This window comes from Pezoporus wallicus, unplaced genomic scaffold, assembly GCF_028554395.1.
Source record: "Pezoporus wallicus isolate ANWC-B61680 ecotype Strahan unplaced genomic scaffold, APGP_CSIRO_Pwel_v1 contig_13643, whole genome shotgun sequence".
NCBI lineage: Eukaryota > Metazoa > Chordata > Aves > Psittaciformes > Psittacidae > Pezoporus > Pezoporus wallicus.
In genome coordinates, this window is record NW_026638179.1 from 289,214 (window position 1) to 356,509 (window position 67,296).

Below are 67,296 nucleotides of genomic sequence, written 5' to 3' on the forward strand. Positions count from 1 at the left end.
AATCCTCTGCCAAAAAAGTAATAACAATACAGAGAAGAAATGAGTTTCATAGCGTGGGGGAAGAGGGGCACTAATAAAGAGAAGTCTGTAACTTACTGCATGGAAGGACTCACTCGGTGGCTGGGCTGGCCGGCACAGAACACATTGAGGTAGGGCTGGTCCCTGCTGAGCATCATGGACTTGCAGCATCCTGGCAGGGACCCAAGGGGATGTGAAGCCCCACAACAGGGGCAACATCAAGGCAGACCTTGGTGCTGGCAAGAGCTGGAGCCAGGAGCAAGGGATAAGCCCCTGCAGAGGTACCCACACAACAAAAGAGGAAGTGTCTTAGGAGCAGCAGTGGTTTTATTGAATCCAAAGCCCAAAGCTCCAGTGAGACACAGGCTTTCTGCATTAATTTAACACCATTTCTGGGCTTGTCAGAAATGCCTTGAAATTGTTACTGGTAAGGACAAAGCATGCGGCAGGAGGGGGCTGAGGTCCTGTTGTGCTCAGTGCATTTCTCCCTTGTGCCCAGCCCGTGCAGGGGGGTTGCTTCTCCTCCTCTCCCCATCACCGAGTGGATTTGGCTCTGCAGTTTCTAGGAAACAAACCCTCTCCCCCTCTGAAACTCATGTTTTATTTTTTTGCAATGTTCAATGCACGTCGAGGAAGCCAAGTTTCATGGCCATTATTGCACACTTAATAACCCTTTGGAGACTGCAGACATGTGTTATATACATCTTCCCGAGCAGTCATTTGGCTCCCCGCCTGGAAAATGCCAGCGTGCAAAGGGTTAACTTGGCCATTACTCAGCCTTCTCCTTTCTCTCCAGCCACCCTTATCCAAACCCTTCCTGTCCTGGTCCTAAGCAGGCAATCCCACCTCAGGGCTGATGCTCTCCTGCCCAGGACACTCGGATGCCTCCCATCCTCTCCCCGCAGCCCTTGGCCTTGCTCTGGTCTTTGGGCATCAGGGATTTCCTTCCCTGCTGCTTGGCTGCACCTGCCCTCATGCTGCCGAGCTTGGCCAGGCTGGTCAAAGGGACCTGGTCAGTGCTGCTCTGGCTGTGCAAATGTCCCCAGAGAGAAGGCAGAGGCAGTTTAATGATAAATAGGGACCAGGATAAGCTCTTTTGTCATTTAAAACAATCAGCTGGGTACATTCAAGTAGTTCTGTAGGTGCCAGCACTGGGTTTCTAGAGATGGGTTTTTCACAGGGAGCCAGAGGTTTGATTAAAGCTTCTTCCCTGGGTTGAGAATGTTGAAGGTTGTGCTTCCTCACGTTGGACTCACTTCTTATGGTTGGACTCAATGATCTTAAAGGTCTTTTCCCACCTAAATCATTCTATGTGGAGTCAAAGAATCATACAATCATAGAATGGGTTGGATTGGAAGGGACCTTAAAGCTCATCCAGTTCCAGCCACCTGCCACAGGCAGGGACACCTTCCACTAAACCAAGGTTGCTCCAAGCCCCGTTCAACCTGGCCTTGAGTCCCCAGTGTCTGGTGCTGTTGAGGCAGCTCCAGCAGAGCCATTGATCAGGTTTTTCCTTCCAGCAGCCTGAATTCTGAGCCTGAGAGAGAAGAACTCCCCCTGAGATGTCTCTGTCAAGTCTGGCTGAAAATGGACAGTGTTCCTGAGCTCCTGGGGATAAGGAGCTGAAGGAAAAGGGACGGTGACACTGGAGGTGGCCATGGACAGAGCAGAGCCAGCAGCATCTGTGTCCTTACGGAGCATGCAGCCTGTGCTCAGTTAAGGTAAGTCCATGGCAGAAGGCCTATCCCTTTCTTACTTCTAACAGGGAGCTTCATTCACAGGCTGGGAAGGGTTCCCTTTTGTCAGAGCGAGGTTGCTGTGATCGACATGTGTCTGTGTCACAAGCAGCGAGTGCATTGCAGGAGGTTTTCCATGGAGATCTTCCCTGCAAACACTTCCCCTCTGCCCCTCTCCTGGGGCCTCACAGCTTCACCCAGCCAGAATAGGGAAAAACATCCTAATTCCATGGAAAACAGGGAAAAGAAAACCAAAATACTCCTGTGGGATAGGGGCTGAGCAATGGACTCCTAAAATCCCAGCTCGCTTCCCACCTGGCCATGTCCCCACACCGCTGCCACCACGGCCTGTGCAAAACCTCCTTTGCTGCTTTGGCACAGATGTTTGGAGGGATCGGGGTGCAGCAGTGTCAGGAGCAGAAAATAACATTGCTCACATGCCGCTGTGGGTGAGAAAAGCCAGGAATATAGAAGGACGTGCTTCCAATCGAGTGACACTGCAGAATCTGCTTCCTCCAGCGCAGGCAGCACTTGGTGTGTGTAGAGGGATCAGAAGTGTGAGTGTACCAGCACCTCCATCAGACCATGCTGGATGTTTGAACACAGACAGGGCTGGTGCAGGGTCTGTTTGGTATCTGAGCGCAGTGCATAGATAGCCATCACCCAGGCAGTCGTGATCAGGCACACGTCACTCCCCAGGCATGCAGGAACAAATGGACAAAGGAAAGAGCTGTCTTTGTTTGAGGCTGACCCTAAAGTTCAGTGAGGCTTTTTTATGAAGTCCAGTGTTGCCACCTCTGATGATGTTATCAGGAACCTGGGAATAGCTGGCACTTTCTTTTGTTCTGCTTTATGGTTGGTTTGGGTTTTTTCCTCTCCAGGCCTTGGCTCCTGCAATCATCAGGCTGATTTCTCATTTAACTCCATCACTCCATGTTTGACCCCATGACAGGCTGGGAAATGTGAGCTGGGAAAAGCCCAGAGGCTTATGGCCCAGGAGCAAATGAAGAGGTTCCCAACCATAGGATTGTTTTAAACAACCCTTTTTCAAAAACCCAATGCTGTTGATTTGTTGTTCAGAGTGGAGGCAGATGTTCTGGGTGCTTGGAGTTGACAGTATCAAGGGGCTGTCCCTGGCACATCCCTTCAGCTGGGCATATCCCACATCCATCTCAAACATCTCCCTTTGTATCCAACACCTGGACAAGGATCACCCCCCTAAGCCAGATATTACATACAAGGCTTTGCCACCTTCTATTCCCTGCAGCAAGGCACAAGAAGCCAGAGGAGAAGATCTGTAAGCCAAGAAAGCCATGTCATGCATGGCTTGTAAGAGAGAGAGGGCTGATGCCAAAGGGATGCACAAGACAGCACAGCCATCTGCATGGATGTCTACAGGAGCCTGGACATGGTGGCCCAGAGCAACTGCACAGACCTAAAGTGGCTCCTTTCCATCGTGAAAGTACTAATAAGGGAAACTGCCGACTTAGAACACTCTTAATAATGTTTTCCTATTTCTTTAACACCTCTCCCCTGAGCGCTCTCTCCCCCCTTCACAGCGTCTTGGCCAATTACACTTGCAAAGCAAACAGAAAACTCAATATCCCCCTGAGCAGGGATTGCCGCGGGTCAGGGGCCCTCGTTTTGTGCCATGACTCCGAGGTGGGTCACAGGAGCCTGCTCTCCTCAAGCCAGCGAAGCCCTTTACCGCTGCTGGACACGGGGCCCCAAAACCAGGCACTGCAGGGCTGGGTACCCCTACTCACAGCCTAGCCATGCTGCAGGGTCATGGGTAGGAGGGATACACCAAGGAAAGGGCTGTCCTCAAGCACAAGCACCACTGGCTGGTGGCACAGAGCTGAGCATCCCAAGACCAAGCCCCACTGGCCCCTTGGACCTTGTCTGTAAAACACCCCTTTTCTCCTGTGTCAGTGAGCCCACGTGCTCGTGTCATCGCTGCTCTGGGGTTCTGCTCTCTAACCCTTCTTGTGTCTCATACTCAGCTGCTCTTGAGCTGCTCTCAAAGCTTCATCAAACCACTTAAGCTAACTTTTACATCAGTCAAACCCCCCCATCTTTTATCGACGAGCACTGATACGACCAACAATGAAACACCATTCAAAGCCATGTTTCCCTACAGGACCAATCCTTTACCCAAGTTTGTCCTGGTAGCTCCCATTTTGGATGCAGAGCTGTGCAGAAGCATTACTGTAATGCTGCTGTCAGAAGCTGCACAGAGTTCACAGCCCAAACCTGCCTGGAGCTGGACTGGAGAACAATCCAGTTCTGCTGACCTCCTCCCAGACCTGGGTGCTCAGCACCTTTCCCCCTCTGGACCACGCAGTCTTCATGTTCCCTCCCCATCACCCCCAACTGAGTCAGCAAATTCCCAGCAGTGTCCCAGGAGGAAAAACACGCCCAGGAGGGAGGGAGCTGTGAGCAGTCAGCCTCCAGCACGTGGTATCCCATAGCCTTTAGTATGAGCTCCACAGCCTGGAGACACAAACTGGGATGTTTGGTCAGCTTATGTGTATCTATGGTAGTTGTCCAGACTAGATCACTTGGAGCACTTATGTGGGAAAGAGCCCCACATTTGGGGTTGTTGAGCTGACGTGAAGCAGCAAAAGCTTCTTTGTTCTGAGGGGATGAAGGAGCAGGGCAGGCAGGATGTGCTGTGACCACATCTGTAATGCACTTTCATAGGTTTCACGCTGTTGTAAGCGACAGCAGGGGCTGCCTTTTCCATAATATCCAGCAAGGAAAGCTGACTGTGCACGTCAGCAGAGCCTGCTCAGAGTCACAAGGTAAGAACTGGCCAGATGGAGGGCCAGTGTGAGGTCTGGAGGGAGCAACTCTTCTGGAGTCTGAAACACATCCTGCCCTTTAATCAACAACAGCCACCAGTACCTCATCCCCATCCATTTGGGACCAATGCTGTTATTATCTGCAAGGTCGTACGGTGAACCAAGAACAGAACCGGGATCCTCCTCTGATGCTAGGTCCTCTCCCCCAGCAGAGCTGGCACTGACTTTGGCTTGGTTGCAAGTATTTGTTCATAAAAGCAAAATATTAGCATCACTCTGGGACTCCTGTAGCTGCCTGCTGTGAGGCTTCCTGGGCTGGACACCCAGGAGGAATGAGATGTGTTTCAGCTGACCTGCTCCTGTTCAGGAGTCCCATCGGCACTGTCCCTGAGCTGTGGTGGAGGAAACTGCACCAGCAGGCGGGTACCAGCCCGTGGCAAACCCCACACACAGCATGGGCCAAATGGGCAACCTCAAAGCTTCAGTCTCTGCGGGGACTGAAGCCAAGTCCAGATGCTCTGAAAGAGAAACCTGGAGAAGGGCTGGGGTTGGACGGGAACTGGAGATGCTGCCATCCACAGCCTGCAGCTTCCCAGTGCCCCCTGTTCACCCACAGCCTCATCCGCAGGCGCTCACAGAGATTGCTCAGGGAAACACTTCATCCCACTATCACAGCAAATCGGTTCTCAGCTCCCTGCACAGCCATAGCTGAGCGCAGCCTGGGCACAAATAGGATTTAAGAAGCTGCAGACCCCGTGGCTTGACAAATGCATAGTTTTAGTTAATACTCAGTAACTAAATGTGTCTTAGATTGCCCAGAGAAACTGCGGCTGCCCCATCCTTGGCAGTGCTCAAGGCCAGGTTGAACAGGGCTTGGATCAACCTGATCTAGTGGAAGGTGTCCCTGTCAGTGGCAGGGGTTGGAACCGGATGAGCTTTAAGGTCCCTTCCAACCCAATCCATTCTGTGATTCTATAATTAAACAGACAATACAAATGTCCAGGCAGTAAAGCAGAGGCAGAGAAGATGGAACATCCTTTCTTGCCCAGCCCTTACCCTAGACACAGCTCTGGTGCCAGGGGATTCAGCAGGAGACCAGGAGAAGGATCACTGGTGACATCCAGGCAGATGCTGGCCTTTGGGACGCTGACACACTGGTCCTCGGGTCTGGTACCAAACCTCACCCCCAGTAAAATCCGTACTGCTTTTTTACCCGTGATGCGCCTGACAAGAGCTGCACAGTTAGAGCCCAACCAAGTGGAAATTACCGGTTGCACTGACCACTTTCGCACCCCAACCTTCCATAGAATCTCTGTTTTAAAGGAGATGGATCACTCCGCTACCCGGAGCCGCGCCGGAGCGGGCAGCGGTGTCCTGCTACTGCCACCTCGTGGGCCCCTGCGGCAATAACCAGGTACCCGACACGTGGATTTCGTGGCACAGGGGCTGGAGCTCTCACAAGGCACCACTCAGCACCAGTGCTGCTCTGGGCATTCCGAAGGGACCTGTCACCGAGACACGTTTACTTCCCATACATGAGACACTTTGCCTGTGCCCAGTGACCAACAGCACTATTTGCTGTGCATTTTGCACTGGCACCTATGGTTCCATCACACCATGGGATGGAGGAACATCCATTCCCTCTCTGAGCTGTAAAATGGAGAAACAGAGGTTTTCCTAATCTCTATGTTATGTTACAGAGCAGGAAACAGGGAAATGCATGAGACATTCTTTGGTCACTGAATAATTCCTCCTTTAAACCAGCAAAGGAACTAGGTAGGATTTGCACAGCCTGGTAAGCTTTAGCTCCTGCTTCCCATAGATTCTTCTCCTGAAATCCTGGGACTTCTGCCTTGTTTGCAGCCCATGACATAACCAAGAAACTCAGCCATAGGTGCTAGCACAAGAAAGGCCTTTCAGCAGCGTTCTGTTCTTCATTGTAGGAAGCAAACACACAACTCTTCTAGGAGCTCCTCTACTCCTGGGGAGTCTCAATCAGCCAGCAACGGCACGAACCCAGCGCTGAGGCTGAACAGGGAGGCAGGCTTGCCCAGCAAGTGGAGGTGAACCAGGTCTGCTGGCCTCCACTCATGGCTACCCTGGCCCAGCCCCAGCTGAGTCCTCACTCCCATAGTGGGAACTTTGGAAAGGAGTGTTTCCCAGATCCTCCTGCCTTGGAACTCATCGGCTGGGCTCAGCCTGAAACCGCCGGTGCTCAGGGAAAAGGAGTTGTCCTGGCTGCAGAGCTCATTTCTGCTGTGTGGGAAGGGCTGATCCCCAGTATTACCGAACTGCCATCCTTTTCCTTCCCCTTCTCTCGGGGCTTGTTTTCTTCCCAGCCTTCTTACTGCTTCACTTGGTGATTTTGGTGATGTCAGGTCTGTGCTTAAACTGTTGCTCCAGCTTCTGCTCCCTTTTCTCTGGCTCAGCAGCCCCCTCATGCACTCATACACTAAGGTGGCTGGGATAACCGCAGCTTGTCATTTGCCTCTTCCCTGTAAATCTGACCTTGGATCACAGGCTTCCACAGCAGCAGCCCTGCTTTCCCAGGGATGTCTTGCAAGAGGCATGTTTGGGCAGGAGCAAAGGCAGAGCTGTGTTCAGGTGAGGGTCCTGCAGACAGATCTCATTTTCCAGGAGGGATTTTGCCCTGGACTGTAGGAGGAGGGAACACGGGGGCTGTGCCCTGCTCCTGACAGCTGGAAAATGTAGGGCCATGCTGTCCTTATCATCTTACCTCGTTGCTTGAGGTCTGGATCCAGTTCTCATCAGCATCCTGGGAAAAGCCCCTGTGAATTTCAGTGGGAATTTAATCACCTTTTTCATTGCCCTACTCAAGCTTTTTTTAGCCCAGCTTCTTCTGTGGTAGGAAAAATATGGTCTTCTCACCACCTGAAACAACTGCCTGGGAGCTGTTTCCTCCCACCCCGGCTCAAGGCACAGTACTATTCAATGACTACAAGGACATGCTTCTTGCACTTCAAAGGCACTGTGGACGGGTTTATACTTGTTATTCCACTTAATGTTTCTGACTTTGAAATGATTATGGGGTCTCCTCTGAATGCTTTATGGGGTAACCAAACTCCAGAAGAACAGGGCTCCTTCCAGCTGAGTAAATAGAAGATATTTTCATAAATCTTCAGACTATCAGAACATCAACAACATTATCCTACACGCACTGTTATGACTTCGTATTTGCAGAGTCATATGTGGAAGCTTAGACCTGTGCTTTCAGCCTTGTCTTCTGCTAAGCTAGAAACCTCAAGTAATCCCACAGGGGGGACTTCAGTTAAATCAGCTCCCAGAACCCTACCTGGAGTTCTTTGGAGCCAGCCAGGGTGAGGGTGAAGACTCCATTGCTTTAGCCACCTGGATTGGGAATCTCAGTCTTTGACAAGGGATTAATGTCAGGTCTTCACCTCCTCTCTGCTGCTTCAGATTTTAACACACGGATGGCAAGGAAGAAAGTGAAACTATCGGAGTCCTACTTGTTCAGCCAGTGACTTCTCCTCTCCCCATTGCATCCCAGTACTTTGTGCCGAAGGGCTCCCCAGCTCCAGGGCAGCAAACAGCCACCAAACCAACTCTCTTTGGCATCTTCACAACGGGGCAGTGTTCTCACTCTCAGGACCTCCATTCCTGCCCGCTGGTTATCTGTTGTTCTTCAACCCCACCGTGGGGGAAGTGCCTGTGGAGATGGTGTTTTTCTTTCTAAATCAGCAATATTTCTTTTATTATTAAATTCTTCACAGTTTGCAAGCTGTTTGTAGCCAAAACTCACATCTCCCTGTTGGATTTGTTTTCCATCTACTTCAGCCTTCCTCGTAAGCTTAAAAAAGTGAATGCAGATAATAAAACCAAAGTATTCGGCTACAGTTCATTATTTGGCCTGAAACACCTTCTCTTATGTGTGTTTGCCCATGGGAAGAGATGGTAAGTCAGAAGCTCTATGATCTGCCTGAGAAATGGAAAGAATAAGGAATATGAAACAGCTTTCCAACTGATACCAATCAGCACAGCTCCTTTGGGTACAGGAGAGCTTTCCTACTTTTACCAGCTTAAGATCCATGTCCGTGCTTATCATGAGCCACTGAGGTACTAATCCCATGTCACCCTAACTGGGTGACAGCACCTCCATCTGTGTATGAACATAAGCACTCCTGGGAAACAAAGAATTCTCTCTGTATTTGCACATTATTCTAACATTCCTCAAATAAATATAACTTCAGACCAGGCCCTCACTGAAAAGCGGGGAGGGAGCGGAAAGCAGAGAGGAAGAGGTGAGGAAAACAAGGGAATTCTTACATAGATACCTGTTGTCAAAAAGTATTTCTCTCTAGTGTGGAGCACAACAGACCAGACAAATCCAGTGCCCTTAAGAACAAATAAAGGTAATTATCCTGAGTAAGACACATTGACAAAATGAGTTCTGTGGAGTAAAGGAGCTCTGTAAATCAAATCCAAGTAGATTGGTAAATCTATGTAGTAAAAAGGTACAGAGGCAGCATGGGGTACATGAACAGGAGAACCTGACCAAAACTCAGAGGATTAAATGCAACAGAAGAGATTCTGATGAGTCCAATGGACTAAGATTTCATTTTCAGTCCTTAATTCAACCATAAGTATTTTGGCATGGTCAAAGTGACACAGCAGAACCAGACAGCATCAAAGCATTAAACCAGGACCCATTTTTACCATCAAAGGGTAAAAGTAATGTAGTCTAGCACCTGTGCTCACACACATTACCTCCAACTGTGCTGCACGTGCATTTGGAGACTCTTTACACAATAGGAATAAAAAGTTAAGAGCATTGAATAGAGTGAAAATATGGAAGCACCATGACATTAATTTATTTAGCATGAATCATGTTCCCCACAACCTCAGCTTCTTGTTTCTGAGTTTCTAACTATAAGTAGTAGAAGATGAAACACATGTAACATCCGGAATGACAAATCTCATGTGTCCAGTCCAACTGGGACAGTCTGTTCCCACTTCTTTCCATGCTGTGGGTATTCATGCCCAGTGCCTAGTGGTTTACATCCAGAGTTTTCACATCTCATCACTTCAGATGGGCTTCACAGTAACCCCCAGGAGGTCCCATGACCCTAACTGCAGTGTGATGTAGTTATTTGGTTGTTTACTGTGCTTAGACTCAACCTTCACCTTCAGGATGTTATTTTCTTCTGTATTCACCAAAACTTTGCCTCAATACTTGATGTTTGAATGTCTTTATCTACCTTTTACTCTTCCTCTAAGATCCTAGTTTCACATCGATTTAAAACAGGTCTTGTAATTAAGCTGGATATCTGCAGTCCAAAATTTTTCCTAGGCAAGACTCCAGTGGAGTTAATTGGCTTCAGTGGGAGACTCGTCCGAGTAGGAAGGGCAAGATTTGCCCTGAACCAGACTATAAATTCTACTGTAAAACTCAGTAGTTGTTCAGAGGCTCACTCCTGTGACAACTTCATTCTTCACGTTTCCTTTCCCGAATTCCTTTCCTACTCATAGCAGGAACGTTTTTTTGGCACCAAAATGAAATGATAATAGCCTGGCCACCTCTCAAACCCCTGTTATGTCTTGAAGAAAGCATCGCTGTCTCCACTGCTCTCAAAGGGAGTGTAAAGCCTCCAAGATGTCGGGTTTCTACGTTTTGTCAGGAAAGGCCAGTTCTTTTCATGTAGGCAATAAACAGGCCCTGATAAGCAACTGTGACCCTGCCAAACTCACCAGTTGCTTTAGATGATGTAATAAGTACTTACACTTCCAATAAAACCACACTGCAGTATTTAAGGTATTCTCCACAGCTACGTAAGGAAGCACACTGCTATACAAGAGCTACCGAGGGAATTCTGCCTGCTCAGCCCAAGAAGCCTTTCTTAACCACAGGAGTTCCATTCCACTACTGCACATTTCCATCCTTCTCAGAAGCTGGAGGCCATTCTCCTTTCTCAGTAAGTTCTCTTTGTGGTGAAACATAAACATATTACATGGTGCAAAATATAAGTACAAAATTAAAGACGGCTTAGTTGACCAGACCGCATGAAGATACTTTCACATCGCCAGCCTCTGTAATGAAGTACTCCTATAGCTCCTTGTAACTGCACGGAACAAACTTCACTCTTCATATCTGAGATGCCAAACATTTCCCATTCTTTCACTGAACTTTATCCCTCTTTGCCAAGGAAATCTTGAGAAAACAAGTCAGTCATATGGTGCTTCCCATAGATCACCAAGCTCCTGCCTGAGCAGCTGTAAGGGGAAAAGAACTTTTCCAAACCAAAAGCTCAGCATGAAGGCTGTTGCAGCAGTGGTCCCCTGGTCTCTATCAAGCTACTGGATTTAGTTCACCAGATGATCTCAGCTACTGTAGAACCGCATAGAGAGCCTCTCACCTCTAAAACTCATGACACAAATCACAACTTTGTGAGCTAATGCATCTGGAAATGAGACTGGCGCCACCCTATTTAAAAGGCCCAAGGCTCTCCTTGGAAAGCCCCAGGACTAAAAAAGCTGCTTCACTCTGCACTAGCCTTAGAACAAAAGTGCAAACATAAGACAGAGGCACTTTTGGTAAGAGAAGCTGATGAAACATCCACTGTTCCTTCAATCATGACAACTTCTTACAGCACAAACAACGGTATGTGGCCTAAGTCACACGCAACCACATTTAGCTCTAGCCAATGTGATTCCTGACTTTCAGAAAGAGCAGAGATAGAAATACAGATCCTGGTATCAAATGAATTCACAGCACTGACAACATGACATTCCCTGTTAGTCCCATGCTCCCCCAGAGCCCAGATACATGCAGTGAACACACAGGAACCACAAAACAGAACTTAGTGGACTTGCTCCTAAGACGAGGCCAGAATGACAGAGATGAAACCCAGAGCCCAATGGAGAATTGAGGCTGAGTTTTGCTATTTTAACAGTGATTTCCTTGACAGGTAAATCTCAGAACACAATTTTTGAGCCATCTATCATACAGCATATTTTGGAGAAAGACTATATTTCTGCAGTGAAGCCAGCTCTTCAGAGGCAAGTAATTTGTCTTCCTTTGTGTTAGCTTCCACTGGCCTCCAGGAAATGAAATCTAACCCAAAAAATAGCTATTTTGATGAGGGTTTAAACTGAAAACTAAAGACTAAAATGCACTGTACACCACTGTCAAATTTTTCCCACATTGAGTAATTTTGGTTCCTAATGGAATTCACACTCCTTACCTACCACAAAACATCTGCGAATTAAACCATTTGGTGAAACAGATCTTATACCAGATTGAAAAACAGTGTTAGAATTGGGACACTAAATGATCTGAGGCTCTTGAGCTTTGACCTTGTGGAGCACTGTCACTCAGTGTGTCCAAACATCTTTCCCAACACTTCACAATGATTCTCAAAGCGGGTCATTAACACGTTACACAATTTTTCCCTTCCCTCTAGACTGGGCTTTTTTCCAGGTCCAGTAGCCAACAATAAATCAATCACAGTCTCTCATAAGAATTTTGACTTAAATTCTATCCTGTAGGTTGGGTTAAAACCAGAGCAGAAATCACTGCAGGAGGTGAGGCAGAAAGGGGCTAGTGGTGACTGCTGCTTAGGAGATGTTTGCTTGACCCACAGCTGTTCTTGTTGCCATTCTTTATGGACTCCTCTTCATTATCTGTAACAGAATCTTCCTCCTCTTCATCACTTCGATCGTCTTTCAAGTCCTAGGGAGAAGAAAGCACTGTGAGCGTATTCTATACTTGCAGTGTTTACTGTCAGGTAAGTCATGGGATTGTTATCACCATTGCTATAGAACTTTAAAAGGCCTATGGGTTATGGACAAGGAAGACTTTCATTTTTAAAGTGAACTGGGTATCTGGATCTTTGCAATGACTTGAAAGAATAATCCATTAATTTCATTAGTCAGATGCCCCCATTTCTCATTGCAAAATCAAAAGGTGCATAGATGTTCCAGAATATGAGACATTCTCCCTTCTTGGAAATTCCCCACCATCCTCTGAAGACAAAACTCCTCTGTCTTCCATTTGCCTCAGGAAAAAAAAAAACCAAAGTGCTAAAGGGGACAGATGAGAGGGGAGCTCGAAATACACCAGACAATGTTAAAACAGCCCCCTCAGGAACACCCCCTCCCTCCAAAGATGCTGACAACCAAGGACACACCAGTTAACACCACTTTAATCTTGTAGAACCTAATGTTCTTTAGAGACAATTTCTTCCATGACCTTGGCCCAGTCATTTGACCTCTTCCTGCTCATTTCCGCCTTCCCTTGTAAAGCCTTGCTAGTAACCCCTGGGTGCTGTGGGATTACTTAAGAGTTGTGAAGTGCAGGGAAGATGAAAAGAATATTGTATAAAGGCTAAACATGATGAATACACTCGCCCAAACAGAGGAGTTGAGAGGCTGCCCGCTTCTGACAGGTGTAAACTAAACTGTGACTACTTGTGCCAGCATCTCCTGGTATTAGCTTTGCCTAAAGAGACTTAGTGACCATGAAATATTCCTCCTTGCTTGATGGTTTATACATCAAGTTGACCTTTGCAAAGGGGAGGCCATGTCTACACAGCTATCACATTCATCTTGTATATATCATCCTGCTAAGGGAATTGCCAGGGAGGGGACAGCTGCTCCATTAACAGGGATGAAAGGGGGTCAGCAAGACACTCTGCCCTTAGGAAAATCCCTTCCCAGCTCTATAGGAACAGCTTCTAACATCTGGCAATCATGCTTCATCCCCAGTCACACATGGCAGTGCCTAAAGAACGCTTATACCAGGCAGAGAAAGAGCATTGTGTCTACCCAGTATTTCACAGCAAAGTTTGGAGAGAGATTAAGACAATTCTGTGCTGTTTGCCATGGCACATAAAATACACCCTTAGTCTCTTATTTCCCAACTCCTACCATAACCCAAGACCCCATGTTGTGTTCAGAAGTTTGGTTCAAACAGTTGAGACTTTGGCATTAAAACCAAACATCTCTATTTCTCTTTCAGTGGAGCAAGCTCTACTTGACTCCCTGTCAGGACTTTTCATACCAACTGATGACCTGCTCTGCAGGCTCTAAAGACACTGTAAATTAAGTGAGCAGTTCCTTCTGCCTAAGTGCTGACTGAGAACAGAAATGAGATCAAAGCAGGCATGTAAGAAATTTCTCCCACCTCCACCAGCAGTTTCCTGTGTTATTAGGAACTGCCACTGGTTGTCTCTTCCAGGTATTTGGAAGGTGCCCAATAGTTTCACCTGACACCCTCTACTTCTTGTGCTGGAAAAGATGGGCAATAGTCATTCCCTTTCCAGCATCTTACGAGTTTACTCACTTTAAAACAGCAGTTTCCCTGAAGCCGAGGATCAACCTTGGGCCCTCACACTGTGCTGACAATTTACCCATTAGCACCAAGGTATTTGGTCTGTTAATGGGAACACCCAAATTTAACAGCCAGAAGGTCAACATTCAGGTACTGAGGACTGGGGATGCTGTGGTGTCCTTTTGTAACACAGGGGTGCTTGGCCTGCAGGCCTGTCTGCTGAGGGAGACCCAAAGCTTCTCTTCAGAACAGAGTCCGTTGCCTCCAGAGCTGCGTGCTGGAGCTGGCAGGCTCTGACGTTAGCCCTCGTGCAGACAATCTGTTGCCTGTACAGCCACACCGGGGATCGCTCCGTCACGGAGGAATTTGTTCTCCTTGTCATCTGTCTGGATCTCAGCTAAACAGGCAGAGACTGCACGTTCTTCCTGCTCCTGGAGCGATGTGCCAAGGTCCGAGATGAGACGCAGAAGGAGAAACCGGCGCTGTTCCTGCCCATCCTGTATCTGCTCTTGGAATGAACTAACAATTCCACTGTCTTAGCCTGCCGGTCTGAGGTCTTTCTTAAACACCACATTTATATAGAGAAAAGAAATGACAGCTCAGTAATAACTCATCCAATTGCCATCTCATATCCCTTTATACACTACGCTTCTAATAAAATGCATAGGAGTAGAAAGAAAATTAAACTCTGAACTCTGTTCCATCAGAAACTATAAAACTTCCTGGAGATTTTCTTCTGCCTTTTCCCTAACAACACACAAAGGGTATCAAAACAAACAAATCTTACTGTAAATACTGTAAGATAAACTTGGCATGCCATCAGTTAGAGGAAAGGAAAGACAGCCTTTCCCACACAAACAATTTATGAGGTTCTGCCTCTTTCAGATCACCTCTCTCACTCCTGGTAGCTTTGCAATTTGTATTTGCAGTAAAAGACAAATGGCGAGGGTGTGGGGAGAGGTTTGTTATTCTTTGTGCCACCACAAATGCTTCAGAAAATGAAATGCAAACTAAACCTAACATAGGGTCTGATGCAGAATCTGCTGTGCTCATGGCAAATACCCCCATCCTCCTGAGCAGCCTCTGGCTGAGGCTGCAAATGTGGGGAGTGAAAGGGGAGGAGCATTGATTCCTGATCCCTACAGGAATGAGCTGGCATTTCCAGCATAGAACTGGAAACTCAGACAGGATTTGCTTCCCAGTTTTAATGCTGTCAAGCTGGATGCTCTGATTAAAATCACTATATGCAGTAATTAAAAAACATGTCAATGTTTCTGCCAGCACACTGCAAAATCCCTGCATTTGAGATAATGTCTTCCATAATTCAAAGCAGCAGGAATTAAATTGTTTTGTATTCTGAAGCAACCATTGCAAATTTGCTTCATTTGGGGACAGAGCACTGCTGCTGAAATCCTGATATTAACCAAGAAAAATTACGGCTAAATCCAATCTAGACCTCTATTATGCTTTTAAACATTAACCTGCTTCCTGACCAAGTGCCTCCACAGACTCTTGCTTTAGAAGAGTCTGGCCATTTCTGTCTAGCTTGTTTCAGTGGCAGAACAGAACTTTAAATAGCAATAGCTTCATCTGTAACTAGAAAACCAAACAAACGGGTCTTTGCAGACTGTAACAGACCATTATAGATATATCAAGATACCGTAAGTGAAGTTTGTGCCTCTTAACTTTGACCTTCTAAGAATAACAGAAAAGGTAACATTTCTAGGATTTTCCCTGCTTTAATACCAAGATGTTTTCTCTGAGCCCCTCACATCATATATTATAGTTGTGTTTTCCAACTCAAAGACTGCTCTTACTGTCCCTGAGCAACAACAGATGAATATACTATCAGAAACACAAGAGCTGGCAAACTGTAAATACCACAACTGAGGCCATCATTAATACTCAATGCTTTAGTTTAATGGCATCAGCTGCATTTATTATACTTCAGATGGTTTAGGGTAACAGACAAAATGGATGTGTATATTTTATGTTCTGGATGACTAACCAATTTAATCTTTCTAAATGGATGAATGGTTTCAAGGTTTATGAGAAGCAACACTAATGCTATAAAGTCTGCAAGAGAGCCATTTGTAGTGAAGCCAAAGCCGCAAACTCCTATAATCTTTTTTCCTTTTGTTTAACCCTTCCACCTGCTGCTCAGTCTGCCTCTTTTAGTTAAATGAACCGTATTTGTTAAGGTAGTTTTGGCTTCTTGTATTTCACTGCTGTTCAGACTTGTATCATTCAAGTCATTACCACCACATCTTACTATGTGAACGGTAAAGGACCTTCCAAAAGCCTTCACCAAGGAAAAAGGACTTCTTGAAATTAAAAGATGAGCAAACTTCACAGGCCACTTCCCAGCCTCTTGTAAACAGAAGAACATTGGTCAACTTTCCATCTAAACTAACAGAATTTACTCCTAATTGTGCAAGTCTGTCTCAATACAGCACTCAGAAATCACTTCCCTCTTGACACACTCTTAGTGCTGTGTTCTTCCTGTTACAGCTGATACGAGCACTGGGAGAAGGACAAGGGCTGGGCTGGAAGATGGATGGAAGCATGGGTTTCCTGTTCCTGTGTGCTGGTGATGCCATCTGAAGCTCACTGGTGGAGAAGTGGGCCTGGGCAGACCCCACCTTCTCTCCTAATTCCCTTTACTGGGCACGTGCTATCTTTGTCTGTGCCACAAGGCAGCCATGGCTTCCTATCTGCTACGCAGCAGCTAAAGTGGAAAGTGTAAAAGCAGAGAGAAAGCCAGTGCCAAGTGGTATAAAAAAAGAGGCAAAGATCTATTGTAGCAACATGGATTGATCCTATAAACAGTGGGAAGCCTTAGCAACATGCCTTCTGCTTTCTCAGGAGGGGAAAGACACTTGCTAGCAAACACATCATGGGGTCAGTGTGGCTCCGAGCAGATTGTCAAGTCAAGGTCTCAAAATGTAAGATAGGGAAAGTGGCTGAGAGATACTGAACAAAGAGGGTTCTGCAGTGAAGGGCTCAGTTGCTACATTTATTTCATGACCCAGCTTTCAATCCAGCATCTCCCTGACAGAGACACACACTTTCTGAGCAGCACACACTAATGTTGGGTTGGTGCTATGAAGGCAGTAGTGTGGTACCAACACTCACTCAAGGCTTCTCAGCAGCATAAGGAGATTGCCAGGCAAGGGCAAGACTAACACCAATGAATCTTTTAGGGTAAGCATAATTTACATCCACACAGCTCACTGGACGCCTTCTACCAGGTACAGGGATGTAAAAGGAATTCACAGCTGACTGTGGATTTTTAATTCTGTGTTTCCTGATTTGGTGAAATTTTGATTTTGGGATTTTCAAATATTAATTCTTATCTTTTAGTTGGAATTTCCTGACTCCTAAATGTATCACGTTAAAATAAAAATGTCCTAAATCTCACACCTTAATTCTACCTTAAGAATATTTTCATTTAAATATCTACAAACCTATTGACTAGATCTTGATTTTTCAATGTACAGGCAATAAATTCCACAGCACCTGCACATATGGAAACAGCTTGCAGTACAAAGATGAAAGCTATTAGTCAGGTCAGCAACCACTGACTCAAATAAAAGAGATAATAAACAAGAGAGATAATAAAAAGTCAATCCAAATAGATAGAAGGGGGTACTTTTCTAACAAATACTACTATAAAGTTGATGAATCTCCGAGTTCAACATGTTTAATTCAACATCAATAATTCAACTCAGCTGACATATGACTTAATATGTCTTTACTTTCCTGTGGAGACTAAGAAATATACATTTGGATTCAAGCAAACTGTTCTGTATTTCCAGCCTGGAAGATTTTATTGGAAAATATATATCCCTTTTCAGCTCATACACACTGGGCACCATAAATAATGTTGATCTTCCATGGAAGATGCACTGTTGGACTCTGCTTTCTGCAGTTTTAAAATGAAGATGCAGACTTTCTAGATTAATTGTATTGGACATCTTGTGGCCAAAACTCTTCTATAATCTCTCTCTTCTATGTAATACCCAATTTCCAAGCTTTCAACTGGGAGTTTTCAGAGGGAACTCGAAGATGACATGTGAAAAACAAATTAAAAGTAACATTAATTCCACATGTATCAAGAAGAGTCTCATAAAAGAGATGTTGCTATCAGAATATGTCCCTGGTTTTGACTGAAGAATGAATTTAACCTCAGATAGCGCTCACTTGTGTTGTCACTCAGCATGCCACACCTGTAACCAGAGCTGGAATACCCTCGAGTTCAGAAGAAATAAATCCTTGTTTACAGTTAATCAGGTGCTCGGTGGTTTCAATAAAGTCTGCTTGCTGTGTTATTGAAATCCACTCAGCAAACCTTGCACTCAAGTGTCTGTGGCTTTACGGTAATGTCAAAAGCCCAGGAGGTACTAAGTGAGTCAGAATGTCCCACTGCTTTTTGAATTATTCCCATTTTAAATCCACGGCTGGCAAAGAAACAAAGAACAATATAATAGGCATTTGATGCTGTTCTCTATAGTGAACTTCTTTTTACCCTAGGACAGAATTTGCATTAAGCCAAGGAGTGCAGTGGTATGAGCCTTTATCAGAACATGCCCTTTATTCCTTATATATGCTGTTTTGGCTACAAAACAGCTGATCAGACACTTGCACTCACATCGGTGAGGTAGGATGCTGCACTGGAGATGAATGTTTTGAAACAACACAGCTGCTACAGAATATTCCTACAGAAGCCTTCTAGTACTATTAAACTAACCTGAAACCACAAAGTATACAACCATGTAGATGACAGGCACTCCTCTCTAATGTGTCTAATGTTAGGGTACTCATTTCTCTATTTTCACTGTTAGGAGGCATTCTGATCCTTTTGTGATGTATCTTGAAGTTATCTCTGCACCTAAACATTAACCAAATTGTTGAGTCACATACCTTACAAGTAACATGTTTTCAATTGACATTCATAACACAATACCTAAACTCTTTTCAATAAAGTACTTCTAAACACCCTTTTGTTGAGGCTAGATATAGAATATTTCAAGTAGTACCTAGAGAACAAAGTTTCTTAAATAGTATTAGAAGTCCCTGAGACCTGTGTGCTTGACACTGAAGGTTTTACTTCACTGAATTCAGGTTATCTACTTGGATACTGTATCTAGGCTGGCTCAATAACCAACAGAATGAGAAACTGGTGTCCCCAGAGGGTGACCTGCCCCACCACTGCTGGGGTGACAACACTAGACACAGTGAATGGGACACATTGTGGACACACTGCTCTTCCTCCACTGGTTGCAGAGGGATCCCTGAACTTGAGCTAAGCCCAGCTTAAGTTACACAAGACAAATCCTATCCTCACACGCCTCACACCATCACTGCCTGATTAGGCTGATTTGCTTTAAATCCAGGATAGGGCAATTTCCTTTCTCAGTTACTATTAATCTATCACTAACTAGCTTTATTTCAAGCTTTTGGATTTTAAAATGGATTCAGCAGACTGTAGTGCTGTGTGAACACCTCTGAAAGTATGAGAATTACTCACCTCATAACAAAGTCACAACTCAAACCTCTGCAGCATATATTAAAACTAGTAAATGAAGGCATCAAAAGTTCTGTGGAAGGCCTAGGATTTGCTCTGTGGATTGATTTTTGGCAATTGAATAAATACATATGCACACTATTATGCATATATAGTTTTTATATAGGCGCATATATATAAAACTAGCAACAAATGGAACATTGCATAAATACCCTGCTAGAAAATGAAAAGATATGAGCAGTTAACAAGGGAAGCCAGGAAAACTGTCAGCAAATGCTCTTCAGTAAAGCAACTGATTTTAAAGCAAAAACTTTACCAACATTTGTCTTTTCTCTGAATCAGGAACTTTCATAGTAAAGAAAGGTCATTTAGATCAGGGATTTACTGAAAGTGAAGCTGCCTTGTGCCAGACATACATGCAGAGAGAGGGGTGGGGGTTCTTGTTTGGGCAGATCCATTGCTGGTGAAAACTAACACAATCCCACTGACTTCAAGTGGAGCCATGTGCATTTATGCCAGCTGAGAACCTGGCCCTGGATCAGCACTGCAGGCTTCTGATGACCTGGCCAGGGCAAGAATTTGCCTGTGATTTGCTTTCAGAATTACATACAGTTCTGATTTTCTGTTCTTGGAGGCAGTGGTCATCTGCAGCATCCACTTGAAGTCAAACTCGGCAACTCTGGAAGCAGCAGACTTTCATTGCAGCATAGAAGAGACCTGCACAGCCTCATTTATGACACAGCTGACATGAGAGGCAAAGGGAGCATCCGCACACCCCATTTGTTGGACTACGGCCAGAGGACTGAGTCTGCTCTTGCAAAGCCCCGTGTCTGCTTAATAGGGCAATGGAAGGCTACTTTGAGCAAGCTGCTCTAGTGGAAGGTGTCCCTGCCCATGGCAGTGGGTTGGAACTGGATGAGCTCTGAGGTCCCTTTCAACCAAGACCATTCTGTGATTCTATACTTTAATGCACCCACCCCACTGTACCTTCACAAGCCCATCTACTCCAATCAAATGCTCAGAAATTATTCCTTTCAGTTCATTCCTCCATAATGGTTACAACAGTCCTTAAGTTTTCTAAGGTTTATGCGACTGCTATATAACACTCAAGTGAAAGTTGCTGTGGAATTATGGATATTCTAAAAAGAGATTTGTTATAAAAAGTAAAATCAAAATCAATATTCATCACAGATCACTGCTGCTGTTCTGAAATCTGAGTACTTTAGAATATAGTCTAACATACATTGCCCAGCTGCTGACCCTATTCATGCTCTGGACTAAAAGTTAAGATTCAAATAACTCTCAGTGCCAGGAAAATGAACTGGTGAAGGCAAAGGAGACCAGATAGTGCTCTTGGATTGGCACCTAACACTTGTGCAGCAGGGAAGTGGTGTTCCCTCTTTCACAGACTCTGGTGGGCTGCACACTTAGATAAAATATACATTACTGAGGTCAGCCTTGACTTCACATCCCCAGTGCGGGTAGGGCTCCAGAGCTCCCAAGCGTGCTCACAACAGCTTTTCTCCTCTTTGCCTATCATTGTAAATACCAGCCAGGCAACCTCTTACACTTTTATGATTCCTTCTGCCTGCCTCTCACCCCTCCTCCCTCCGATGAATTTGGCAGCCTGAAGTGAGACATGTAGCCAGGCTTTGGGCTTAACTAGACTGCTGCAGCAGAATGGGAAATACACAGATGAAAGAAAGTCATAACAGGAAGTAATTTCCCTTTACAAGGGCATGAGCCTCCAAGCTGCTGACCTGGCTGGCGAGCTCCCATCTCCAGGCCATTAAAAAGCTCATGTCCCAAAGGCAGTAACTCTAATCAACTGGGAAGGTTCCCGGACAGACTGGTTTTCATCTCCGAGAGGGGAAAATGTTCATTCATCCTATTTTGTCTCCCTAATCAGATAGACTCATGAGAAAACCAACTATATATATATATATATATATATTTATCTGTTGAGAACCAACAAATTCAATGTCTCCATAACCCAGTTTCCTTTAAAATAGGTTCTTAGAGGTTGCTTATTCCCCAATTCAATCTGCACTGAGTTTGTGCTAAACCTTCAGATAACTCAAACTCTGTAGCAGGACATCAGTGTGTAATGGCCCTTCCCAGTCTACAAAGTAAACACAAAATCTCCAGGGAAAGCTTTCCCTCAACTTTTCAGTCCCACAGAGTCATGAAATTGCAAGTCACTACATGACCATTATCCTCTAAAATATATTACTGCTCTTAAAATGGCTACATGGTATTAAGGCAAGCACACCTCTTGGTCTGTTTTATCGGCACCCTGATAGCCATTGGCACACTACAGGCTTAACAAAACATGTACATAAAAAAAACAACACTTACATGCTTCTCATTTAGGAAGCTAAGCCCTGTCCTCTGTTTAACCCCCGTAGAATGCCATTTTTCTGAAATCAGACTTGTCACTGAACGTGTTAATTCTCATTGATTTTCATTTTCTAATGATAAATGTCCTGAAAATAGATTCCTTTACTGCTTCAGAAAGAAGGAAAAAAAATCATCAGCTGAAAGTCTGACTTCTTAGGAGACCAGCAAACTGCTGTGTATGCCAAAACTGAATATACATTTCATTTCATGCTTCATTGTCACATCCCAGTAATTGCTGGGTATCTGGAAGCGCAGCACCTGTGCATGATCAGGGTCAGATGATGACCCTTTGCAGCTCAAGTTCAAAGTCAGAGTTTATTAGCTGGGAGCAATCAGGCTCAGCTCACCTACGGCGTGTGTAGCGCACAGCAAACAGCACACAGCTCTAGCACATCAACACTGGATCCAGTTCTCTTTGCCACAAAAGAGATTGTAAGTGTAATCTCTTTAGAGGCCGTTCTACTTCCATGATGCATTGAGCTTGTTTCCTCTCTGTAGTTTTAAAAATAAGCTTTCTGTGTAGGATTAAATATCTCAAGTTATGGCACAGTTCAATGAGAAAGTCGGTGCTGCCTCAGCAGCCAGGATAGTTGAGTGTTCACATCCTAAGTGAATGGAAGCTGAATAGCGACTCTCTAATAAAGGTAAACCACTGGATTTTAACCACTGTGGATCCATGGTCTAATTCTAAAGGATACAGATCTTATTCTAAAGGTAGCCAAGGAAAGGAAGGCAAGCGCTAAGAGCTTAAATTGTCATACAGAAATCTGTACTTCCATGGGGAAATGTTTAAGGACCTGTAAACCAAAAAACCCCATTGCTGTGGGTCTGTGTTTTGTGAACAAGAAAATTCTCACCCAAGTTCAGCACTGAGATTCCACACTCCCAGGACCCATGCGCTTAGAGAATAAGAGATTCAAATGAACTACTAACAATAAAAGCTCCGCCTGATGCAAACAGATCAAGCACCAAAACTTAAGAAGATAAATAATAGGAGGATCCCAGGCAAGGAAAGTTCTGCAGAAGCTGAGGAGATTCTGAACAGCCTCAGATTAACCTCAGCCAAAGGCATCTGTCAGGAGCAGGTAGTTTGGCCTTCGGGAACTGTATAACTTCACTTCAAAACTGTCACAAAGGGTTATAGCAAATCTGTGAAGAGAGAAATTCACAGCAAGAAAGATAGACAGTAACATAGGCCAGCACCTCTGCAGGTGTAAAGAATCATTATTCTACAGTTTGAGTGGTGAGGGCATGTTTTATAAGAGCATACGATGTCCGTACTCCAAAGGACTTTCAGGCCTTGCCTACACATTAATATTAAAACATATCAAGCATTCTAGTCATGGGCACACATTTAGGGATTGAGTTTTAGTAGTAGATCTTTCAGTATAGAAAAGGGAGCAACTGATTCAAGGAGTCTTTATGTGACTAACCACTTTCCATGGCAAGGACTCTACTGGCATCCCAATATTAGTATGTAAGAAAGAATGAAGGAAAGAAAGTCAACTGGAACTGGCAGAGATGTCTCAGTTTGAGAGCAATCCTCAACAGGCTGAAGCAGAATAACGATGGCTGGGAACAGCAGAAGTACCGTAAGTATTTCACGGCTCTCATTTCAACCCCAAAATAGTCTTTTCTTTTCATTTTCAGCTACCCCTACTCTGTCATCCATCATTCTTTGTCTCTGTTCCCTTGGGAATTTGGACCAAATAAGGAGCGAACAAACTATGGACAAGGATATGCCCAACCAAACTCTTTAAAAAGCTTGCTCACTGAGCACAAACCACCTAAGGAATATTGTAGATACATAGGTGGCACCAGCTTATTTTTTGAGTGACAAGTCCAAAAGCCTGCTCTACAACACTTCAGCCTTCTTTGCTTCAGGAAGGGGAAAGAAACATGGTGAATCAAATGAAACTGCAACTGGTGACTCCTAATAGTGACCATCAGTGAGAAGCTTACTTGAGGACAGTCTGATGGTGACAAAACAATTAAAAGAGAAACAAAACATATTCCAGGTTACATTACAGTCCATTAAAAACCTGCCATTACCGTCTACCACTGCTGGACTTTGCATCAGCCCTGAAGTACCTGAGTCATGTGGACATCATGCCCATTTCCTACAACTTACACTTATTACTCAAGATTTAAAGAACCATAGTCTCAAAACTTCAACTCAGTGTGTAATGGCTTTAACATCTATTTTACATCTTAATTTGCCATAACAATGTGGCTCTAAGCTGCTGTCACTCGCTCCCTTTTTCTGACCTTGGAAATAAAATGTTTAATCTCCATGGGATTTTCCTGGCGAGAGATTTTAAATCAGTGCACATGTACATACTTCTCTGTATGTTTTTTCAATTTTCCTAAAATATTCTCATATGTGCAGACATGATGACTAGACATGTTTCAGTGGTGCTTGAAACTCGATACAAGTGGGTAATTTAACCATGTAATTGAACAATATTACAGAAAACACATGGAGTCTCCTAGCAACAAAAGGCCTTGGACATCAAGATGGCAGCAGCAGCGAGCATTGCGATTGCCTGACCTAACCTGAATAGAAATTGCACTGAAGAATGTCCTTCCTCTCACAGCAGAGCTTATCTAAGATACATGGCTACAGGTCTGACCTTTAGGCCTTTTCGCATATACGTGAGAGTTCATATGTGTGAGCAATGGCCTTGCTCATATACAGGGTCACAAGACGTCATATGGCAAAGGAAATTTGGGTTCCTTTTGGGATATTTTTATATTTTGCACAAGTAAGAATAAATCTTTGATTTGAAAAATGTAATAGGATCATAAAATCACAGACTGGTCTGGGTTGGAAAGGACCTTAAGATAACCCAGTTCCAACCCCTCACAGTAGATGTCGCCTAAGGCTTAGTCCAACCTGGCCTTGAACCATGCCAGGGATGGGCATTTACCACTTCTTTGGGCAACCCATTCCAGTGCCTCACCACCCTCACAGTAAAGAACTTCTGCCTTATATCTAACTTGAACTCCCCCTCTTTCAGTTTGAACCCATTACCCCTTGTCCTATCCCTACAGTACCTGATGAAGAGTCCCCCTCCAGCACCCTTGTAGTCCAATACTCCTGTCCTCTCCTATCCCCAGACAAAATAAAAAGCTTCTTAATGCAAAGTAGCTGAGTAGAGCTTAGCTTGCCCATGCAGAATGCCCCCTCACTGGGGCATTTCTGGAGGATTGGGCCCAGGGAAAGGTGGCACAGATCCTATGAGCCTGGAGACCAGTGATGCTCTTTGCTATCAGCTCTGGTGCCAGACTCCCATGCCTGAGAAAACAGGGCATAGAGGAACAGAACAAGATCATCCCTCCTCCCTCCTTTCCTTCTTCCTCAGTTTTATTCATCTCTGGCTGCAGCATTTGAGAGGAGGGAAAATAGCAAGAGTTTTAGTCCAAGTTCTTTTTTGCTGAAGCAAGTCAGCCAGCCAAGCAGTGACCCCTGAGGACTGAGGATAACTGTCCCCTTTATTAGTGCAGAGGAGAGGTGACATCTGAGATAAAGCCAATCTCAGGCAAAAGCCATCTATTCCCAAGAGGGAAGAATAAAGCAGGAAGAAGCTACTAACTCAGGAGGCTGCAGTACTTGATGGCATTTCTGTATTAATTCCTGCCTTTAATAAAGCCTCTGCCACAGCCTAGCGATCAGAGTATTGGATCTAGACCCACAGCTCTAAGCAAGAGGTGACACAGCTCTGCGTGACCCTTTGAATAACACCAAAGAGGACCTAGGGGATATATGACACCCTGAAGACTTGGGCCCCCCTGTTTATATTCCCTACAGACTCCCACCTTTCATTTCTGACCCAGACAAGCCCTTTAACCTATCTTTCGAGAGGGGACAACAGCATTTCCTACTGAGAATAAATACATCTGAGGCCACTGACTTTCAGACAGTGCAATGACATGGTCCAGAAGGATACAATCAGGGGAGACACCTGCCACTGGATGCACGTTAGGAGCTGTTTACTACTGCACTACAGCAGTTTTCAGCGGTGACCCCATCAACCCAGAGTGGCTCAAGGCACACAGGGCACTAAAAACATTCCTTACACCCTTGTTATGCTCAGAGCTTCCTTCTGCTCAACAACAACATCCATCCCTATTCCCAGTTACATCATGACTTCATTTTTCCAGCTGAAGTAGCTAACTGTTGCTTCAAGAAAAATGCCCAAAATTGCCTGTTTTCTGAAGGAAAACTTTAAAAGTCTTGGGCAGAGAAACAAAACCCTTCTAGTACAAGGATGATGGTTTACTGGTATTTCACTGAAATAGCAACAGCTCTTTGTGTGGAGTATGTCTATAACAAATATGTTGGTATAAAAAAGCCGCCTTGCAAACACCATTCTTTGCAATGTTGCCTTTACAGCTTTGGAGGCACTGGCTGCTTTCACAGCCAAGTTTGCCACTGCTATGGAAAACAGGCTGCACATGCAAGCCAGCTGAAGTCATAGGGACTGAAAAGGGCTAGGGCTGCTGCTGCTACCACTGTAAAATGTTATTTGGAAACAGTCTTCTCCCAGAGCTCTATAAGGAATCAAAAATCCATGGTAGGGATGCAGGCTCGGTGCTTGCCCATTTTTTAGCAATGACTAACACATAAAAGTTGTTATCTCAAAATAAAATATTTCTGCCCCTTACAAAGGCATCTAAGCAGGCAGGGCAGAATGGCCTTATATAGTTGGTCAACTAACATCCTCTTCCCCACTGCATCTGAAGACCTTCTTGCATTGTACTCTCATAACCTCAACCAAGTGAATGGAGAGTTATGGGAAAGCCTTTCTCTTCCTCTGCTTCAAGGCAGAGGGATGTCCCTCTTGATTTCATCAGGAGACTTGTGTGAGAACAGCACAGAGACAAGGCCAGAAAGAAGAAAATGAGAAGTAAAACATTTTAACACTTAATAAAGCAGACCAGAAATAACTTTGTAATTAATCTAACAGAGGTAAGTAATACACAAGAAATACAAGCTTCCCAGTAGCTAAGGGAACACAGAAGCATGTTATAGGAACAGAATAACACAATCCATTTCTTCTACAGATTTGTCCCTTATGTACAGCTGTTTGCTGTCTAACAAGGGTTGAGTTTGTAACTGCAGTTTTCTTCTAGGCAAGACATTGGAGCTCCCTATGATATCCAGCTGTCTGTTTCCATCAGATTTGAAGAAACCCAGTAATTACAGGATGGTTTCTGTTATCAGTCAAACAACAATTAAATGTGTGTCACAAGGAACATTTCTATTTCCTTAAGATGCTTCACAGCATTAACTGCCTCAGACAATAGGACAGAGTTGGCTCAATTAAGGTTTTGCATCTTGATCCTCAAAAGAAATGCCACTTTTCAATAGCACAACTTAGGTTTCCCCTTTACTAGCAAAATATACCTGTCAATGCTTAAGCCTCTCCTCTTTTAGTATGTTCCTACAAAGTCCAGTGACAAAAGATTGCTTTCACTCAGAACACAAGAACTTCTAAAGAGTTCTGTGCCATCTCAGGGCTTCAGTTTTTGGGAGCGATCATTTCTCATTTACAATCAGAGCAAAACATCAGATACAGGCAAAAACCACTTTTAGCAGAAGCTTTAATATTCTGATCTATGACTTTAGGTGTAAGTAGAAAGCACATCTGAACAGCTCTATACCCTGAAGATCCCTGTCAAAAATGATGGCATGAAAGCTCAGTAAAACAATAAGAAATTCCAAGTAAATGTCTTGGAGGTACTGGCACTTTGATACTTCCCATGTTTTTCTGCAGGAATAAACTTCTTACCTTTAAGAAAATGAACCTTTTCAAAATCTTGAGAATTAAGTAACCCCAGTATAAATGCAAGCCTTGGAGGATCAACAGCTGCCCATTGAACAGAAAATATGCTATGACAGGAGTCGTGGAGTAGAACGTAGGCTGATACAACGTGGCACGAAGAATCCTGAGAAATAAAGGTCAGCATTACGGTGCAAGATTTCATCTCTCTGCTATTTACAGCTATTTATAATTTCACATTCCAAACTGATTAATTATTTCCACAAATATTAAAAAGCTCTGCAGAGATGACATTCATTAACAAGCTCTGTCTTAACTAGATTATGCATCTCTATTGAACTAGATTATGCATCTCTATTGAACTACAGACTTCAGAAGATGAGAAATTGGAGTCTTGCACAAAAGTATTCTAAACAAGGTTAGAAAACAATCCTATTTTTCCAGCTCTTGATCTCTGTGTGGTCTAGATACTATGCAACTGAGAGCCTTCCTATGCCTTATTTTTAATACAAAGTCTCTCTAATCTGAAATCCACACTCCAGAGAAAATCCTACAGGCTTTACAACAGGGCTTTTTGTTAATTAACATATGTTTTGTCCATCTTCAGACTTCACTACTTCTATATTATTTGGGGCTTTTTGAGTGCCTTTAATCTCATAATGTTTTGCTTCCAAGCTCAAGAACTCAAGAACAAGAAACTCAGTGAAGCAAAATGATTGGAGATCACTTGTATAGTTAATAAAAAAATAACAATAAAGTGAAAGGCATCAGCATTTCTGAAAGAAAATACTACAGGAAATTAAAACCTTCTGTTGATCAGTGTTCAGAACTATTAATTTAACCAGCTTGAGTCTCTAAGGGTTTGTCCACATTGAGGGAGAGGCATGAATGCAAACTAGAGCAAGTCAACGAAACCATGAATGTGAAACACATTAAATAGCTTTTAAAAGCTAAACATGTTAAGCATTAAGCACTCTAAGCACCCATGTGGATACTCCAAAGCAGATTAAATCACAGTACTCCAAAGTCATGCAAGTGTTTAGCAAGCTATGATTTACTTGTGTTGACTTCAAAAATTAATTGGTTCACCTTAACTTTTCTGAATGCTCCTCGCTTGAGAGAGTGGCTCTACCCAAAACTAGGTAGCAAAAGGAAGGCTCTACAAAAAATTAACTACATTTATATAGGAATTACACTGGGCTCTGCCTCTGCAGTTACAGCAGCAGGGATAGAATGAAAGGGGAAAATTAATTCTCCTAGTTAAGTAGCTCAACCCTCTTGAAAATGCAGGAGCTCAGAGCATTTAACTACAACTCACAAAAATAACTTGAATAAGACATAAGAGCCTCTATTCAGGTTAGCTGTTTTCAAGAAGCTCTTTTAAGAAACTACTTTTACTGAGCTTAAATTTTTAAAATCAGTTTTGTCAGTTCTTCTGGCTGGCCATTAGTAGCCAACAATAATAGAAGTTCTGCTCCTGCTCTCTAAAGTACAATCCATTCCTTTCCTTTTCCCATCACAACCAATACTAACCTCTCAATGGGAATGGGAATGAAATAAAAGCCTGTGATTACATCAAATACTGCTTACCAGAAGGGAAACAGGATGATTCTTGTGATGAAGAATGCAATAGAAAAGATGATAAAGAGCATATTGCAGGTTTTCTCCCAGTGAGCGTAATTAAACATTTTGGCTGCCTGCATTGAATAAAAAACATCAAATGTGTTACAAATATTCTCTGAAATAAGTTCCTTTCTGCATTTTCATAAATAAACACTCATCTTCCACTTAAGCAGGAGGAAGATGTCCTCCCTGTTTGACATGTAAAGCAATCACTTTACTGATACCTAATAAAGCAGTATCAAAACAGATTCTTTGTTTATATTTCTCCTTTCATCTTAAAGGAGAGGACTTTGTATCAAAGGCCTAAATAATTGCTCTTGGATCAGAATATAGAAGTGTCATGAAAACAGAGGTGATCTCTCATTCTTGTACCAGATTCAAAATGGGCTGAATCAAAGAGAAGCTGCTGGCCACATCTGCATGCTCAGGAGCGGCAGTGACCCCTTACACACAGGCATTCTGGTGCATGCATGTTACTGACCCTTCTCTATGCCTAATTCAGCTTCTGTTTTCTCCTTACTGTGAATGCAGATCCTCCTGTTGGTCCCTATCCCACTAACAAGGATTATAATTGCTGCTTATGCCCCATCTGAACTGTACAGCTCTTCATGCTTCATTTAGGAATCATCCTGGGCACTGCTGAACAAAACAGATGCTCTCAAGTGTGAACACAGCTCCAGGTGCCAAGCTAAGGTTTCAAACAGCAGTTTGATGGACTTTTTTGAGTGGCAGAGCTGAATTAAGTTATTCTGGTACCCAACTTCAGCTTTCATCTGAGTGCTGTCTTACCAGTTGTCAGCTCAACTGTTTGTAAGGTCACACCGTTAACTGCACCACAAAGCAGTCCAGGAGTAAAAGTAACCAGGCAAAAAACCCTGTATGCACACATCTGATCAGGACCAACCCCAACTGCGTGACCCCACAATTAGTTGTTCCAATAAAATGGACAGACTATCAGCAGCAGAACTGCACAGGGATGGAAAACAGCCTACAAGGGCTGCTTACACCGGCATTGCCACCAGAAGAAGTGATGAAGCTATGCTCTCAGCCTTGGTGTTATGAAATCATGATAACTGTTAAAGTAAACAGTGAGCATTTGTCTTTTAAGAAAGCCAGCAGCAAGTCTCTATGACCACAGTGCTGTGTGCAGAATAGGAGACTTCTGAGTCTTAAACATTTCTAACCATTGATATTTAGTTTCCCCTTCAATCCAAGGGAAGAAATGTTTCCTCTGCAATACCTTGTTCAGGGACATCTTAAGTGTCTCCAGCCAGAAGTCTAATGTAGATGTACCTCTTGGGTCAAAAGAAGGGTGTGAATGTTGACAAACTTAAACCAATTTGGAGAAGTAGCCAAAATTTTGGCTGCTAAATTTGCTTGAGAATTGGTACCATGACAAGCTGTTCACAGGCTAGCCAACTTAGACTAATTTTAACGGTGAAGCAAGAATAATCCAGGGAGGCAGCTGCCTTTCCAGTCCCCATTCTGTACTGCAGAACTTCTCTTGTGCTCTTTTCTCACAAGGGATTCTTGAACAGAGTATCAGTTTAAATTATCCAGAAGCTCTTTTTTACCTCACAATTCATGAATCTGTGAAGCTGTGTCTTTGTGGGCATAGAAAGGGATCATATGAAACTTGTGGGAGAAAGATTAAAACGTCACCGAATGTAGCCTGGGCAACAACCAGAAACCCCCCCAGTCAAAACACCCAAGACAAAACAAAATAGAGATGGAGAGCAGGGTCACCTCAAGCCAGAAATCTGCAGTATCGTGCACAAACATCACCAGCGTCCCCAGACGCACGTAATTAGCGCACCAAGAGCCACTCATCAACCCAATGGCTGCCAAGTGATGAACGACATGAGCCAGAAAATCCTGGGAAGGAGAGAAAAACACAAAGGTAAAGCCAAGCAAATCCAGCCTCCGAAGGTCTGCATGTGGATGAAGTGACAAGCAAGACGTGTCACACGCAGAGATGCCCTGGTAGGAGAGCTGGGATGCGTGCAGGTGTGCCAGGGACAGACTGATGCTGCCCTCATGTGGCTGCACCAAATCCAGTGTCAGGACAGCGCTTTTCCTTACACACAGTTTTCCCCCCTTCACAGAAACAGAGGCTCTAGCTACAAACAAGCATGCCCACTTGCCTTCCTTCTGTTGTCAATCCCCAGTGTAAATAAGAGAGACCAGTAAAAACTAATCTCAGCCATGTAGTACCAATACTGGGATGGCAGCAGGGTCTGTAAGGAAGAAAAGCACAGTTAACTGAGAATAGCAGAAAGCAAATGCCAAGTGAAATCATTTTGGTTTTCCTTTCCTCGCTTCTTTTGCTCCACTGCTGAGTCTTGCTTAAAAAATTAAACTAAACTAAATCCCTGTTCTGGGCTTCATTAAGAAGGATGTTCTGGGAGCCAAATATTTTAACCTTTACTCAGACCAAACTCTCAATTTCTGCAGCTCCTCCTTCCCCTCTCTGAATTTCAGCATGCTTTTTTGTGTGCGTTTGTCAGAGAGCTACATGCAGAGTGCTTCTGCATTTAATTACAAACAACTGCAAGTAAACCAAGCCCTGCATTTTGCTGAACAATTAACATATTAAACATTCATACAGCCCATGACTAAAGTGTCAGCTATTTATGCTAAAATCCCAGGCATCTGCTTAGGCCTAGATGCTGAGCTTGGCAGTTCCCTTATTCAATACATTTCCCAGGTGGCAGGAAGTAGGCTTGGTTATCAGCTCCCATGAGTAGGAGAAGCTGGAAAACTGAGGGTCAGGATTCTTTTTATTCTTGGCCCCTGCCTAGGACAGGAATAAGGAGGCAGTGTGTGATGGATCACAGATTCATAAAAATAAGAGTGGGGGGCACATAAGGACCCTTGGCAGATGGGCAAGAAAGCAGTTTGTTTGGAATCATCTATTAATGGGACTGTTAGCAAAATCTTTTAGGAAGAAAAAAAAGCCTCGTGACCCTTTTGAGCAACCAGAGCATTGAGCAGAGATCCCCAGAGAAGGGATTCAAGTTAGGCCAAACCAAATCACTGCAGCACTCCTTCCACCAGCATCACTGAGCAAGAGGGCCCAGCAGGCACACAGCACTTAGGTTGCTTGGCATAACCCTCTGCATGATGCTGTTCTGCAATGCCTCAAAGCATCGTCAGGTCTGGTGGAAGCTTTGGGGTTTCTGCACCAAAACAAGTAACAGAGAAAGCATCTACTGCACACAACGGATAACCTGGGGTGGGAGGAAACAACAGTGGTCTGGCTTGAGGGCTGTGCTGCAGCACAGGCAGATCACACAAGTCCTGCAGCAGTCAGCAGGAGGTACCAAAGGAGGGCAAAAGGTTTTGGTGCTGCACCTCTTGAGGTGCTGCCTGTTGGGAGGGAAAAGCACTTCTGCAGATTACCCCTTCCAATGGGGAAATAACCTGGAATGCCTTAAGGCCAATGGCCCCATGCCAAAAACCTCACCTGAAATGGGTAGCCAACCCACGTCTGCCAGATGTCGTAAAACCACGGTTTCTGGGAAGACAGATGAGACAGAGACTGATCGGCTGACTCACAATAACTTGTCTTAACTCAAAATATTCAATACTTAGTATTTCTCTAAGTGAAGCAGGCTAAGAAATTCTAGTCTTGATAACTGTTCCCCATCAATTTCTAAAGAGATCTTGCATCTCAGATTTATTCTATTGGTCCCAGCTTTTGGCTTCTTTTCAGGACACCTGAAACATTCCAGTTCATCATTTCATCATCCAAAGCAGTGGGTGTGTGTTTTATTACTGCAATTACTCAAGATATGTTGCCACAGTGATTAGATTTTGCTGTGTTTACCAGCCACACACACCATGATGATAAATAGTGTTTAGGGAGAAGAGCCAGATGAATGCAGACACACTGAGAACCGTTCCGCTGCTTGGGAGCAGCATTAATGACACCCCAGGCAGTGCTAACATAGTTACAAGCAGCACTCTCTCTCTTATTCCCAACTTCTGACTCAGCAGCAACACCTCAATAAATAGCCATGAAATACACCATTGTTGTGACCCCCAATAGTGCTGCCAAGAAAGGTTTATGGCCTCCTTTGAGAAAAACATGGCCATGTGATGCATTTGTAGGTGTTAACAAGGCATGTTGTAAAACCATCTGTGGGACTTCTTAAAACTTGCCTTAAAAACACTGATTACTCATAAAGTATTTTATCATACCAGTTCAAAAGATAATTGAAGAATTCAGTAAAACCTCAGTGCATATTGCATCTAGATTACATAAAGCAAAGAGCTGAACCCAAAGAGCCACTGAAACAAGTGAGTCATTCAGTGGCCTTCCAGAAGGTCTAGAAACCAGCTCTTGTTTTGTTGAAAGTAAGAATACCAGTCCTTAAAGCAATTAACTTACATCATACAGAAATATAAATCCAGCAATGGAGGATGTGAGATAGAATGAAAATCGCCAGCTGCAAAATCAAAATGAAAAAGAATGAAGAATGATCATATTTTGTATAGAGGTCCTGATCCAGAATTACTGCAAATCATTGTATATCACAGACAATCTTCACATAAATGCGCCCTCACACTATTACATTACATTTAATACATGTATTAAATGTATCTGAATTATTAATATTTAACTATTAAGCTTTGACTAATTGCTAAGGTAGTAAATCATTTTACACTATCACGACACAGATCTCTCGACTGTGATCACAGCATTAATTTTCCAGCCGGGCACAAGCTGATCAAGAGAACAGCCACAGCAAATGTAATGAATTCCCTAAACATCAATGTTTGATAACACCAACTTTCCTGCTCCGTCAATCCCTCCACAATATGCACACCAAGAACAATGTCTCACAGTTCCCTGACTCTAGAAGGGCTTTCAGCCATGCGGCACATACTTTCCAATCTGATCCAGCGCTGTGAACACCCCAACAGTGACTTGTTTCAGTTGCTGGGTTAATGTCTTTTGATCTCTCTTAACACAAATTGCTGAAAACAGGGGAGCCCTATGATAAAGCTACTGGATTAGTTTATGTCTTACTACAGAGTCTGAATAAACTATAAACCTCAATCTTTGAGTAGGTTTGCCAGCATTTAGCCCGATTTAAGCTCTTTGTGGCTTAAATCAATATGCAGAAAGTCAGAGAAAACCTTCAGGTTTTCACCACTGATACGATAAGTCAAAGGGAAAAAAGTTCTTGTGTATCTTAGTGAGCAATGTTGTTGCTTATATATGTCAGAGCAGGATGCTGCGATGTGGAGCCACAATCAGTGTTGTAATGACCCTGGAGCCTGTGTGGGAGGTGTTGTCCCCAGGACTGGGTGCGGCCAGAGACTCAGCTGGAGCATTCCCAATCCCACCTCTACAGGTGATGGAAAACTTCTTCCTTTTCACTCTTCCCCTTGTCAGGAATAAGCCTGAACTTTCCCAGAGCCGCTCTTCAAAACCAGTAAGACATCACTGTGGGACTTCACATGCTAAGAAAGGCAGTGGTCAAAGACCTCAAACACAGTGAGAACGTTTTACAGAACAAGAGATATCCTGGAGAAGAGCAGCAGCCAGCTTCCCAGGAAACCTAAACTGCCTAAAAAGGAGGAGAGAATGCCGCAAGAACACTGTAGAAATGGATCGAGATGTACAGAAATTGTGGCCTTTGGCAAACATTAATGAAATGCCATATGAGAGATTGACAACAAGACCCTGCCTGGTAAAAGCAGTCCCTCCTCTCTGAGCTCTACATTACCTGGAGGCTGATATCCCAGGTGGAAGAATGAGATGCTTAAAGACTGAGCCAGCATTTTACAAGAAAAACAAACAAACAAAAGGTGAGACCATGGAATGGAGGAGGCCAGGCATGATCATGTGTCTCACACCCATGGAAGAAGTCAAGAAAACAACTCTAAAATTGCCACTTGATACACTGGTAATAAATAACTGGTTTCCTTTCCAACTTTAAAGCATCTTTCCTCAGGTGATTTGAAAATAACCCTTCAGAACACCTACTGAAGAGACAGAAAAACTCAAAGGTACATGGTGGAAATTAGGAGAGCAAGTGGAAGGGGAGAGTGGAACCCACAAGTAATACCTGGCTCAGAGTTAACCAAGAGATGCCAGGAAAAGCAACACTGTGGCACGGGACAGACTTTACGCAGGGCTTGATTCTGCCCTCATGCCTCCTGTTTCAAGCAAGGGAGGTGTGAGTAGTCCAGTGGATATAGCGGGACTGATTCTGTGTTGACTGTAAAGTGGTTTTCTGAACCAGATCCAAAGCACAGAGCACCTAACGAGACTGTGCCATTAGTCCCCAGCCTTACAAATATATATTGACCACACTTGGTAATAAACACCCAGTGCTTCAGATGAACTCAATGTGCAAGACTGCCAGAGCACTACCTCATTTTGCATGTAGCCAAGCTTCTTTATGAATTTGGTGAACAAAACCTGAAGTAGAACTCATCCAAATTCACCAAATTTTACCCAAGTGTCTTTTAAGCTTCAAGCCTGGTCACCAGGGAGAGCACTGAACAACAGCTATGCAAAAGGATTTTCTGATTTAACTTCAAGAATCTTTTTTCTTGAACAGAGCCTAGCAAAAGAAGGATTTAGTAGGTGAAGTTAAAGGCTGGTAAGTCTTTTAAGGCAGGGAAGGTTTCATGCAAAGGGCGTTCCAAGCCCAGTGTTGCTTAACTGGAAGCACTAATAGCTTAAGGATGGTTTAGATGTGGCTCATCAGATTTTCCTTGTGATTCAGAAAAATGATCCTGGAGATTGCAGGCTTTCATGAATTTCATAATGCCCAGACCACTGACTACTAGCGTGGAATAACTCTGTTCCTCATTTGTTGCCTTGAGAATTATATCCATTTAAATTCACTGACAGAGAGTAGAGGAAGGTTCACGAAATTGCGCAAGAGAAACCTGTTTGCTTCATCCTCACTCAAGCTGCCAAGCGAGTTTGAATTTCACTCTTTAGCGTGTATTACTACAGACATGCATCAGTGGCATGTCAGGGCTTTTAGCAAGAACAGGAAATGTTATTGTCACTTATAACACAAAGTTAACTGATCCACAGAACAACAGCAGAAATAAGCCATGGATGTCAGTTAACCAGGAGAGTTTACTCAGGCTTCAGAAAGACACACCTATGTGTATCAACTGGATTTATCCCCACCAAAGGACAGCATCAAATCATTATCATATTGTTTCACACTGATAAAGTACTCAACTTTGAGCTTTGGAGCTGTACTTTTAACCCTCGTGCCTTAAGCTCATCACACTAAAAGGTTAAATATGATGATGATGTGAATTTTTGCCAATAGAATTACACTAGTCAAAATGCAAACCCACAGGACATCAGGAAAGTGTTTTACACCAGTGTTTTACATCATTTCAGTATCCAAAAGGGATGAGCTATGTAAGCCCAGCCATGCCCACTAGGGGATTTGCAATTTGCATGAGATTTTGGCTAACACTGGAATAGTTAAATAGTAAAATGTTTAGGTACGAGGGAGTTCTCACACATTTGTGAAGAATCAGACTCTTGGATGCTTCTCCAGTTTTCAATCATATGCAGGAGGGTTTGAAACTTTGTACATATTCATGATTATCACTCAAAATTGCTCAGTGGCCCACTCTTGGCAGTGTATTTGAGCTCATGTTTTGCACAGCACCCCATGTTCAAGCTGTCACACCTATCATTTAGTTCAGATGCCACAATTCCTGCTCTTGAACTGACATACACATAATAGCATCCCAAGAGGACACTATGGGTACATACATAAACAAGAGGGAGTAAGCATTTTTGTTCCCATATGATTACTGCCAGACACGAACATATTTCCCTATTCTCTGCATGTTTTCATTAAGCACCATGCAGCAGGAGCCTACGAATAAGTCCATTATTACACAAGGAAGAAAACTGTAAAGCATTTTTAAGGTTTTTTTTCAGGAGAAACCATTAACCTGATCCTTTAAAGTCACACCATTTGGAGAAACACTACTAGATCCTTTCAATTTGTTTGCGCATGCACAAATCAAAACCCTTGTCAGACAGCCCCAGCTTCCTGGAAATGAATCCCCCTTAAAGCAAACCCCATAATCATCAAGAGCATTGTTTTTTCTTACAAAGCTTCCTGGAATTTCCGAAGCACTGTTGGGATCTCCAGGTTTCGCCGTCTCCTGAACCACTTTTCCACCAAGCGGACAGTACAGTTGCACTTCTTGGCAAGGCCTTGAATATCTGACTGCAAAAAATGGAACAGTGTTAGCAATGAGATGCATTCCGATGTCATTTTCATTTATTTCGTAGTTCACAAATCAGCTTCCCACTGTTGTAAGGTCTTAATTTAAAACTGTGACTAATATTAACTCTTTATGAGGGTTTACTTGCAGGCTTCCTGCTTTAATTTTTAAGTGATACTCACAGAAACCCAAATTTTCAAGACATAATTTGCATAAATAAAGCAGGCATGAAATATTCAGATCCACAGACCCTGCTATTATCTTTCTGGTGGCTTCTGATCATTTCAAACACTCAACTTCTATAGCTGAGCAAGAGGTTGGTCTGGAAAGGGAAGTGCCATGTATTAACCCCTGTGAACATTGTACCTAATTGTACCTATTTATAATTATTACTTTATGTTTAAATTATTTCCTCAGGCAAGACGTGGGCCTGAAATTAAGGTGACCTGAGCTCTGTTCTCAAATCCAACATCTTTCTCTGGTACAGGCAAGTCAGTTAGTCTTGCTGAGCAAAATCCAGACTGCCTTCTTTGGACACCTAAAAATAAACATGGGCTACAGCATTGCCTGGAAATGCATCTAAGCCATCTAAGTCCAACAGTCTGGTGCTCCTGCTTTATGTGTGATCTTGAAGCTGAAGCAGCTCTGTTCCATGCAGCCATGCCAGCACGTGCTAAGCACAAGGCAGTATGGCTCTTGCATATCTCGGTGCTCAGTGTGCAGCAGCCTGTGGGCTTCCTCTTTCTCCTCCATCCCCAAGTGTGAAAAGTGTGGGCTGACCTGCCCTGGGGCTGCTGTAGGAGTACAGGTACTGTTCAACTCATCCCTGGGGAAGTTCTTTCCTGGCAAGTATACAGGTATGCAAATAGCAGGTGGCAGCACCACCTCCACCAAGGTAAGTCCAGTTCAATTGGTCTCCTACCCTCAAAGGAAGCTCTGGAATGTAAGCAAAGGCAATTCAGCTATTGGGAAAAGCAGGAGTGCAAACAAGCTGGGTGTTCAGCCCATCCTGCTGGCTGGGGAGCTCTCTACTTGCTGTGCAGGAATACCAACTGCATTTTGACAGACAGTGGAGACAGTCACCAGCCAGGCCTCTGCATGCTTTCCCAGGCATGCTGCTCCCCAGGCTGGACACCTAAAGGAGGCAGCCTGAATCTTTCCCATGTACTGAGGAACATAAAAATGCTGTGCTTCCCTTCAGAGATTAATTGTCAAACTGTACTCATGCAGGAGGAAGGTATGAAACAAGAGATTGGGATACTTGCCCAGATAGAGAAGAGCTCATATGTGATGAATAGATGAATATATCTATAAGTGATGATATCAGGCAAAAGTCACAGTAAGAGAATAGTAGAGTTAGCGATAGAAAGCAAGCTTCCACATATCAATAATTCTCAATATCCCTCATTACTAGAAAGCACATACATATTTTCAAAACCAGTGTGCAATTGTTTGGTAACTGTAGGTAGGTAAGTGAATTTTGAGGCTGCATTCCCAGTGAAGTACCTGTTTCCCATCAACAATCATGCCGCCTCATTTTTGTGGATGGTAAACATTGGCTATTACATTTTAGTTGCTCCAGTTTAAAAACAAACAGCAAGGTAACAGAAAGATTGTTTTTCTTTCTCACATAAGCCAGGATTAAGTATGCAGCAACATAATGGATCAAAAGGCTTCCATGCCAGTGATCCAGTATTATTGCTTGCAATAAATATGATACCACTTTCCAACAACAGATGTAAGCTGATGTTTTCTCCAGGCAGAATGAATTAAAGACGGGACACTGATCTTCACTGGAAATATTATTAACAATCAAACCTAGAATAGCACACCAGAAAATTAAACATCTTCAACATATTTTCTGGTTGGATGCCATATAACCTTGTCAGCAGAACAGCAACACAAACCCAAATAAATTAAGTCATCTGTCAATCAGCTGGAACTCATCCCATGATGTCACTGCTGATAGCTGATTGAAACAGTAAGACTTGGGATTTTCCAAAACCAAAACTAGATTAAAAGAATGAGAATCCTTACTTGGGATGGATGTTTTGAGCACTCCCGGAAATAACTCTCTAAAACAGGATTAGGCTGTGGCTTCACACGTCTTACATTCTTTATACCTAAGGCTTTTGCTAGAGGTATAGCAATGTATCTGAAAAGACATACCATGAAAATCTTTTAGAATACAACACAGTTACATAGACCTTAGCTATTCTCAAGCCAGGATATGAAGAAAATAAATCTGAAGCAAATTAATCTGCCCTCTCTCACTGAGCTGTGAGAGAAAGGAATCTCCCTCCAGCTAAACCCAAGAGGGAACCACAGCATATTAGCAGTTATGTAAAAAAAAAAAGCAGACCCAGGGACTCAAACTTGTCATCACGAAATGCTGTACTCAAGTGAAGATCCTGATTTTTGTGTCCTTGTGTTTCCAGAGGCATATTGGAGTTAAGCAACAGTTACAGGAGAGTGAACCAAGAACAGATGCTCTCTGTGTGTGAGCTGAAAGATTGCTACTGGGATACTTTCTCCTAGAGGCAGATAGTCACTCAGCACATTGCTTCATGAGGCTACCACTGCCCAAGGTGCCGGATTTGGCTCGTGGCCTCTAACTTGTATCAAGCAGCAAATTCCCCAGACTCTGACGGCTTTTCCTCCCCTTTCATTTTCCAACACAAATTGTTGCAGAGCACACCAAAAGCTTTGCTCTTCTACTTGGGCAGGCTTCTCTAAAATAGCCCCCCTCACTCCTGCTGATATCAGCAATTGATTCCTTATTACTCACAGCAGTGGTCAGTTTTCCTCATTCATGGGCAGATTCACTGCAGGCCAGATGTGTGGACTAATTATTCACACGAGCCATTTCCAACAGCAGCACAGGGAGACACACTTGGGCAAGCCTTTACTCAGGAGACACTGAGAGTGGTTCTAAACATATGATCCAAATTACTTTTGATCTTTAACACGAATGATCTTATCTGCTTCTGTTTTAAGTATGTCCAACTTATGACATTCCAGATTTCCTCATTCTATCCTGAAATAATTATAGAAACCTACTAATCACATTCTTTAGAGGAAAAAAAGGCACAAATAAATAAGTCAAAACATTACAAATCTTAACATATTCATAGCTTTCTTCTGTGGAGCACATCTCTGCCTGTCCCATAAGATTCCAGCTGCAGAAGCAATCCATCTTTCAGTGCCGAAGCGAGGGAAAAAAGGAATCAGTATTACTAGATGTGCATAAAATGTTCACATGGAACTCTGAGATCCCTCCAGTCTGCCTAGTTCTGCTACAGCTAGACACCTGGGATCTATCAGCCTCACACAAATGTTCTGATGGAGGACTAAAGGAAGGGAGAGGTTTGGTGAGGAGGACAAATACCTTTACCTTTCCACCAGAGGAGAAAAGCAAAAGGAAGCCCAAATGGTTTTGTATTAATTGTATCTCTAGCAAATTGGTAATTGAATTATCCAGATGTTTTACAAAAGCTAGATAGAAACATTTTCCTTCTAATTGGACCACAGCCACATGTTCTTAGTGAAAATATTTCCCAATTTTTCACCTGCCCTGTTAGCTGTACTAGATTTTTCCAGCAAACCACCAACTAATGCTCCTTTACAACGTGAGAACCTTGATCTAAAGTTATGTTATTTTTTTACATATTTTTAGCATAATAAGGATTAACATCAGCATACAATTGTGTTCATGTTTCTTACCTTTCACTGAAGAACCGGATAATCAGCAATACAAAAGCATATGGAATTGTGGCATATAACTGATGTGCTTTTGGAAAGACAAGTCCATCACGGTCTACAAAATGTGCCCACGTGACATTGATGGGCATCCAGATATTTTCCCACCAGAACCAGCTGTTGAGTGTCTTCAATATGTGCGCCATGCTAAGCAAAGAAAGAGATGATACAAAATTGTTCCTGATGTATTGGAAAGAAAATGTATGAAACAAAACATATTGAACCTTGGGAAGAACAGTGGATCCCAGCTGGCAGGATATTACCTAAAGATAAGGTACAAGCAGCACATGAGGCTTGGGTCCCACAAGAACAGGCTGCCCTGGCCTGCACAGGTTGTGCTGGTATTGCAGGTCCAACTGAAGCACTCCACAGAGAGCGTGTAGGCACTATAAATTTAGATGCTCAGGTGTCCTTGACTAAAAAGACAAAAGGCTTTTGAAATCCGCCAGGGGGAAGATAATCTGCTGTCACATTTGAGTCCTTCACGCTGACTGCTTAGTACCTGGACAAAATCTTTTGCAATGATAATTTATAATCTACTATTCCAGTGCATAAAAGATACTACAGAGAACTGATCTTCCCTAGGCTCCCTTTGTAAATTAAGTGGGTAGAAGAGTGAAAAAGAAATAAGAAAGTCCAGCAGATGACTCAGTTCTGTAATAATGAAGACATTTTGCTGTTGAATTACTGCTATTTAATATACTAATGTGAATATATACCTTGATCTGATTTTGTGAACACCTGCGCACAGGGCCAAGTGTAAATACTACAGTGCACAGCAAGGTTTTGGAGGGTTTGCAGAAAATGCTGTGATTTGACTGTGACCAAATCCTAGATCAGAACAAAATGTCTAAAATTAGTCCTTGAAGGAAAGAAAGTCACTTAAACCATTTCATTCTTATAAAGTCTTATTTTTAACCTCTGCAATCTACATCATGCATTTATACACTTCTGTTATCCCTCCTTCAGTTGTGAGGACTTTACACTACAAACATGTTATATACCCTATAAAAGTATAAAATCCAGTAAAAATAGGAGTTACTATAATGTTTTCCATAATACAGAAATATGTATTTTTTTCTATAATTTCTAGGAATAACAAAATTAAACAGCTTTTCCATACTAAAGTTTCCTGTAAACCACATGAAACATGAGGAAGTAACTGGTATCACTGAACATAGTTTCCAATAAAGAAACTAAAGGAGACAGGAGAATTTCAACAAAGTCTCCTTGTAGCATCAGACACCCCAACAGAAGATCTTACAGTGATATATTTGTACATGATCAAGTGATAAGATCAAATCCTGCTGAGGCCCTTTCACAGTCAGTATGCGAGCAGGAGCCACACGGCTTTAGCTTTGCCTGCAGCCACATGCAGCTCCTGCCCATGCTGGATTAGGGCACTTGGTGCACTCACACAGCCTTCCAGGCTAGGACAGGGCTGGCTCTGAAGCCCACTTTAATCAACAGCTCAATGAGCAATCACTGTCATCTACACCAGGATGCTACCACTAAGCTGAAGCTTTGGAGCATGTCTGTGAAACAGTGACTTGTATCCATCAGAGCTGGGTTAACAGACACTGTGAATCAATGTACTGCCCCAGCACAGTAGTCAGTATTGAACTATTAATAACCCAACCATTTAATCTTTTAAAATGCCGAAAGGGGACAGTAAAAATCTGCTGAATGAATTGTGTGTATAAGAAAATGCAAAAGTAAAGGAGGGAGAAATCACAATTGCTCCTGCACTAAGACTTTATATGCCAAGTTTCAGCCTACAGCAATTTTTTACTGCTGAATTATAAACTCCTGGAAGTAGGGATTTATAATGGGGCTCCTAACAGACCCTTAACTACAGCTACCAGGCGCCATGATAATGAAGCAGGGCTTTGAAATACGACGTTTTAGGTCAGACAGAAAGGCTTGCAAACTGCCCTAGAAGACCAGGGGAGAGACTCATTACACAGTCCTGCTTCCTAATATATCTGTATTTTTAAACTCAACTGTGCATTGCAAACTATCACAAACTGTAGCTGTAATAAAAATAGGCCAGTCTATTATAACACAGTGGAAAGAACACTAACAGTTGAATTAGAGTGAGACATGTCGTAGGGATTTATAACTGAATATGCACCCAGAACACCTAACCCTAAAAGCAAAGAGTAGTGCATATTTTCATATCAGATTCTTGGGATCTCGCTAATTCATGTGTTCCTTCCAGACATGGACGTCAAGTTACCTTAAGACCTTTCAGGTCTTAAACTGGTTAATACATCTCTACTAAACCAAGATCATAAGCACATGCTTAACCCTAAAATTTAAAGGAATTATGGGATTTGGGGTCTGATCCTGAGCCCACAGATTTCAGTAGAAATCCTTCCTCACAACCACCACAGAGACTCATAGAAAGGTGGGTTCTCCAAAAGCCTTGTTCCTGTGATCGCTTGTATTTGTACCAGGTCTTGCCTGAAACACAAAGGATCAGACCATCACTGATGAACATTGTCCAAGTAATTCTTAGAAATCAGTTGACATCTGTCTGCAGCCTATTCTTATGTTTCATTACTCTTAAACTGGATCTTCACCCTACATCCAACTTACGTTTTCACTACAGCAAATCAGGCCATTCCCCAAGCAATCTTAGAGATTTCCATCTTCATAATAGCAGCTGTTCAAGTAGTTGGGATGTTCTCCTGTCTCCCTTCAGCTTCAGTTCTCACCAGGAGGTTCCTAGAGCACCTGCAAGGTGTGGAATTCACTTCAAATACATCTGGGCAGCAATGACCTGAGTATTTTGCAGTTTCTTTCTGCTCTTAAATGGCTGAAGCTGTGGCTGTGTGATTAAGTAGTTTAATCCCTCCTTAAATCATAGATATCCTGAAACATATAGGAACCCTTTAAGTACTGTTTTGTCACATACATTTTACACAAGCAAAGCTCTCTTCTCCTATACTACAAACAAGCTGCGGCCCTCTCAGCTTGCTGAGAAATATCCCACATGTTCATTGTATGTTTTTTGTGTATGGGAAGGAAGCTAACACTCAACAGAAGCCTCCATAGTGTGAGCAGGAAAGGGAAGGCAGCCACCACGCATCCTCTTCAGGAAAGGTCTGTCTTGTCGTGTCTACCACCCAGGGGCTATGAGCAGGGATGGTGAGGTAGATGGGCATTTCCTCATGTACTGCCCGAAATCTGGGTGGGAAATGGGAGAACCAGTTTCTTATCACTTGGGTGAGTGGAGTGTTTTGCAACAGGCACCTCTGAGATGTGCTGCAGCTGCAGTCCCTGGAACCCAGGTTCATTTCCTTAGCAGATCCATGTAAAACTATGACAACTTTTGTCAGGAGCTGGTTACCACACACAAGCATGTGTTCCAGTGTAACCACAAGTGGGGGTAACCAGTTCCAGGGCTGGGATCAGGCTACAGATACTGGATTTCAAAGGCAGCTGATCTTTCTAGCTTGCATAAACTCCAAAGCTGTTATTCTCTGTTCCCACACACAACTTCCAAATAGTGGACAGCAGATGCAAAGGCCCAGCTTGTCCTGGTTTGGAACCAACTCTAACAAGAACACTGAAAGTCTACCCAGCCTGAACCTCCTATTGCTAGGAGTGGTGAGCTCAGAACTTCCTTCTTTACAGCACCAAGCAAACAGGAATGGGAAATGACCACCGCTGAGTGATCCACATTTTGCCCAACCTAGGGTGAAACCCTCCTGCTTCTTCCCAAATTCCTATCCTTTCACCAGCACCACAAATGTTATTTTCACTGACAAAAATGGAATCATTGCCCTTGTGCTGAAGGGCCTGAAAGTCAGTCTGACAATCAAATACAGGTATTTTAGAAACCTGGACAGTTCCCCTGCATTTTGGAAATTCAATACTTTAAGTAAAGAAATCTCTTCCTTGCTAAGGATCTCCTCTGTTGCCTAATCTAGTTTTAAATGGGCTACTTTAAAACAGGAAAATCAGGAATGATTACTTCAGGAACTGCATCCTTTATAATTAAAGGAAAGCCTACACAGTTGGGAAGTACCAATGTGAAGTTTCTTTCAAACCTCTGTTCCTTGGATCCTTGATCTATTCCATTAAAACCCAAAATTTCAAATCTTTAATGCTGTTAAGCAAAAAAGGGCAAGTTTTGGTTTGACAAAAGTTATGTGTGGTTACATTTTGACAAACAAATTCAGGAGCTGCTTTGAAGTGGAATTTCTGGCTGCTGCAGTCTGGGGAATGAATACAAAGAAACAGAGCCAAGGCCTTTGATTGTGTCTTCCACACAAAAGCTCTCCTTTGCAAAAACTGCATTTCCAAAACCAGAACTAAGAGAAGGTGTTATCCAGGTGCGAAGGATGTGTCAAGAAGGATTTCCTATCCTTATCAGAAAACTCAGTGGACCACTAACACAAATACGAAAGTGAAAGAAACCTTCATTTCTCCAAGCATCTTACTAGACCATCTACTCAGTGTGACTCCAGTGTAGCAGGGAAAGAATGGAATCAGGAAAGAGCAAGAATAACACAATACTCCTATTTCTTTCATCACTTGGTAGAACTGGTAAAGGTGGTGCAGCAACTGTTAGGAAAAATCAAATCTCACAGATATCAGAAGAGACAGGAAAGCTATTCCAGGCTGTTAATCATCAACATTAAACCAAAGTGGTTTAAAAGAGTAAATAAGGATCAGATCCACTGTATCACAGGGTTTGGTTTTGCTTAAGACTTAGCAATATATGCAACAGCTAACACACACATTTCAAAAGGAGATTCGTGATCTGCTAAAAATAGATAGCACATTGTTTAAAGAATCCAACTGCAATCACCATCATGAGATGGGTGAAAAATATGGGACCCTCATTTTATTGCTAAAGGTATAGAACCTTCTTCCTACTGAGGAGAGCAGCAGCACTACCTAAGTCATACCTTTAAGAAAATCCCAATACTACAGAAAAGTGAGTTTTAGTAAAATCTAACACCTCCTTCCCCCTGCTATGTACAAACCCCAACTTGTGAATGGTTTAGTATCTGTGCATGTATTGACAGTTGATACTGTGCCATACAGCCGCTCCAATGTGCGGCTGCTGCCTTACCCGTCTACTGGAAATACTTAAAAGTTTGGGAACTCGCAGAATGTGACACCAGATTCACTTCTCCACCGAGTTTTTTATGCTAAAGAATTATTACTCCCTAAGGCAGTAAGACCAACCCTGCCCTGCACTGTTTTCTTCCACACAAACCCATTTATTCAGGCATCGGTTGTTATTTGTAAGTATCTGCCAGTTGAAAACATCACTTGCTCCTGCTTCTACACACTGCTTTTTGTATTTGATCAAGCAGTGTTTTGCACCTAACTGGCATAATGGGTTTGAACCATGGTTTGTGGAGGAAAGAACTGAGTGAACGATATTGGATTGATGCTACTATTTTCTTGCATCTGGTCTGTCCAGAAGTAAGAACACAGTTCAGTTGAATTCTGCAGAACCTAAGCCACAGTGTGAATGGCATCTTATCAAGCCTACACACACAACCAGTGGCAGCATGGAATAAAAGAGCTGTTGAACTTAGAGGTTCTTATGATGAAACACTGAAATACTCCATACACAAACCAGCTGAATTAAGATTGCTTTGAGACCTTTAACTTCAGATTTACTCCCCAGCTTGTGCAAATCTCAACTGTAAACAGTTTAAGTGCCTGGTTATAGGGCAATTAGAGTATTTTATTTCTTTTACTATTCTATCACATTACCTTGTAACTTGGGTCCTATATTGTAGCAGGCTGAAATAGCACTCCGAATAAATCTCAATTAAGGTGGCAAGTGAGTTTTATATTTTACCCTGTTCTCTGGGGGGGGGAAACAGAGAGCAAGACCTGCTGGAAATCATTCATTTTCTGGGTTGAAGTTACCATGCTTTCTCTACTTAAAGGTAAATCATTTTTGAGCAGCTAAAATGGTTTTAGCTGATCACAGGCAGCTGAAGAAAGTGAAATACAGTTCTCACATGGTACAGTTAAGAGTGCTTTTAAGCCTTAAAAATCTGTGACATTGAGAGAGTTGATTAAGAAGCTGTGAAATAACTCAAATATCTGCACTAATTTTGAGGTAAAAAAAATAGTTCTTTGGGGAAAAGAGAAAAAAAAGCCCTATCCAAAATACAGGTTCTTAAGAGAAGCATAAATTCCTAAATAATTTGAACAGACCTAGGACACCACCAGTTACTTCAAGAACTTATTAGTAACACTTGTCAGAATTTAAGTATGAATTTTTTCTTCAAATTATTACTACTGGGAAAAGATGCAAAAATGATCATTTTTGTAGCTTACCTAAATTTTTAAATAAAAACCTAAAGTCTAACTTAAAATGCTAAGCTATTTAACAGAGTTTTCACCAGAGTTGTGAGTCTTCTTGGTCACTTCTTTAAGACAAGTGTTAAGGGCAGAGAAGAACAGAGCAGCATTTGGGTACACAGTGACCAGGATAAGCACACTAGGAGAAGTACAACTACCCCAAACAACAGGAAGACAGCAGAATAGCAAGGAACTAGACGGAAGACCCGAAGATGCAGAGGCAAAGGTTGTTCACTTCTCCACCTGCACATGACTCAAGGTTTTAAATTGGCCCCTGGGAGGCGGTGAAAGGGATGGGGCTGGTGCATTTGTACTCTGGAAAACTGTCCTATCTGCAGCTTCTCAAAACAGTCTTCAGCTCATGTATATACAGTGGCTCAAGCTTGTATGTTAATGATCTCTCCACCACCCTGAACCAGGCATCCAACCAAGTCTGTTGTGCTCCACTGCTCTTAGTTCTCCTCCTGTTGGTTATCCCCTCTTTTGCAGTTTAACCTGCCCAGACATCCTCCACCCACAAAGCCAACCACAGGAGGAGCCAGAACAGAACTGGTATTTCATTATTTCAGCTACTGTTTGACAGCCTTTTCATGTTCTAACAAATGCAAGAGAGAGATCTTCAGCTAAAGAACCAGCATAGCCTCTTCTCCAACAGTGGCAGCCCAGCTGAAGACATGACCAAACTAGGAAGCTAGCTAAAAATAGCTATACAGTACAAAAAAAAAGAGGGGAAAACAGGAACAGGGTTCCTCCAGCTGAATGTTACAACATTACTATGAAAGAACTCTGTCTGGCAGCTTGTTTAAATGTGTTATTTATAGCACTAGCTTCTTCTGATCTTCAACAGGTAAGTCTTATAAAAAAACTGCCAGACCTAATTTCTTATAGAACATTTTTTCTTAGCATTTAGCAGAACAAAATTAGAATTAGCTTTTTCAAGGTATTCAAATGCAAAAGTGGGAGGCTTTTTTCAATCACATTTACATCATTAACTAACATTATTTCTCCTGTTAATAAATTTTCCTCCCTTCCATTTCAGAAAGCAGCGCTTTTACAAGCACTTAATAATGATACAAAAAGAAGAGCAAAACTGCTACTGTAACCTGTACTACTTTTCTCTAAAATATAAAGCAGTTCTCACAGGTTGGAATACTTAGTGGCAACACATAAAATCTCATTAGCATCCATTCCACTCTTCATCTGAAGACTATCACAATAGCTGCTTCTAATCTTCCCTTACAGAACAGGCAGTGTTAGACCAGCACATGCTAACGATGCCAAACAGAAAAGAGATGTAGGGAGGAGGGGGAAAAAAAACACCACCCCAGAACAGAAAAAAAAAGGAAAGAAAAAGGCATTCTTACCTTTATGATGTTGCAGTCCAAGAGAACATAAGCACATTAGCAGGGAAGAGGCATTACACTCACTACTTTGACAAAGGTAAACACGCCCTATCTACAAAACTCTTTCAAATTCTTCAGAGACCCACCCAGCAAAGCTGCACTTCAAGATTTCTGACTGAAGGCAATCCTGATGTCATATGGATCTACCTGCTGAAACTCGGGAGTAGCAACGCCAAGCGCCTTCCCTCTGCTTGTTTCAACACAGCAGATGAAGAAACGTTTGAGGTCACATGGTACTTGGTTGTATGATGAGAATTCATCTCAACTCCTATTGCTCCCCACACACAGGAGGATGCTGCGCCTGCTGATGGCGCACAACAGGAAAGGCCAAATGCATCACTTGACACTGACATTTTTAGATGCATTATTATATGAAGTATGGGGTTTCAAATAAAGGTAGAGAAAGGTTTCTGCTTCTATCGGCCAGCCTCAGGAACACTTCCAGCCCCAGTCATTTAAATGTTTTACAGAAAGCATTTCAGTTCCTCAGAAGACAGAAAGTGGAATTTCAAAAAAAGTCCTAAAGCAGAGGGAAACATACACTAAGTGCATGTTTGGTTAGAAACACCACACAAACGTCTATTTTCCTTAGCCCTACCTGCTTTTTTAGTTATTGTGATTCCACATGGAATGTAAGCCATTCCTCGGAGCTCTCCCCAGCTTCAAATAGTAACAGCCTTCAGAAGTGCGGGCATTACTTAGTATTCTGGTGGGCAGCACACCTTGACATTGCTCAAAAGAAAGCAGAGAACTCACTGACAAGCCAAGAGCAGAGAGCCTCTTATTAGCCCGTTCTTCCTGCTTGCAGTCAGCAAACAGCAAACCAAGAAATAGGAACAGACATGTCAAAGTTGAACCAAAGGCTCACCTCACCCAGCATACTGTGTCTGAAGGAAGCTCATAGTAGTTGGCTACAGAAGAGTGCAAGAACATAATACAGACAAAATAGCAACTGATGATACCCCCAACCTTCAGTAGTTTGGGGCTCACAGACTTCCCAAACCATAGATGGTATCTCTATAACAGTGGAGAGGGCTGGAAAATAAGGCCAGTGCAGATCTCTTTTTGAGTATGCTGAACCTCTCATCACAACCCGAAAGACAGCAATAAAAGAAGTGACCCAGGCAATATCTGGATCCTGTTCGTTTACCTCCCTTCAGAGAAGGGTTTGGATTTGTTCATATACCAATTTTTTCTCTTTTTTTTTTTTTCTTTTTGAGGCATTCTATTTTGCAGCTATGGCAAATCTTCAGTCCTTCCATAAAACTGGGAGCGGTACTCAATAAACTGATGCACCAAAGCAATATTAAACATGAAGGATTATTTCAGAAACGTAGTATTATGGCTTTGCTGTTGCTTTAAATGATCTCCATGCTTTCCCACATCTGAACCACCAGTACAAACTCAGCAGAACATTTAGGTACACTTTGCCAATTAGGAAAGCCTAGAGCAAGCTGATTCATATATCACTTGGCTAATAGGGCCAGTAATGTAGCAGGTAATTGGCAGAAACACCTGTCTTATGCCTCAATCCACGATTTCTTCACTGTCACACTAAATTACAAAAAGCACATTTATTTAACTGGAGCAAATGTGGGGCTCCTACAGAAAAGATGGGAAAAAAAAATCTATTTACATACTTTTTGAGGAGCATTCGTTAGGTAGCCTCACCACCGAGGTAGAAATCTATTACAAGATTAAAGATATTGCATAGTAAATACTAAGCTAACCATACACTCTTGATCAAAGCTGCCCACTGACCTTTCAATTATTGCTGCAATTTCATAGGACTTTGTCCTTCAGGGAATTTACATTTGAATGCTGCAAAGAAGAAAACCAGAAGCACCTCAGTCTGTACATCTCAATACGAAACAAAATTAAATAAAAATCTAAGTGTTACTACTCCTTGCACGCGGTATAGCACCTACTCAATCAGCAGTTAAATACAACTAGATAATGGAGGCATGTATTTGACACAAAGAATTATTTCACACAGCACTGGAAATTACATACAAGTTTTCAGTGGGGAAAAAACTATTAGAACAAACCAAGAAAACTTCATGCATTTACTTCCTTCCATTTTCCAGACAAATACGTACATTAAATGACAGTGAATCTACACATTGGACAAGAGCTTTCACTTGAGTTTTAAGCAGTTACATAAGAAAGATTATAGTATTAGTTAACTTTCTCAGTAGAGAAAACCCTCTTGGCAAATCTTCAAGACTGTATTAAACCTTAACACTTCCAGAATCAGAGCTGCTGCGTAGGATGGCACTTGGAGGGGAAAAAAAAAAACAAACAGAACTCAACTCATATTCCCCCTCACAAACAAAACAGAAACCTCCAAAACCTAAGGGTTTGGTTTGTTTTCTGCTGTGAAATAAAGCGAAATTAAATTCATCCAGGGAGCTGACAGATAAATGTTCTGAATATTGTCTATGAGTGCCTGGTCAGTTTTGCTAAATGGTTCTATCTCAATGACAGACAATCAAATCTCAGGCACATGTATATACAAAATAGGAATTTGCTCTATTTGATATAATAACTATAGTAATAATCTGGATTTAATAATAATCATATAATTTGGACTCTGAGTTCTCTTTTCACCACCAGTGAAGCCTATTGCTTGCCACCTGGCATTCCTTCAAGATTAAGGTAAAAGAGCTTGATATTCCTATACTTCCTGCTCCTCAAGAATCAAAAAATAACTGAAAATTAATCATTCCCAAGTCATATGTTCAAGGACATCAATACATAACTCAATCTTGCAATCTGCAGGCCTAAGGTCCTCTTCTTCACATGATTTTGTGTCTTCTCGTAATGCAGCAATTTTCCCCTACATAAAAGGGATGAAGAAGTCCATTTACAATCTCTCAAAAAGCTTTCTTCTCAATACCTTTCTAACTAGGAAGTATGACCTGATTCATAATCTTAGTTAATCTCCCCCTGTATGGGAGAGGTTCATTCTAATTAATAATGCCATCTGTCATAACTGAAGACTAAACACCTGAGTATGAACAGAGCAAGCATGAAGGTAACAAATACTTACCGTGCATGAATGTCACTGCAGGGCTAAATCAGGAACACACAATGTGAACACATAGGCTGAAATCTTCAAAATGCTTAAGTCTTTTTCAATTATTGTTTCAGAACTTGGTTCTCATGAATTTACTAAGAATTAGAAAACTCAGTTCTTTGAGAATCTGGGCCTTAATAACAAGAAGGCAGATGACTGCATAAAAAGGGGATGTCAGTAGTAATACTGGAAGGATAAAGGCAGTGGAGAGAACTGAAGGAACACACACCACTGCTGACCCAAGCTGCCATCACTTCACTAAAATGCAGAGAACAGGATTATTAACAGGCTTCAAATATGCCTTAGGAAAAAGGCTCCAGGAAAAGGCATTGGTATTACCTGGGGACTGCCTTCTAACCAATTTGTCTCACACAAGTAACTACTGAGGGATATAAATATCACAATCGTGCTCTCTTTCAAGCAGTTACAAACTCCTAGGTGCGTTCTATTTAAACACTGAACATCCAGTGTATCAATAAGCCTCCAGGGCAGCAATTAAGAATGCTTACATATCCAGAGGCACAGAGATGTATGTGATGCAGTGAAGAAGTCATCTATTCACAGTATGGTCAGCATTCTTTATGCAAAAATCCCAGTTTGATTTGGTTTTAAACTATCCTAGGTGAGAAAATGCTTTTCTTTCCTCTTGACTTAGCATCAACTTGCATGTATTTGTCAAACTCACCTTTATGGTAAGCAGAAACCCTAGAGCAATTAACATAGAACTGCAAATCTATACAAGGTACTTTCACTAAGTATGTTCTAATACATTTGAAAAGGCAAATTTATCAAGATTAACTTCAGTTGCTACCATTTATAGCAAGCAATGTGTTAAAACTAGCACGCTACTCAAAATCTTAGCAAGAACAACTGTATCTAAGGATTGACTTGTATAGTTCACCCTTTCCACTCCAAATAGAGCACTGCTAATTCACTCAAATAACACTCCTGTGTGCTATGAGTATCTTCAGATAGTCATGAGACTGATATACAAACTCTTCTGGCAGCAACACTAGAGATTTAACAATTAGTTCAACCAATTCAGTCAAAGCTTTTTAATTCCTTTCCAACAGTCCAAATAATACAGGATTAAAAAAAAAGAGATGTTTTATTGATCCTTGGGGCTGGAAGCACTGGTTTAACAACTGCATGAAAATAAATCTCAACAATTTGGAAAACTTTCACATAAGACAAATGTTGCTTGATTACACCAATGAAAGACTCTCAGAGCGTCAGCCTTTACCCATCCACGGAGAACACAAGTGCAAGATAGGAGCATTAACTTTACAAGAGTATCGTAAGTATAGAAATTCTCCATGTTGGTTTTTATTCTTGTATTACAGGATCAAAACATGTATTACAAGTCTTAAAACTAAATGGAAAGCAGTCAAAAATATTAAAGGAAACCCAGTCTGAAAAACTACACGAATGAAAGCACCTGGATTCAGCTGTAATTGCAATCAAGCTCTACAAATATTTAAGTTCAAAAATACTCTTTTTAATAAGCATATCCTGTATGTAATTTCTAGTGCTAGCTGCTTACCTCCTTAAAACCACTTACTGTATTAAGGTTGAAGGTAAACTCCTCAAAACAACTGCACAGACATAAAGGGAGACTGTGGATGTTTCAGGATAAGTCCTCAGATAGAAAACTGTCTCCAGATAGGTCACCTGCTTTGTTCTGTGTCATGCTTTCAAACAACACAAGAAAAGTTAGATATCAATATTAAAAGGTAAGACACATCAAACTCCTAGTAATAAGTGACCTACTTCTTAAGCTCTAATTTAACATTGATAATAGGTTCTGCAGCTGAATTAAACTGCTCTAGCAACTGAAGTTACAGCTCTGCCTGTACTTTTAGATAGTAAAACAAATCAAAAATCCCCAACAAAAACCATCCTATGGACTCAATAGTTTAAAACACAAATTCTTTTGCAAGGTGTTTTTGTTTTTTTTTTTTTGTGCTAGACTTTTTGAATATAGCCATAGACATATGAGCTACCTTCACTGCTCACACTCATTTTGAGTGTAATAAAGTTGACTCACATCAGTTTTAGTCCACCTCAGGTCCTACAGTTCATAAATGGTAAAATATCAACACATTAATGCATCCAGTTGCCAGATACAAACCACATTTACCCATTTTTACCACTAAAACTTTCTGAGAATTAAAACAATGGCTGAGAAGTAAAACATGTGGGAATGATCACTTCTAATAATCAACCAGGCACACAATCAACTTCATGCCTGTAAGAATTAAATACAGTTGGGCTGTCGTTGGATTTGCTGTGCTCAGAAATCAAGTTATGGCTCCTACACTTCTTGCTAAATTCTACACAATGTTCTGAGATGTCTAAACTTTCACTTCAAGAAAGGTTTTATGGTTGCAATAATCACTGCCAAACAAGACCAGCACTTAACAAACGGAAATTACTTCCCCATCCTACCTTTCCCACCCTGCTTATCTTCGTGTCTGAGAAATACTGTTGTAATTTAGATACTTCCAGCTGGCAAAGTATAGACCAAGAAATGTTGAACATGATTATGTTCAGTGAAAACAATGAAGTTACTCAGTTAAAATAAACTGCTCAGCACAGCCTAGATTAGAAAAGAAGTAAGGATAGTGGGAAAGGATTTCACTGAAATCCTACCTGTGTTTAAAATTGTTATCTTGAGAAACTCTTGCTCAACTGCCTTGCCAAAGTCACTTCCCATGTTTGAACTGAAAAGTTCCCAAGTAGTCTAGAGTTGCATCTTTGAACACACCCAGAGGCATTTTAGTGACAGAAATGAGCAACTCAGCATGCAGAGTATAACCAAGTTGGAACAGTAAAGAGAAAACAGGCATTCTTCTGCCCTGGACTACTCAAGGGTTTAGTCTTTAACTAAAGCAACTATAAGCATGAATGGAAAAGTTTACACTCATTGATATTCTCACCCACTCCTATGCACAAAAGTTCTCTCAGGAAACCAAAGCACAACACACACAGAATATTCACATCTACATGTCAGTCAAGGGGATCACTCTTTCCTATACAACTGCCAAGTGACTACAGCTATCATCCTGAAAGAGCAAGCCTAAGGTCCAAACCTTCCCATCTGAGAAGTCATACCATTTGAGTGTCTCTGGAGAGCACTGTAATTTCCAGCCAAAGTATCCCACAAGCTTCACCTCCTTTTTTTGCCCTCCCAATAGATTCACTAGCTCAGAGTTCAAAACTAATCTAGAAGATGGCCACTGAGATTTGGGAGTTAGTCACCTGCTCCAGAGACTGTTCTTAACTATCTACTTTAACACTGAATAGCTTTTAAAAGGAAGACAGAACTTACTTGGCTCTCAATCAGAATAAGAACACTTACCTTCAAGAGATGATCCTAAAGGGAGAATTGCTTCTCACAGTTTTGATGAGGTCTGAGATTTTTACAGTAGTCCCTGTTGTCAGGGACTAACCCTTGTCACCTAACCCTTGTAAGACCACTACAAGCTGCACATTAAGTGCACCGTTAGGTGGCTTCCTGCTAAGTGTGCTCACTGGTTTGGATCCTGCTCCAGACTAACTCTCCCCAAGCAAATTCTTAGGCACTTTTCAGGTTATTCAAATTAGATCTAATAAAACATGTAAGGGTAAGAATTCAACATCATTGCACTGCAGACACTCAATTTCTGGTTACCTGTTTCTGATTTCAAAAAAATTAAGTGCATATACTCTACACTTACATAAAATACATAATGGAATCAAGGAATTGTTAGAATTTCACTTCTGTGTTACCTAAGCTTGATTTTAGCTATAAAATTCCATTAAAGTGTACTATAAACAGGCAACACATGATCCAAGATAGTCTCACATCTACCTTTCAGTTAAACAACTATATCATAAAATATTAAGAAAAACTAAATTCATATTTCAGTGAAGCGATAACACTGCTCATTGAATTAGCCAAACACTAAAAGCTAAAAAAAATACATCCTAGACATCAGTTAAGCACTTCAGCCAGTAAGTGTGACATGGATTATTATGACTGCAATAGCACACCTGAACCGAGATGCTCCACTCAGAGCAAAGCACCGATGCAGAACACACAGTATAAACACCAAAACTGTCCCCCGCTGAAATATTTTATTTAGCTCAACCTCTAAGCAGTCAAGTGTCACATTAACATTTCATTGTAGTCCATGAATCACCGCCAATCTGGCGATGACTTCATATAGAATGACATTAAGTATAATTGACAATACTTTAAGTATCATCTATTGTTGATAAGCTTTCACATAGTCATTTATTATCAATTTTTGAATACCTAACAATTAGTCCTTGCATACCATACGCTGACATACATACCATGAATAAGCCTGGGACCCTAAGGTAAGGGATAGCACTGAATGCAACAGCAGATTTTTAAGGTGTCAACCAATAACATGTTTATCCTGTTTCAGGGTAATACACTCCCAGGTGCAAGAGGCATGAGCTTCAGAAGTCATTCATCTCATGGAAACATTTCCATGTGTACTAGGTAAAAAAGCCACTAGGAAACATCTTTGGACTATTGTGGATTCATGTTCTTACTGATATGCTCAATGTGGCTCAGTAGTTTCAACAACGCAGATGGATTATATGGGAAAAGATCCCTTCTCTGCAACCTAGAAATAGCTTTCTGCAGTTCTTCCAAACATTTTACTGATTTGTAAAGCATTATCCTTTGGGGAATGACATTATCCAAAGATGCCATAGAAGTCAAACTGGATGAGGCATTAGATCCCTTTTGTTTCACAGGCAACACTTCAGCCTGGAGTGTATTCCATTCACCATCCATGTAGCTGCAACCAGCTTCCCTTATCCCCATTTCACCCTCATTATTTAAAGGCACCTGCTTTGTGTTTAGCAAGCAGTCTTTTCCATCTGATTCTAATTCAGAGTCTTCTGAGCTGTCATAATTAACAAGGCTTTGAAGAGAACCCAGAAGAGATGTGCCATCAGTGCCTATCAAGAAGTTAGACCGGTTAGACTTTACAACTTCATTATCACCTTGCTCTGTTGTAAGTGCAAAGTAATTGTGAGAAACAGCCAAAGATACCAGAGTCTGTGGTTCTGGTTCACAACAAGCATTTTGCAAACTCCCATCAGTCTTACAGCTTTGTTTTTCTTGATGGGGTGGCTTGACAGAAGAAACTGATTGAAAAGCACTATGTTTGGTATCAAAATGGTTACAGACATCTACAAGTTGATGCCAGTCTTTCCCAAGAAGCTTTAAGTACCTTACCAAGTACTCCAGAAAGCAAGTTTCTGATGAAATCAGAAAATCTAGAAGTACTGTGGAATCAAATGCAATTTTTTCAAGAAAAAATAGAAAGATACAGTGAGGATTATATCCACTTGCATGCGTAAGGAAGTTCCAGATTTCCTCCTCTTTTTGGCTTAAGTTATGAGCAGCGTCATGCCGTAACCTGAAAAGGAAGTCATGAAACAGATTAAATTCAGTTTTGTCAAAAAGTACAAATCAATCTTTATATTAGAAAGAAAGAATGAAGGCAGATGTGGTGGGAGATCAGTTTAGGAAGGCAAAGCACTGAACACAGACTTTCTTAAGCAGCACTCCTCTTACTACTTGCAGTATCTTCTATCTGAAGCTTAAGAGAGCTTTTATAAATTAGGATAGTATCTTGCATGGTAATCTAAACCACAGTGAAGCAGGGACAAATTCCTGAAGAACACATCTTAGTGGTTAGCAATAACAGTTTTTATCTACTAGCTGGAATTAACATGGGTCCAGTCTTTAGAGGGCTACTTTGCCAGAAGTCCCCGAGTTCTCCTTAATTATAATATCCCATTATTGTCAAACTCCTGGTGTTGAAAGAAGAGTCTTGCCTTTTATCTCTGTTTAATCACTGCTTTAGATTGTGAAGTCAATTATTCTGAATTGCAGGATCTGATAAAGTATTTAATAGGAAACTGTTGCACAACTCCCTCATTTTAATCCAAAACACTCACTCAAATTATCAGCAAAGTTAACTGCTCTTACACCACACATTATGACAGTGTCCTGAGGTTTGGGGGGGTTTAAATTATCACAGAATCCCAGAATTATCTGGGCTGGAAGGGAACTTAAAGCTCATCCAGTTCCAACCACCTGCCCTGGGCAGGGACACCTTTCACTGGACCAGATTGCTCCAAGCCCGGTCCAACCTGGCCTTGGTTGGCCTTTATAAAGTTTTCATTTTACAAAAGTAATCAATGGAAATGTTATGTGTATTACAATAACCTAAATTACAATTCTTCACAGTTCTGTCAAAGAAAAATGTAGACTGACCTATCAAATTTTAAATAAATGAGTAATAAAGCTTTAGCAGCTTCCCACATATCATCATCTTGCTCTATGAAAACCAAGGACAGCCATTCACAGTGATGTACAACTGGGCGAGACTGTGGGGAAGACTTCAGATGATTCATCCAGAACATCAACAGCTGGGACATGGAATTCTGGAAGTCTCCTGAAAAAGAGAAGTAACCATGAATTTTGCTGTACTTTTTTTGTTACTAGACAACACACACTTTTTATTTTTTAACAGTGCATAACAGTTCATGAATGCTTTTATCAATGCTTTGCTCAACTGATTCAACACAGCACCAAATTGCATAGGTTAGGTCTTGGTACCAAAGAAATTGAGAAATATTTTGCAGAAAACCATATGCAGTTATGCAACCTTAAATTCAAGGTGAATGGCTACCCTATTAAACTCTAAACATGCCAAAGTTTAGATGCCAATGTTAACAATTGTAAGTAGCGTGCCTAAAATTAATTTACTTATTAGGTACCATCCTCGCACCCCAGACAGGTAAAACTTAACAACAGAATTTATTCATCTAACAGCATTCTTCACTTCCTTGAAGTTCAAGGAAGAATAATCAGAGGTGACCTAGAAAGTTTTGTGTACAACAGAGTGAAACCTTCCACACCTAAACTTGCAGAATAAAGAACATTACACCTCCAAAAACCTGCATGTATCAGGGACCCACAAAAATGTGACTGTGCCCATACCACAGGGACTTAATACTTTCCTTTAACTCCCCAGTAGCTTCATTGGTACATCACAAACCAAACTTGACCTGAAATAAAGGTCAATGCCACAGATGTAATAATTCAATATGAACACTTTTCTGAGATGTCATCTTGGGTAATTCTTCCCATATGAAATAATAACACAACTGGCATGTTTTGTTAGGACTGGAGCAAACCCCCTGCAGTATGATTCACTGTAGAAATTAACTGCAGTCATCTATAGTTGATGGGAATAAATTGTCATTTCTACAGTAAGATGAAGTATGAAGCCTGCAATATAGTCAATTCTTTATAAAATGCATTCCTCATGGATGATGAATGCTTTCAAGTACATACAGGCTTAAGATAAAGGTACCTTCTTGAGATGGTCTAAAGTCCTTGCTGGAATGATTAACATAAGAGTATTTTCCCTGCAAATCTTAATTTCCCCCTCACTCTAAACACTTCACTCCTGGGTGAGAAAAGCACTTCAAAATTCATGTCACTTAATGCAGTAGCTACTCATAAAAATAACTTTGTATTCATACAACAGGCTATTCCCCTTAAGTCAAGAAACTTCCCTCTTCAACACTACTAATAATGTACTAGGTAGCATGGTACCAGGTACCAGTTTTTCATGTAACACAACATAAATTCAATGTTTAGAAAAGAGAGAAATTTCCTGTAACGTGGGAACCAATTTTCCTTACCACATCATTATGTGGTTTTCCTTCATATATGACTAAGATTTGCATTTCTTCTTAGAAAATAATAAGAACAGCAAATTATTGTTACAAATAGTTACTATTCAGACTGAAGTCTTCCCTATAAATCAAAGCTATCTGGAAATTACCCTCAAAATTGAAATAAATTCAAGTTAAGCCATATTAATTCACATTAATAAAAAAAGATAAGATCAAGCAGCTTCCCAGAAGGGAAGTTACTGTTAAAGCATTTTGGTGCTTGTTTTAACCACTTAATTTAATGTCACTAAAATAGAAGCACCACTCCTTTCAACTTGAAATTCCTCTTGACAGTTGGGGTATTTGAATCTAATTAAAGAACCCATTTCTATGTCATGAATCTGGCAAAGAAAGGGAAATATTTTCTTTGAGAAAGAATTTTCACAGACATCTAAAATAGATTTAACCTACATTCTTCTATTCACTCAGACACTCAGTTTCTACACATTTTTGAGAAGGTGGATCATAAGTAAAATATTCTCCACAAATATTTAAACTCTAAGAATTCAACTGGCATCACAAATACATCATTTCCCAAAATCTGTGAAAAGTGTCAGGAACTGTCTTACAGAAGCCCATAGCTCTTTTGCACAGTCAGATAAATTAAAATGGATCTTATGCTTGCTATAGAATGTAGAAATATAGAAAGTAAAATAACATTTACACCCAGAACTTGCATTAAAATGCCTCAATATATTTAAACTGCTGTGAAATTTCATTCTTTTTTAAGAAGAAATACAAATTATTTTCTACTTCTTGCCACATCATCAACTGGCTGACAATAAGGAACACCCATTCTCACATGTATTTTACTAGAAACACTGCTTCAGAACTGCCTTTCCATTTTTGCCATAAAGCCTGTAATCCTGGGACAGCAAGCTGCTTTGATCTCAGAATTTGCACATCCTTGTTCACACGGCTTAGCAGCAGATGATGCGCATCACTTGCCTCTCTGGGGTAAAAAGGCAAGCGGAAAGATGGGATTCCAGGCAATCCTGATTTGGGATTCCTGATTTGTCTCTCAGACAAAAAAGCCTCACCTCACCACTTCTTTATAGCACAGGAAAAGAATACCAACTAGCTACCAGCCTGACATAGCAATGCATCCTCTTCCATCAGGAATGCAAGTTACACGGCATTCCCTCACCATCCCACTGCCTGCCTCCTGGCATAGCCCCAGCACCACAGCTGCTCTTCTACTAATCTAATTCATCTATTCAGTAGAACAAACGTACACAAGTAAGCAGGTATGAGAAATATGCCTCACGCCTACTAATTCAAAGGACTAGACCTATCAGTCAGGGTTAAGAACACAACCACTATATTCTACTAAGTCTCATAGTTTTCCTGTCTCTTACTTTATAGCTTCATTATTTTTACTTTTCCTGCTTCTGCTGGTTTTGACAATTATATTGTACATCTGAGTGTAATGCCTAGTGCTTTCAACCAAGAGAAGTATATAATAGTGCTCAAAAGTTCTACCTCCCCATTTGAAAACAGGAGAGTGCTACCTGCAGTTCCTTTTAGTTCCCCACACCAGAGTAGAAGCCTGTGCTATGGGCTCTCTTCCAACTAGAGAAAAAGCCTGGCATTCCCAGGCTGGCTGAACTACTTCAAATATTAACACATACTCTTAATAGGAAAAGCTTTCAACCCCAAATACAGCTGTTTCAAGCTCACCATATCGCAGGGATAAGGATAGGATAAAATGCAAGGAGACAACTACCTAGGTGGGACACAATGATGTTTCCTGGGTGGGTCTTCTCTTTCCTCCCTCCCACCACCAATTCAGCTGAATTCTATTTACAGTCTTAATGACCTGTGACTATAAAATCTGAAAACTTTAAAGCTACTGCTGCTTAATAAACAAAGCTTTTACCTTTGACAAATAAACAAAGCTATTACCTTTGATTTCAGTTTCTGTAGAGGAGTTCTGAAACTTGAATTCCAATGCTTTAAGCACAACCAGACTTAAGGCTCTGAGAACAGTTTGGTCAGGACCACCTGGAGTACTATCTCCAGGAGCAGCTTCACTGCCTCCAAAGTAGCTGGTCTTTTCACTGAGTGGGATCTGATTAAGCCAAGTCAAATCCACAAGCTGCAGGACAGCATTACTCAGTGCAAGCATATCCTCATGTAAAGATGGTGTTTGGAAAAAGAGCGATCCACATTTAGCATCTTCTCTAGGCTTGTAAAGGACACATTTTTTAAGGAGCAAAATTAACTTCTTCTTGATTAAATAGTGAACTGGTGAGCTAATGACATCCAGGACATGAGACACTTTCAAGAACAATATTCTCTGGCATCTGAGTGGTTCTAATTCAATTCTGGAAGCCAGAAGTGCTTCAAGTAGATCTATAAAACTGACCAAAGTGTTTGTATCTTCAGAATAAGGTGAAGCATAGTGGTGACTGTCAAAGCGATGGAACAGAATGGAATTATAAAATCCTTCCAGCACAGCATCAAGGGGAGCCAACAACTTCTTCAAAATACCTACAGCAAAAAGAACGACATTGTGGAGTTGGAGTGAAACACAGTCAACTAAATCATCAGATTACCAGAAAACAAGTGACTGTGACCAGTTTTAGGTTTTCAGCATGCTTAAACCACTGCATTTTAACAGTACTTTGTCACCCTCTTTGTAATGAAGAAGGTAGGCGTTCTTTAGGCAAGCTGCTCTAGACCAGATTACAAGTAACATTCCTCCCCCTAGTGGGCACTCGTGCAGGACTAACATCACAAATCGCGACAGTACCTGCTTTAGGCAAAGCTTTATCTTTCAGTATGTCCTTGACAATAGTTGTAAGGGTCCACAGACATTGTGCTACCCGGGTGTTCACAGAGAATCCTGAAAGAGTCTTCAAACTGAAGGTGAGCCAGGTGACATTCAATGTGTTCTGTGAAAACCCGTTCAAAAACCAATCACACATGCTTTACAGTTGCTATGCAAAGTAAATTAAATCTTAACACAAGGATTTAAAGTAGTACATTAAAAAAAAATCAAATGTAGGCATAGGCAAAACAGAGGTAGATGCAATATGTCTGTCCAGTGCATGTTAAGGCCTCTATTTACCAGCAGGAAGCCACACATGCAATAGAAAAATCTGTATTCTCCAAAAAGGGAAAACCAAACCTCTTAATGTCATGTGACCCCAAAATTAGGTAATCCTGTAGACAGACCATATCTGAATTCACAATTCCCAGATAACTTTGCAAGAAATACCACCTATTTCTGAGAGAAATACATTCAGAGAGGCTACTACAGAGGCTACAATATATATTCAACAAATACACAGCAAGTGGAAAAAAAACCTAAAGTAACTGGAATAGTCAAACATGAAAATACAGGAAAATCTCTGATTAATGTTCAATAGGTTATTATCTATTTTTATCTACTGCATCACCAAACAGGTATCAAGTAACTGTAAAAGACATTGATAGTCTAGATTACTGTTTGTTTTTTTTAAAATACCTGTATTGCAACTTTAAAGAGAATATTCCAAGACAGAAATAGTCTCTTGGAATATTTACTACAACTCTTTCCTATCCACCACTTACAAATCAAAGCCCCTAAAGATTCACTTTGTGGGCAAACTATGACCTTCACATTGTTCCTGATACTGGAGTGAAACACACTTCAACAAAACTGTGTGGCATTTTAAGGGACTAAGAGAGTCCAGCAGACTGCAGGTGTGCCTCTCAAAGCTAGAGCAGACACACAGGCAATGAATGGAGGAAAGAAGCAGCTTTGATGTTGCTCTGTAGATCTGCTCACAAAAGGAGCCTCTTTAGGATAACTTTCAGATTTTACAGTAATCACATAGCTACTGCTTTTGTGCCAAATTTGGCTCTAGAGTCAAATGGAATAACTTGAAGGCACATATCTGCTAAGTCATTTTTTAAGCTGTGAAAAGCTATGCCACACTCACCTCTTCCTTCAGCTGGAAATACACAAGAGAAGCTAAACTTCTTGAAGCCATGTGAGATAACAGCTGATCACAACTACCGAGCAGACAAACCTGCAAACACATAGAAGAAAGCAACTAAGCCATGTCCCTTTTTGGTTTTTACCTCCTTTCACAGAAATCTTTCAGAAGTTTATTAAAGTTTACCAATTTTGAGTCAATTTTTGCCTCCTTCAGAAGAAGGACAAAGATCTCACAGTACTTCTGTCTCATACTGAACTCTGTTTCCTGGGACTCTGCTTTAGCAGCCATCATCTTGATCAAGGTTAACTGAAGCAGCATCACTTCTCGTGGACAAAATGAAGAGCTCAAGTTTGTAAAGCTATTTGATACATCATCTGTCATAGTGACAACTGCACCTGGCATCTCAGTGTCCTGGTGGCTCCCAATACCACCATTAGTAGATGACAGATGCATCCGATGACATGATTCATCTCCTTCTGCTGACTGTTCAACACACGGATTAAGTAGAGAGGTATAATGGTGGCTTTCCTTTGTCAGTGGAATGCCAACCAGCACGTCCTTATACATCTGCTGCAGAAGAGAGATCTTCATGATGAGAACATTGAATATTTCAGAAAATGCTGTATGTCTTCACTGGTTATTCATCATCATTGCGAATCAGCTTCGAGGTTATTTTTATCCAATGAGAAACAGAAGCACTATCAGGCATTTCTCTTTTAAGTTACCTAGAAAGGAATATTTTGCTATTACTGAACTGATAACAAGAAAGATACAAAAGAGCACCACACATTTTTGGAGTTCACAGTACCATTATTAAACATATTTTGAAACTACAAATTCACTGTTTAAAAACAACATGCTTTTAGGATCCCCATCTTTCAGTCTGGCATAATCAGCCAGGTAGACTCCTGAAACCATCTGTCCGTAGTTGGGTTTTATTTAAATGTTACATTTTCCCTTTCTATTCAATGGAAGAAAACAGCTCTTCCAGCTGGTAAGAAATTCTAAAGATCTTCCCACCTATGTATCAATTACACCTGCACACCAAATATTCAAACTATTATTGGGGTTTAGCAGAATATTAGTAAACAATGAAACTCTAAAATTCAGTATATGAGGCGCTTTTTTGGTTTATACTCTTCACAAGTTTTAAAGCACTATCAAATACTGAGAATTACACCTTTATTTTTACAACTGGATTTCTCAACTGCAACTGGAGCATGCACTGACAAAATGGCTTCCCAAAGGTATAATGAATTAGGGGTAGACCAGGATAAGGCACACAGACTCTTCACTTCTTCCACCATCAGAAGTATTTCCGGCAGAAGAGAATCTAAAATTAGAGAATAAGAAGCTGCCTGCAAGGAGTGATCTACAATTCACTCTGGTGTGGTCCTAAAGAAACACTGAGCACTGATTGACCTGACAACTACAAAATGTTGGCGTATGCTTCTCACCCAGCAGAAATAAGAACCCTTCCCCCATCCTCTCCCATACTCCACATTTTAGATGTTAAGAATAAATCTGATACTTCATACAATAAATTCCTTCTTTGCTTGCAGAATCTATTTGGAATTCTATATGAGGTGGAAATTTACGACCTGAAACCCCGTAAAATTTCATCAGAAATCACTGAATTTTTTACATGGCTATTGTTCCTATCTTTGAGTTTTATTTCTTCCTAAATGAATACCTAATAAAGTAAAATTATCTTGACACATTTACTTCTGTGTTCAAGATCAACTTGAATTATTACCCTATGTGGTAAATGAAGTGATTCCCCATGCACAAAGTCATACGACACAGCAAGGCTGCTAAGGCAGAAGAGATTTAGAACTCCTCTAGCACATCCACTATGGGATTTTACCTTGGCCACATGACATTGGTCACGCTTTCTCTGATCCTACCATAATGCATTGATAGGATGCCATTAATTTGCAAGCACTTTACGAAAACATTTATAAGATATGTCTCACACATGACAACAGCTCATGAGTAGAAGTCACTAAAGGAAATGAAATGTGAGGGGGCTTATTTTGAAGAAATTTCCTTCAGAGGGGGAAAATGTCAGACAATGACTAAGTTCATTCAAACATAGTCAGAAAGCAGAGAAAAGCTCAAACCTGAAGAGTAAAGAAAAGCAATGGTATTCATAGACAAGAAATGTTAAACTCCAACCTTTACTTGTATTATTTATTTGAGTTATTCATGACAGCATCTGAACACCCATTAACATAACGCCTCACAGTGCCAGACTCCTGCATGAACAATAAAAAACAGTCCTAAAAACCCTATAAATAGACTGATCAGGGAAAACACAGAAAGGAAAACTACACAAAACAAACCCCAAATAAGTATTATTTTCATGACTACTTCAGCTAAGCTTTAAAATCAAAACCAAAGTCCTGCAGAGCTGCAAACAGAATGAGAGAAAAATCTTAATGGAAAAGGAAATAAAGAACTGCAGATGAAATCTCAGATGGCAGTCGAAGCCTCTAAGATTTAAGGACCAAGCAAAGTTTAAGTAGTTGCAAATGCATCCAGGATATCCTAATCAAAGTTATAAAATATGTACATTTCTATTATATGGGGTACTTAATTTAGCACAAGGTCCTAGAAAGCATTGATTTGAATGGACTAACACTGTTGATACCACGTTTTACCAACACAAGTGGCTTATGATGACACACAATTACTCAGAGACATTAGTAATGAGGCATGATTGAGAAAGCTATTGTCAAGTCCCTATATTACTCTTTCCCTTTTAATATACTATTAAAAGTTAATTGCATGAGTAGCAACTGGGAGAAAATTAAATATCCAATAAACCCACCCTATTTTCATTAGAAAATTAAATCAGGTACAGCAAAATGAAACCACAGCCCATGACTTTTGGGTTGGAGTTTGAAGGCTTTGGGTCCCCTTACAATGGAATGATTGAATCATTTAAGAAATAAACATACTTTGGGCTACTTGTACCTGCAATGACTTCGTAGGCTCACCTTTCAATATATGCTTTTGCTCAGTGTTGAAATACTGTAAACGCCTCTAAAATAGTGTCATTTCCTTTCCACAGGCTGCGAGCTGCCCACTGCCTGTTAACTGACACCTAAGCATGCCAGGTGCTTTACCTGCTCTTCTGTGAGCATCTTTAGCCATAGACATAGGGCTAAGAGGGACCCAACCCGGCCTCACCGGAAAGCTGGCGCTTCAGACCCCCCAGCAATAGGGTACTGGTGGGAAAAGCTCACTAAAAGCGATATTCCAGCCGGACAAGGAAGGGAGGAAGAGCACGGATGCGTGTAACCACTGCCCCAAACCCAGCGCACAGCGCCCCGCGGCCTGCAGGCCCTCTCCCCCTTGCCCTCCTCCAGAAGGCCTCTCAGCCTCCAACACCCCTCTCCCTGCCCTGAGGGTCACCCGAGGCTTTTTTTGTGCCGCTTCCAGGCCCCTCCTGCGCTTCACCCAGCGCGGCCCCGTGCTCCTTCAGCCACGCAGGACAGACCCGACCTTCTTCCACCCGCCCGGCCCCCCTCAGCCCCGGCGCCCCTCAGCCCCGGCCCCCC

General features: G+C 41.9%; 2 protein-coding genes across 12 annotated transcripts; both read right to left on the reverse strand.

The window, feature by feature from the left end:
• Positions 1-11,973: 11,973 nt before the first annotated feature.
• Positions 11,974-53,887, reverse strand: CERS3 (ceramide synthase 3). Of its 10 annotated transcripts, XM_057409752.1 has the most exons (14): positions 53,566-53,887; positions 51,706-51,782; positions 50,705-50,764; positions 49,091-49,247; positions 41,160-41,342; positions 39,474-39,591; positions 37,320-37,438; positions 33,595-33,652; positions 32,668-32,718; positions 31,346-31,438; positions 30,948-31,076; positions 29,169-29,275; positions 27,588-27,744; positions 11,974-12,266 (listed from the first exon to the last, which is right to left on the reverse strand). In XM_057409752.1, exons 4-14 carry the CDS (start codon positions 49,201-49,203, stop codon positions 12,135-12,137), a joined length of 1,260 nt encoding a protein of 419 aa, XP_057265735.1. In that variant the 5' UTR covers positions 49,204-49,247; positions 50,705-50,764; positions 51,706-51,782; positions 53,566-53,887; the 3' UTR covers positions 11,974-12,134. The 10 variants fall into 10 exon arrangements, with proteins under 10 accessions (XP_057265735.1, XP_057265736.1, XP_057265732.1 ...); XM_057409753.1 differs by lacking the exon at positions 51,706-51,782; XM_057409749.1 differs by lacking the exon at positions 53,566-53,887 and having other exon boundaries at positions 49,091-49,244; positions 51,706-53,213.
• A 2,240-nt stretch (positions 53,888-56,127) lies between these two features.
• Positions 56,128-64,726, reverse strand: LINS1 (lines homolog 1). 2 transcript variants are annotated; one of them, XM_057409760.1, is made up of 6 exons: positions 63,914-64,629; positions 63,731-63,820; positions 62,557-62,698; positions 61,707-62,294; positions 58,330-58,510; positions 56,128-57,466 (listed from the first exon to the last, which is right to left on the reverse strand). In XM_057409760.1, exons 1-6 carry the CDS (start codon positions 64,319-64,321, stop codon positions 56,566-56,568), a joined length of 2,310 nt encoding a protein of 769 aa, XP_057265743.1. In that variant the 5' UTR covers positions 64,322-64,629; the 3' UTR covers positions 56,128-56,565. The 2 variants fall into 2 exon arrangements, with proteins under 2 accessions (XP_057265743.1, XP_057265744.1); XM_057409761.1 differs by lacking the exon at positions 56,128-57,466 and adding an exon at positions 59,435-59,530 and having other exon boundaries at positions 58,432-58,510; positions 63,914-64,726.
• Between the last annotated feature and the right edge of the window lie 2,570 nt (positions 64,727-67,296).

Bases quoted from the DNA above. Each gene is read 5' to 3' on its own strand.
- CERS3 (XM_057409753.1), bottom strand. From the start codon at position 49,203: ATGAATTCTCATCATACAACCAAGTACCATGTGACCTCAAACGTTTCT. The intron at 32,719-33,594 runs GTAAGTTAATTG...CTGTCTTCCCAG, and splicing joins GATTTATATTTCTGTATGAT to AAACCGTGGTTTTACGACAT. The intron at 12,267-27,587 runs GTAAGAAGTTTA...TCTTCTCCCTAG, and splicing joins AAAGGTTCATTTTCTTAAAG to GACTTGAAAGACGATCGAAG.
- LINS1 (XM_057409760.1), bottom strand. From the start codon at position 64,321: ATGAAGATCTCTCTTCTGCAGCAGATGTATAAGGACGTGCTGGTTGGC. The intron at 58,511-61,706 runs GTAATAGCTTTG...TCTCTTTTTCAG, and splicing joins TACAGAAACTGAAATCAAAG to GAGACTTCCAGAATTCCATG. The intron at 57,467-58,329 runs GTCAGTCTACAT...CTTCCTTTTCAG, and splicing joins ATTTATTTAAAATTTGATAG to GTTACGGCATGACGCTGCTC.